The following is a 72089-nucleotide window of genomic DNA, read 5'->3' on the forward strand; positions in this document are numbered from 1 at the left end:
TACATCCTTGTCTCCTTGTATTAAGCTCAACTCCAAATGGATCAAGGACCTCCACATAAAGCCAGACACTCTGAAGCTAATAGAAAAGAAACTGGGCAAGACCCTTGAGGATATCGGTACAGGGAGAAAGTTTCTGAACTGAACACCAATAGCATATGCTCTAAGATCAAGAATTGACAAATGGGACCTCATAAAATTACAAAGTTTCTGTAAGGCAAAGGACACCATCAAAAGGACAAATTGGCAACCCAAAAATTGGGAAAAGATCTTCACCAACCCTACATCAGATAGAGGGCTAATATCCAATATATACAAAGAACTCAAGAAGTTAGACTCCAGAGAACCAAATTACCCTATAAAAATGGGGTACAGAGCTAAACAGAGAATTCTTATCTGAAGAACTTCAGATGGCTGAGAGGCACCTTAAAAAATGCTCAACATCATTAGTCATTAGGGAAATGCAAATCAAAACAACCCAGAGATTTCACCTTACACCAGTCAGAATGGCTAAGGTTAAAAACTCAGGAGACAGTAGGTGTTGGAGAGGATGTGGAGAAGGAGGAACACTCCTCCACTACTGGTGGGGTTGCAAGATGGTACAACCACTATGGAAATCAGTCTGGGGGTTCCTCAGAAGATTTGGCATGTTACTTCCAGTGAATCCTGCTTTACTACTCCTGGGCATATACCCAGAGGATTCCCTGGCCTGCAATAAAGACACATACTGCTCTATGTTCATAGCAGCCTTATTTATTTTTTTAATACTTTTATTTTCTATATTCTTTGTTTACTGATTTTTTAATATTTTTATTTTCTATATTCTATGTTTACTGGTTTCCAATGTGGTTGTACCATCTTGCAATCCCACTAGTAGTGGAGGAATATTCCTTTTCTCCTCGCCAACACCTGCTGTCTCCCTAGTTTTTAAACTTAGCCATTCTGACTGGTGTGAGTTTTGATTATTATGTGATTATTATATTCCTCTGAGGAGGAATTTCTCCTCAGGTCCAATACGTTTGGAGTTATGTAGGCTTCCTGTATGTTCACGGGCATCTCTTTAGGTTAGGGAAGTTTTCTTCTGTAATTTTTCTTTCTATAATTTTGTTGAAGATATTTTTAGGTATTGGCTGAATCTTCCTCCTTACAACTTCTCTCCCACCTATTTAGTGTAGGGTCTTCTGAGTTGTAGATTAATGTAAGTTCACAATGTATCAGCGCCCAAAATTTTCACATAAGTAAGCATGGATGAATCTACTCTGGTGTCCCTGTTTTCTGCTTGCTACCTTGAGCATGAAGTTAGGGGAAGAGTTGTAATAAGTCACAACTCATGAGATCATGTTTCCCCAGCCAAGAGTCCATTGGGAAGCAGATTCCTTTCACTTTCTTTCATCTCTATATTGAACTACTATTCTGGCTTCAAAGAACAGGCTTAGACATCTCTGTTTGTATAGCTAGGAACTGTGATTGATGAAATTCTCTTTGTTCAGTTTCTGATTCAAAGATGCTGCTTTATACAGAGCAGGTCAATCTTGTCTTTGGGAACTTGAGTCCTACTGATGGGCGTCCAGGATGGCCTTGCTTGCCATCTGTGTGGGACCAAGGCCTGCTGTTTTCTCAGCACTGCCCCTGTACCAGGACTTCTGTAGCACCATCAGACATGCAAACTTCCCAAACCAAGGAATAACCAGATGACCTAAGGCACCCAGTCTCTGCCCACACATCGGCCTGTGCCTCCATAGTCAGGTCCATTGTAACCCATACCTAAACCCTGCTTAAATTGGAAAACATGCCAGTATACTTCCTTGAAATTTTTCTCTTAATAAACTCAATGTATATACTTTTCTTTTACCTTAAAACTTTACAATACAAGGTGAAATGAAAGACTGAAGAAAACCACCAGCACGGGGGGAAAAATGAAGAATAAGAAGGAAACCTGAAATTCTTAATTAAAGCTGAAGGCGATTTTTTAAAATTTATTCTTCATATTGAATATCAATTCCATTTACATTGCCAATGGTAAAACCTTTCCAGATATTTCCCCCTCCCCTAACACCCCAACCCTTCCTCCATACCCCTGCTTCCATATATATGCTTCTCCACCCAACACCATCTCTCCTCACACCCCCCCCACCTGTTTCCCTTTGTTGGGGCCTCTGTTGTGCCTTTACCAGACCAAGGACCATTCCTCCCACTGATACCCAATAAGGCCTTCCTCTGCCACATTTTTGGATAGAACCATGTGTGCCCTTTGGTTGATGGTTCAGTCCATGGGAGTCTTGGGGTGTCTTTGTGGCTGAAATTATTGTTCTTCCCATGGGACTGTAAACCCCTTCAGCTCCTCTGGCCATCTTCAGCTCCTCCATTGTGGACCCCATGCTCAGTCCAATAGTTGGTCATTACCCCTCCAACCTTGGTGCCCTAATACAGAGACCCTCCCTGCATGCTTCATCCATGCAGATCTGGGTTAAAGCTTCACACTTTTCAGGGTGAACTAGGAATTAGAAAATTCTTTGTATGCTCTCATATGTAATGAGGGTCAGATGATATCACAGGACAGGGTAGAGACCTGGAATGTGGTAATGATCCACCAGTGCTCCTTCTCAGAGGACTCTGTCTTTAGGCATCATTTCAAAGTTTCCCAGAAATGCAGGCTCATGGGACAATTTTAGTCTGAATGGATGGTGGGGAGTGGGTTCTTGGAAGGGAATCCAGATTCCAGAGGCTCAAACAATTCGGCTAGATATTTATCCTTCTGAGGTCCTGAGGCAAACTGAAGTCCACTCATTGGAATGAAACTGGGCCCTGTTTTCCATACAGGAGGACAAGGGAGACTGAGGTCTGTTTAGTGAATTTCTTGAGTTTAAGAAATGCCTCATTGCTAACCTGGGCATACAAGTTCCTGCCCATTTATTTATGCTTACTGACATGGAGGCCTTGGGCATGTTTTTACAGGTTCCTGAGATTAAAGGGGCCTCTGTGCTATTTTGTGATATACTGCACCTCTCCAACAATTCTTATCAGGCAAGATAGTGGACTGTGTTTAGTGTGAATTCTGGAAGGGAGGTTGACTCAGCCTCCCAGTTGAGGTGACAATTTTAGGCTCACTCTGAAGCATTTTATGATAATTGAGGAATCAAGAGCATAGATTTGTTCTTAGTCCTTCCTAGCTGTTAGTCAAATAATCCTGTGAGAATACATTGCTTACTTCAGAGTTCTGCAAACTAATATTGCTAAGGTTTTTGAAACATTCTGTGACGAAAGAGATGGCTTTGTCAAAAGATGATCTAGGAGTGGACTGTGGAAACATTGTGTAGGTCTGAGAGACCAAAATACTGAAGTTTTAACAATATAAACTGCAGCAAACAGGCACACCCTCTTCAGAATCAGCTCCTACTCCTCTTTATCCAGGACCCTTTGCTTTGGCACCATTTCAGAGGTTGGCAAGAATACTGGATCATTTTTATTCAGACTGAAAGTTGAAGAGTGTGTGTTTTAAGCTGTATCCAGGATCCACAAGCTCAGACAAGTAAGAGGGTTTTGTATGGTTTCAGGATCCTAAGTCAGGCAGGAGCCCCATTCCAGGAAAGTGCTTGGGTTCCAGTGCCCATACTGATGGACTTCGGGACCCGAGGACTGTTTTTTTGAGGTTTGCCAAGGTTAAGGGATAACTCATTGACCTCTTGGACTCATGGGTCCCTCCCCTGTCATTTTCATTGGTGATATGGAGGCATCAGGAACCTTTTCTGAGTTTCATGCCTTTAAAGGAACCTCTGGGTAACTTGTGACACAGAGCACCTCACCAGCCTTTAGTATTGAGCAGGTTTTGGACTCAGTGACATTTTCTGAGAGTTCTGGAAGGGAGATCGCCGTGCCGTTCCAGGTAAGGTAAACATTTTGTGCTCCCCCGGAAAGCTGTTAGGACTGGTGTTTCCCAAAGAATACAGCCTCACCCTTCAGACTGCTTAGCTCCGCTTTGGCTAAGCTTGTGGGAGGGAGCTCCTTATCCCTGGATGGTCAAGAACAGCTGAAGTTGCCTTTTTCAAGCATTCTGTGAGGGAAATCTATGGAATTCTTGACCACTTCAAAGGAGTAGCTAAGAGTGGATTGTGGAGGCATTGGTTGGGTCAGAGTGACCCAGGTAATATGGTATTAATGATACCAAATAGCGACACCCTCGTGGGAGTGAGCCCCCTTCCCCTCTTTATGCAGAACTCTGTGCTTGGCACCCAGTCTGAGGTGACCAGGCATGCAGAGCTTTGTGACATTTTTATTGAGACTGAAAGTTGAGGAGTGCATTGTTTTCGCTGTATCGGGGACCCACAGGCTAGAGGGTTGATCTGGATCTGTACCCCTCTGGGGTCTGGAAGCAAACGGGATCCAGGGCCTGCAAAGAGCCTGGTCCCCGGTCTCCATATCTGAGGATTTGGGAGGCTGAAGGCCAATCGGGGAGGTCCTCTGAGTTTCCATGATGCCTCAGCGCTGACTTGGGGGATGAGACCATCCGCTGCCATGTGTATATTTGGTAACAGGGGAGTCCGGAACGTTTTGTGCGGTTCCTGAGTTTGAAGGAACTTGTGCTGACGTGTGAGACAGAGCACCTCGGCAGTCCGTCATATCCGGTGGCTGTTGGACTCAGCGCCATTTTGAGAGAGTTCTGGAAGGGAGGTCGCCCCGCTGTGCCAGCTGAGGTAAGAATTTCAGGCTCCCCGGAATCCTGTTAGAACTGCTGGTCCCCCAAATCATGCATGTGCATCCCTTTGGCCTCGCTAGCTCCCAGTCGGCTAACCTGGTGGGAATGATCTCCTGCCTTCTCAACTGTGGAACGTATCTGCTGTGGCTGTTTTCAAAGAGTCCCTGAGGAAAGGCGAGGGAAAAGCTGTCTGAGTTAGAGACACAGCTAGGTAGCAGTGGACTGTGGAAGTCCTGGTTGGTCAGAATGACACCCGTGATATGGTGTTGATGATGTGCCCTGCTCCAAACAGGGTGCTCTCAGGGGAATGAGCCCCTACCCCTGTGAATGCAGAGACTTTGTCCTAAGGCTCCAGTTCCCAGGTGACCAGAAAGGCACGGTCACGTGACCTTGTTATTCTGATTGAAAGTTGAGCAGTGCATTGTTGAAGCCGCATGCAGGATCCGCAGGTCCAGAGAATTAAGCTAGATCTGAACCCTTGACGGGCCCTGAAGCAAACGGGAGCCCACTTACTCCAAAGAGCCTGGTCCCCGTTTCCATATCCGAGGACTCGGGAGCCTGAGCACTGTTTGTTGAGGTTCTTTGAATTGAACAGATACCTTAGCACTGCCTTGCTGGAATGAGACCATCCACAGTGATCTATATCTGGAGATGTGGGGCTTTCGGGAATGATTTGTGAGGTGCCCCCACTTTAAAGGAAGCTCTCTGCTGACTTGTGTTACAGAGAGCCTCTGCAGGCTTCCTGTTTTGGAGACTTTGTGGACTTGGTGCCATTTTGAGAGAGGAGGGGAGGTCGCCACCAGGTGTGCCAGTAGAAGAAAGAACTTCGGACTCTGAAACCTTTCCCTTCAGATGGTCCCCAAATAATAATTCAGTTCCATCCCTTGTCTCAGCCTAGCTCCCAGCTAACACTGTGGGAATGATCTCTTTCTTGTCTATTCTGGAGAGTTTCTAGGGTCTCCCTTTTCCAACATTCTGTGAACTGTAGAGACAGGGGCACCCTTGTGGGAATGAGCCTATACCCCACTTTATCTGGAAAGCTGTCCTTGGGTTCCATTTCTGAGCTTCACAGTCATGCATTACAATGTGACATTTTTACTGTGAAGTGAACTTGGTTCTTGAAACTGGATCCAGGATCCATAGTCCCAGAGAATTTAGCCGGATTTGCATTCTTTGGGGATCCTGAGACAAACAGGTACCTAATTAGTGGAAAGAGCCTGTGCCTTGGTGTCTTTATTGGAGGACTTGGGAGCATGAAGACCATTTTGTGAGGTTTATTGTGTTTAAAGCATCCCTCACTGCATACTTTAGGTAATGAGCCTGTCAACAGCCATATGTATCTGGTCACATGGGGAACATGATAATATTTACTGAATTGCCTTGAGTTTAACCAAATCTCTGCACTATTTATGATATAGAGAACCTTGCCTGCCTTTTCTATTGGGTGACTGTGAACTCACTGCCATTGTGTGAGACTCCTGGAAGGGAGGATTCCTTGCCTCGCCAGTTGAGGTTAGAATTTCGGTCTGAGTCCAAAACTTTTCACACACATGGGTCCCCTTAGGATATCATTTTTGTAAAAGAGACATCCACTTTGGTTAGCATAGGTCCAAGGAGATCTCACCTGTAGTGTTGAGTCCTTTACTACATGATACTTGAGAACTAAGGATAGCCACAATTTTAAGTAGTATTGTGGCAGAAAAAAGTTGAATACCCTAGCATCTACTGGGGTGCGTATGCCCTGCTCCTAGCTGAGCAGCTATACATAATTATATCCACTGGGAGAGATGTGTTTTCCTTAAGTGTTCAGCCTCCAGTCAGTTCATCATACTTTACTGGATGGCCTCCTGGCCACATGTACACAGTGCTTACCAATTCGACTCTATGGATTCAAACATATGAGAGTGGAAGTATTGTAAATACAGTGGTGGGTGGGATTTGGAGGATTAGGGAGAGTGTCGGACATAAAACCATTCCTAGAAGTTTGGTAAGGTAGAACAGGTCAAGGCACTGAGGCTCGGTGGGTACAGTCACCTGAGGATTAGCTGACTCCCAACTTCATGGCAGATTCCTGACATGGAACAGGTGCCACGCTTCTCACACACAAAAGATGTGACCTATGGTCACATATTGCTTAAAACAGAGTTCTCCATGCTAATGAGGTACCTAGATGCCTAGAAGGCTTTGCCAATTAGCTTCTCATCACAGACATTCCTCACTGCAATGGTACTCAATCTCAGGCATACCCTGAGATGTGGGGCATGGGTTTATGTATCCATTTTCCACCTGGACACTAAACACGTTGGAACCACTGACTATTTCTTTTCAACAAGTTCTGCTGTGGAAACCATCAAGGACTTGACCTTCAGAGCTTCAGCCTAATGTCCCTTAGAATCCCCTCTCTGTACTTCTGCTCATAATTACCAGTAAGCCAACTTCTTTCAAGCTAAGGTCTCTATCATCCCTGCTGGGAGGAACCAGAGCACCCCTTTGCCCCCATCCCAGGGCTAGACGCAGTCCCTAGACTGTGAGACCGTGACTCCTTCAGCTAAGGCTTTGCCTATCTTGTTGGTGTTTTTCAAAGAACCAGCTCCTGGTTAGGTTCATTCTTTATCTATTTCGCTTTGATTCTACTTGATGGGTTTTTAGCCCAGAGTTTGACTATTTCCTGTATTCTAAACCTCTTGGGTATATTTGTTTCTTTTATTATCCGGGAGCTTTAGGGTGTGTTGTAAGAATTAAGAATTTGGGGCTCTGAAACCTTTAAGATTAGATGATTCCCCAATTAATATTGCTTTGTCTCTTGTGACATCCTAGCTCCCAGTCGTCAACCTTTGGGAATAAGCCATTCTTTCTGAATTCTAGAGTGTTTCCAAAGTTGCCATATTCAAGCATTCTAGGAGGGCAAGCAATGGAATAGCTGCCTGGGTGAAACTGGAATACAAGTGTCTACAGTTGAAGTGCAGCTTGTATGAGATGGCTTCACATAGTATAGATTTTATAATTCGACCTGCACCAAACCAGTGCAGGGATTGTGGGAATGAGCCCCAATTCTTCCCTCTCTGAGGACTCTGTTGTTCCACACCATTTCAGAAGATCCCCGAAATGTGCAAGGTGTAAGATTTTTGGTCTGTATGTAACCTGGGAATTTGGTTGTTAGTGGTGGATTCAGGGTACAAGTGTCCAGACAGGTGAGCTAGATTTGTTTTTTGGGGTAGATACCTGAGTCATAAGGAAGCTACTTAAAAGAAACATGCTGGGCCCCAGTGTCCATATCTGAGGACTTGGTAGCAACATGCTGGTCCCCAGTGTCCATATCTGAGGACTTGGTAGCCTGTGCACCACTTTTGAGGTTCCTTGATTTTTTAACGGATGCCTTGTTGTTGGCTTGTGGAATGAGACCCTCTCTATTCATCTATATCTGTTGGTGTGTTGTGTTGTCAGAAACATTTTGTCAGGTAAGTTATGTTTAATGAAACCTCTGTGCTTCCTCCAGATATATCTGGGCACATTCATATCCAGGGAATTGTGGACTCAGCTCCATTTTGTGGACACCTAGAAGGGAGATCACCTCACCTTGCCAGTTGAGGTAAGAATTTCACATCTACTTGAAACCTTTCAGCATAGATGTTTCCTCAAATAATACAGCCTCATGACTATGGCCTGCCTAGCTCCTAGTGGGGTAAGCTCATGGGGTCTCCTCAATTCTGGAGAGTATCTAATGTTGTCAATTTGAAACATTCCATGTGGAATAGCTATGGAATAACTGGTTGTTTCTAAGAGTTTTTAAGTGCATACTGTGGAATCTCTGGTTGTGTCAAAGAGTACCACACCCTACAGTTTTAATGAACTAACCTGCATCAAACAGGGGCAGTGCTGTGAGATAAGTTCCATCCTGACTCTCTCAGAGGACTCTGTCCTTAGGCTCCATTTGAGAGGTTCACAGAAAGGTAGGAAAATGTGATATTTTTACTCTGGATGTAAGTGGACAAAAGGATTGTTGAAGCTGGTTCCAGGATCCACAAGAGCAGACGATTATGCTAGGTTAATTTCCTTTTGGGGTCTTGAAGCATACTTTAGCAAGCCTAGTTAGTGGAAAGAGCCTGGGCCTCAGTTTCCCTGTAGGAGAACTTGTGAGCCTGGGGGCTATTTTGTGAGGTTTCCTGAGTTCAAGACCTGCTTCCATTCTGACTTGCTGGTTGAGACTCTGTAGCCATCATTATTTGCTGACATTTTGGCCTCAGAAATGATTGGTGAGGCTCGTTTACTATAATGAATACTCTGTGCTGTGTTGAGTTATATATCTCCACACCATCATTTCCTACTTGGGGACATTGTGGACTCAGTGGCATTTTGTGAGTTTTCTGAAATGGAGGTGGTCTTTGTGGCCAGCTGAGGTAGGAATGCTGGCAAATTCAGAATATGCTCCAGATACTTTGCAGTACCCGTGACCCCAATACACCTTTCTTCCTTTGGTGTTCTTGTCTGGAAAGAGACACTCCCCAACTATGTGGACCATGAACAGGAGCGTATTTTAAAAAGTTCCCAGAAACCGGTTTACATCTTCTCAAGGGAGGAAGCCCTAGAAAATGGACTAGGTAAGACCCAGTCAGAGAATGGGTCCAGAGACAGAGTCCCAAAGTATTATGACTGTTCCTCACAGCAGGATTCAGTCTGTGCTCACTGTCAACAACACAGAGGAACAATTTTTACAATTTCCAGTAGTCCTGGTGGTCTCTTCACATTCAAGCTGTGTAACATGTGGGAGGACTGCAAAGGCCCCTGTCTAGCCACAGCATTCTTTCTCAAGCAGTGGGTTACAACCATCTGGGGTTATATAGCGGATACCCTGCTTATCAATATTTACATTATGATTCATAAGTTACTGCATAAAATTTATGGAGGAGAAACCAAAATGATTTTAGGGTTGGAGGTGACCATAACAGGAGGAACTGCATTAAAGTGTGTCAATATGTGGTCTGTGATTATACCTTGGGTATTCCAAGCTCTGGGCTAACATCCACTTATCAGGGAATACATACCATGTGTGTTTCTTTTTCATTGGGTTACCTCAGTCAGGATGATATTTTCTAGTTCTATCCATGTACCTAAGAATTTCATGAATTCATTGATTTTTTTCTTTTCTTCTTTTTTTTTATTAGATATTTTCTTTATTTACATTTCAAATGTTATCTCCTTTCCTGGTTCCCCCTTAAAACACCCTAGCCCATCCCTTCTTTCCCCTGCTCACCTACCCATCCACTCCTAATTCCATGTCCTGGTATCCCCCTATACTAGGGCATCAACCCTACTCACGGCCAAAGTCCCTCCTCCCTTTGATATGTAACATGGCCGGGCTTTTCTACATAGGCAGCTGGAGCCATGGGTCCCTCCATGTATACACTTTGGTTGGTGGTTTAGACCCTAGGAGCTCTGTGCAGTACTGCTTGGTTCATATTGTTGTTCCTCCTTTGGGGCTGCAAAACTCTTCAGCTCCTTAGGTCCTTTCTCTAGATCCTACATTGGAATCCCTGTGCTCAGTCCAATGGTTGCCTGAGAGCACCCACCTCTGTATTTGTAAGATACTGGCAAAGCCTCTCAGGAGACAGCTATATCAGGCCCCTATCAGCAAGTGATTGTAGGCACCCACAATAGTGTCTGGGTTTGGGGAGTTTATGTGGGATGCATCCTTATGTGGGCCATTCTCTGGATGGTGTTTCCTTCAGTATCGGCTCCACACTTTGTCTGTATATCTGTTCCCATGGGTATTTTGTTCCCCCTTTAAGTAGGACCAATGTATACGTATTTTGGTCTTCCTTCTTCTTGAGCCTCATTTGGTCTGTAAATTTTATTTTGGGTAGTTCAAGCTTTTGTGCTAATATTCTCTTCTCAGTGAGTGCATACCATGTGTGTTATTTTGTGATTGGGTTACCTCTCTCAAGGTGACATTTTCTAGTTCCTTTCATTTGCCTAAGGTATTCATGCAGTCTTTGGTTTTAATAGCTGAGTAGTATTCCTTCTTAGATAGGGTACAAATGCTCCTGGGGTAAATACAGAGACAAAGTGTGGAGCAGAGTCCAAAGGAAAAACCATCCAGAAACTGCCCCACCTGGAGATCCATTCCATATAGAGTTAGCAAACCCAGACACTATTGTGGATGTTAACAAGTGTTTGCTGACAAGAGCCTGATAGAGCTGTTTCCAGAGAGGCCCTGCCAGTTGCTCACAAATACTGAGGTATGTCCTCAGTAAACCATTGAAATGAGCACAGGTTCTTCCAACTGAGGATACAGAGAAAGGACCCAAGGAGCTGAAGGGTGTGATAACCCCTATAGGAGGATCAGAAATAAAAACAAAGCAGTACCTGAGATCTCCCATGGACTAAACTGATAATCAAAAAGTACACATGGGGGGACCCATGGCTCCAGCCACATGGGTAGCAGAGGGTATCCTGGTCAGACATCAATGAGAGGAGAGGCCCTTGGACTATGAAGGTTCGATACCTCAGGGTAGGGAGAAGTCAGGACAGGGAATCAGGAGTGGGTTGTTTAGTGAGCAGGGGAAGGGGGGTTGGAATAGGGGGTTTTCAGAGGGGCAATTACTAAAGGGGATCACATATTATAGGTAACTAAAATATCTAATAATGTAAAATGTAAAAAAATATGTCTCAACATTGGGAAGGTAAAGAGTCCATATCTAAGTGTAGCCAAATGGTATTTAAGTAGGTCCACTTTGATGAATTTGTCTCTTCCCCTCTCTGCTCTGAGAATCAGTGCTTCAGAGCCCTTTAAGAAGGTTCTCAAAGAGAAGGCAATCTGTCAGAAAACAGGGTAGCTGTGATTTTGTGGCATTCCTAGACATTAGGATGCGCCTTGTTTTTTTTGTTTTTGTTTTTGTTTTTTTTTTTTTTTTTGATGGAACAAGTCTTTCCCCATACTGCCACATCTACAGCAGATACTCAGGGGGGAGTCAGAACCAATTTTTCAGGGATCATAGGGGTGACACACGCTTTCAGAGTCTAGCTGAGGATAAAGTGCAATGCTACTATTACAATCGAGTGTCCCCAGATAAAGCAGATTCAGACATGATATAAACTGGATACCAAACAGTGGGCTCTTGTAGGAGTCAGCTCCTTGCCTAGTCACACTCCTAGCATTAGGATACTGTTGCCATTGGATGCCACTTTCAGAGAGTTTCCATGGAGGGGATTCTTGATACCTTTGTGACTGAAACACAAGCTGCTGGTGGACTTCAGATGCCCTATACCCTATAGACAGCCTGCATTTAATCAACTTTGACCCACTGACTAACCTGAAACAAACAGGGACCCTTATTTGTGGTCCTGTACTCCTGCCCGACCATACCATCTACATCCAATGACTTGCAGGACATAGAACAATTTTGTTCTGGAAATCGAAGGCTGCCTTAATTTCAGAGTTAGGAGAGTTGAGGAAGGACTACAGAGTATCCTTTCTGGATAGGAGTTCCACAGATAATACAGGTTCACTGCTGTGGTGTGCCCTGTCACTACATAGGCAATTCTCTTGAACAACTATAGGAAAGTGGCAGTTCATATTTATTGATACGTCCGGAGAAGATATAGCTCTCTAGAATCTAGCTCTCCAGCATCTAGTCTTTGTGAGAAGCAAATGTGAATTGTAGATGAATTCAGCTTCATGTTTATAGATATATGGTCAGAATATTTTTCTGAGGTCCATACATAATGAGTTCCTGGTGTACAACAGCAGTCAAGGTAAATATAGAGTCCAATGAGGACAGCAGACCACATGTAGTCTATGTGAAATTCACCATTCACATTGTTTTCACACCTGCTCTCACAAGTTTGTGAGCCCCAACCCACTGTTATAATGGTAGGCTTCCTTATCACTTCTCTCCTCTGGAAGGAAGGTGAGCCTCTCTACTGAAGGATATTATCAGAGCAGCAGAAGAAGCCATATAAAGGTTACCAGAGAAGGTGTTCAGCATTCATAAGCAATCTAGGTGAGTTTGAGTTATGATGTTGACAACTAAAGGTGAGGAAATGTACAAACCCCTCCACAAGAAGGGATGCCACAATACCTGCTCACCTACATTAATATTTTCTGAAGACCCTCAGTATGAGGGTAATGTAACTGCCTCTCCTTTATGTTTCATGATTGGTGAGATCCTGTGTCCTCTGTACATAAGGGAAAGTCTCGGGATGAAGTCAAATGACTGAACCTCAGGTATGCTTGGGAAGTCCCAATATCAGCTGAGATGTGAGCGGATCATGTGAACTATCCAGAAAATCATACCCAGACTGAAAGTGATGTGGTATATTCTCAGATGTCTGAAGGCATACAACTTAACAAGAGTAGGTACCCATAGCTATAAACAAGCATCACAGGATCACCAAATCCACATAGTATCGTAGAATGTATGAGAGAAGGAAAATCCCATTATGGCCTCACAAACACTTGTAAGACTCCTGACCCACAAAGTGCTGGGTGAGAGTGTCTTGCTAACTACTTTATCTTGTTTTCAGGTCAGTGGCCTCAGGGAGCTGAAAGCCTGGTAAAGAGGAGTTTGACTAGAGTCATCAGAGGGAAGATCACAGGAGTGTCAGGGCTGAAGGTGAGGTCTGAAGATGGTCTGCATCTAAACAACATGAAAATTAACCCCTGCCTGACCTCCTATAGGCTGTGAGGAAACTCAGGCTCCATAAAGATTTCTCTCCCCTCATTTCCTCTTTCCCCTTTTGACAGAAAGAGGCTCTTGGCTTAAAGAATCTAGGCTTAGATCAGCAGTTGAAGCAGTACAGTCCTTGCCATTGATGAAAGAGAGTGTTGGGAAGGTCTGACACCTCAGGCCACATTAAAACCATCAAATTTTAACTGCTCTTGTAATTTAGACTGAACAGCTGTAGCCAGACATGAAGCGCTATTAATAACTTTTATTTATTTCCAGAGAGTTGAACACTTAAGACTTTGCTACAGGCCAGCATAAGGCCAGTGTCCACCCCTGACAGAGAAACCTGAGGGTCCAAAATGATCATCAAAAACCGCATTTATCTTCACTGTTAACCACCTCAGACTCCACAGTTCATCTCACCCTTATTTTCAAGAGGGAGCTAAGTTACCATTTAGCAGTTCACACTTATGGGAATGTGTATGCATGTCTTATAATTACTGCAAAGTAGAAGACATGAAAATCTTCCTCTGAGATCGTGTCATTAGTTACTGTACATAGGCAAAACTATGTATCCTCAGAACATGTGGAGATACCCATATTGCAGTTACATATCAATGGTAGCAACAACCAAGAATATAGACACTTCACATTCCCTGGCCTCTCAAAGTCTAAGAATGTCCCTGTTTCATCTGCTTAGTGACTTGGCTGCACTCCATACAGCTGGGTCTCTGCCTGTTTCAGGCTTTCAGGATTCTAGGATTGCTTGGCGTCTTGTGACCCTAGAGCACTACTCAGGAGATCTCAAATGACATGATATTTTGAAGACTGTGTGATGTGGACTGCAATGAGAATCCACTCACTCTCTTCCTTTCTCCATCAGGCCTGTGAATCCTCCCTGCTTTGACTGGTAGACTCTCCTGCCTATCATTACCAAGGAAAATTACAATGGCTGATTCCTATAACTCCCAGTACTACAACCTCCAAGAGAGTGCTCAGGCCCAGCAGGAGTTTGACAATGCCCAGGCTAACATGGAAACAGCAGAGGAAGAGGAATACACCACCACCTCTAATATGGTGTGTGGTAGTGGAATCCCAGTTCCTCCCCAGAGTCCTCAGGGAGCCTCGTCTCCCTGTGAGGCACTGGCCTACATTCCTGAAGGCTCATCTGAGGAAGCTTCAGTCAAGCAATTAGAGGAGCTGGAAGACCCACTGTATTTGTTGCACAATGCCCAGAATGTAAAGGTGTATGACTTGGTGTACTTTCTGCTTACCAAATATCAAATGAAGGCATTCACTACCAAGGCAGAAATGCTGGAAAATATTGGTAGAGAGTATGATGAGTACTATCCTCTGATCTTTAGTGAGGCCTCTGAGTGTATGAAGCTGGTCTTTGGCCTTGATATAGTAGAAGTGGATCCATCTGTCCATTCCTATATCCTTGTCACTGCCCTGGGCATCACTTATGATGGGATGCTGACTGATGTCCAGGGTTTGCCCAAGACAGGCATCCTCATAGTTGTACTGGGTATCATTTTCATGCGGGGAAACTTTGTCAGTGAGGAGATTATCTGGGAAATGTTGAATAACTTAAGGTTGTATGGTGATACGGATCCTTGCCTTCATAAAGACCTCAGGAAGCTGATCTCTGAGGAATTTGTTCAGGAAGGTTACCTGGAATACAGGCTGGTGCCCAATAGTGATCCTCCTAGCCATGGGTTCCTGTGGGGCCCAAGGGCCTTTGCAGAAACCACCAAAATGAAAGTCTTAGAGTTTTTTGCCAGTATTAATAAGACTCACCCCAGAGCCTACCCTCTAAAGTATGCAGAGGCTTTAAGGGATGAGATAGACAGGGCTGAGGCCTGGATCTTCCAGCAGTTGTTTCAATATCAGTGACCTGCACACATTCTAGTGCACTGGCAATTCTCCTCTAACATCAGATGAGACAGATCACTGCTCCAATTATTGTCCCTCATGTGAGAGTTGGTGGGAAAAGAACATTAAGCATTCAATTTGTATTCTGGTTGAGTGACTTTAGGGTTCCTGGTATTCCAAAATGTTAATACTCTTAGTACAAGATCCATTAGCTGTAAGTTTCCCTCTTTTGTATTGTATGCGTGGCATTTTTTCATGTTTGAAGAATTTCATTATGCAGAAACCAAATAGCAATGACTTTTGTATTAATTTGTAAAATGTCACAAGATACTAGTGACATTGAATTTGGAATTACCCGGGCAATGTGAAAAATCTGGGCATTAACATGAAAAATAAATAAAATAAAGTTTTGATTTTCTTGAACATTTTTGTCTATGGTTAATTTACCAGATTAAAGTTAAAAAGAATAAATGGAATTTTCATCACAAAATTCCTCTCTGGGTACCTGTTCTTTTTAAAGATAACACTTGGAGATTTATAGGATTCAAATATTTCCTCATCTCCTGAAGAGTTGTTTACAGTTGAGTCAAGAGCTATCACTTTTCTCTTGATAGGATTTGGGTAGGATCCACAGATCTGTCCATACATTGCAACTTGTTTATGACCATTAACACTTGAGTAGAAGGTCTGCAGAGGGATGTGCTGAGGCAAGCACCCCAATGTTAATGCAGCAAACCAAGGCATTATGGGAATCCAGCCACATAGCAGCTCACAAGGTTTCTAAATCCTGTCCCACCCTATTTGATCTCATTTTGACCAGTGTCCATCCATTCATATTTAGGAATACTATCTATTCAAGTATAAGCAGGCATTAGCAGTTATATGAATAATATCAAGCAGAAATTTACAGGCCCAGATAGTTTAGGAAAATGACAGGTCTGGAGTGGGTGTGGCAAGGATGCATGAACATACCTGGGAATTGCAGGTCTATTGGGAGTACTTGAAGTCAGGAGTAGGAGTGGGGGGAAATGGAGGGAGAGAGTACAGGGGAGACAGCTGGAATTGGGTAACATTTGCATAAGGGAGGGAGGGTAGCCTAGTGCTCTGAAAATCTTCTGAAGTCTATGAATATCATGTGGTGGTTTCAAAAATCTTGACTCATGGGAAATGACACTAAGTTACTAAGTTTGGCCCTTTTTCAGTAGACATAGCCTTATAGTATCAAGTTTTCCACACTGGCAGTTGGCTTTTTTGACCCCGCTCCTAGTTGCTTGAAGATTACAGCCTTCTGTTTCCCTGAATATTTTGAAACTGAAAACTTGAAGAGTTCTGTTTATCTGTTCAACCTGCATGGACATAAAACTATTTGACAAGAGGATTCTGCATACTGCTCTGGATAGAACAGGAAAATGATAGTAGAGTACAAAGTTCCTTTTTGTCTCTCATGTTTTATAGTGAGAATATCTCTTTATCACACACTCAATGAAAGATTTGCTTCAATTTCCTCACTCAGTAGGGGATATTGATCAATGTAAGGTAAAATAATTCAAGTTGACTTGAAACTCTTGCCTGATTTTGGATGTCTGTAAGCAGGCAGGAATGCAGGCAGGCAGGCAGGACTGCAGGCGGGAGGGCAGGACTGCAGTCAGGAAGGCATGCAGGCGAGCAGGAATGCAGGAGGACAAGCAGGAATGCAGGAAGATAGGCAGGAAAGCAGGCAGGCAAGATGTCAGGCATGAATGCAGGCAAGAATGCAGTCAGGTAGTCATGCAGTAAAGCTGGCAGGCAGGAATGCAAGGAGTAATGCAGGCAAAAAGGCAGGTTGGTATGCAGGCAGGCAGGAAATCTGGAAATCAGGCAGGAATGCAGGAAGGAAGTCAGGCAGTCTTACAGGAATGCAGACAGGCAAGCAGGCAAGCAGGTGGGCAGAAATGCAGGCATAAATGCAGGCAGGCAGGAATGCAGGCAGACAGACAGGAAGGAATGCAGGCAGGAATGCATGCATGCAGGCATGTTAGTATCTGAGAATCCAGTTAATGTCACATACAAGTTTATACATGTTTCTATGTGAGTCATTGCTCTATACAGAAGTCCTCTTGAGGTTTCTATTCCCTAGAAGATGTGGACAGTAGTATAAAACAAGACATTTGAGCCAATGAACTGCAGCGAGGACAGAGGAACTATTACCTTTGATGTAGACATATTTCTGAGAGAGAGTGAATCCTTCCCCACAGGGCAGCACTGAATATTTTGAAACTGAAATTGTTAAGAGTTTTCTTTGTCAGTTCAAGCTGCACGGACACAAAACTATTTGACAAGAGGATTCTGCACACTGCTCTGGAAGGAACAGGAAAATGGTAGTAGAGTACAAAGTTCCTTTTTGTCTCTCATGTTTTATAGTGAGAACATCTCTTTACCACACACTCAAAGAAAGATTTGCCTCAAGTTCCTCACTCAGCAGGGGATATTGATCAATGTAAGGTAAAATAATACAAGTTGACTTGAAACTCTTGCCTGAATTTGGATGTCTGTAAGCAGGCAGGAATGCAGGCAGGCAGGCAGGCAGGCAGGCAGGCAGGACTGCAGGCAGGAATGCTGGACTGCAGGAAGACAGGCAGGAAGGACTGCAGGCAGGAAGTCAGAACTGCAGGGAGGCCAGCAAGCAGGAATTCAGGAAATCAGGAAGACAGGATGACATGCAGCAGGCAGGCAGGAATGCAGGTAGACATGAAGGAATGCAGGCAGCAATGCAGGGAGGAGTGAAGGCAGGAATGCAGGCAGGATTGAATGCATGCAGGCAGTAATGCAGTGAGGCATGAATGCAGGCAAGAATGCAGTCAGGTAGCCAGGCAGGAAAGCAGGGAGGCAGGATGCAAGCAGTAATGCAGGCAAAAATGCAGGTTCTTATGCAGGCATGCAGGAAGTCAGGAATGCAGGCAGGAATGCAAGCAGGAAGTCAGGCACTCATACAGGAATGCAGACAGGCAGCTAGGCAGGTGGACAGAAATGCAGGCTGGACTGCAGGCATGAAGGCTGGACTGCAGGCAGGCAGGCAGGACTACAGGCAGGAAGACAGCACTGTAGGCAGGCAGGTAGGCAGGACTGCAGGCAGGAAGGTAGGACTGTAGTCAGGAAGGCAGGCAGGCAATCAAGAATGCAGGAGTACAGGCAGGAAGGCAAGCAGGAATGCAGGCTGGAATGCAGGCAGACAGCCAGGAATGCAGGCAAGCAAGAAGTCAGACAGGAATAGTGTCAAGAATGCAGTCAGGTAGTCAGGCAGGAAAGCAGGCAGGCAGGAATGCAAGCAGTAACGCAGGCAATAAGGCAGGTCGGTATGCAGGCAGGCAGGAAGTCAGGAAAGCAGGCAGGAATGCAGACATACAGGCAGGCAGTCAAACAGGAGTGCAGACAGGCAAGCAGGCAGGTGGGCAGAAATGCAGGCAGGCAAGCAGGAAGGAAGGAATGCATGCAGGAATGCAGGCTGGTAGGCAGGAATGCAGTCATGCAGGAATGCATGCATGCAGGCAGCCAGGACTGCAGGCAAGAGGGCAGGACTGTAGGCAGGAAGCCAAGACTGCAGACAGGAATGCATGCAGGGAAGCAGGAATGCAGGCAGGAATACCGGCAGACAGGCAGAAATGCAGGCAGGCAAGAAGTCAGGCTGGAATACAGGCAAGAATGCAGTCAGGCAGTCAGGCAGGAAAGCAGGGAGGCAGGAATAGAAGCAGTAAAGCAGGCAAAAATGCAGGTGGGTATGCAGGCAGGCAGGAAGTCAAGAAAGCAGGCAGGAATGCAGACATACGGGCAGGCAGTCAAACAGGAATGCAGACAGGCAAGCAGACAGGTGGGCAGAAATGCAGGCAGGAAGGAATGCATGCAGGAATGTAGGCTGGTAGTCAGGGATGCAGTCAGGCAGGAATGCATGCAGGCAGGCAGCCAGGACTGCAGGCAAGAGGGCAGGACTGTAGGCAAGAAGGCGGGACTGAAGACAGGAATACATGCAGCAAAGCAGGAATGCAGGCAGGAATGGCGGCAGGAATGCAGGCAGACAGGCAGGAATGCAGGCAGGCAAGAAGTCAGGCAGGAATACAGGTAATAATGCAGTCAGGTAGTCAGGCAGGAAAGCCTGCAGGCAGGAATGCAGCAGTAAAGCAGGCAAAAAGGAAGGTCGGTATGCAGGCAGGCAGGAAGTCAGGAACGCAGGCAGGAATGCAGACTTGCAGGCAGGCACTCATACAGGAATGCAGACAGGCAGGCAGGCAGGAGGGCAGAAATGCAGACAGAAATCCAGGCAGGCAGGCAGGACTGCAGGCAGGCAGACAGGAAGGAATGCAGGCCTGAATGCAGGCAGGCAGGCAGGCAGGAATGCACAAAGGCAAGCAGGCAGGCAGGAATGCAGTCAGGCATGAATATGCACAGGCAGGCAGGCAGGAATACAGGGAGGAATGCATGTATGCAGAAATGTTATTTTCTGAGAATCCAGTTAATGTCACATACAATTTTATACATGTTTATATGTGAGTCGTTGCTCTATATAGAAGTCCCGGTGCAGCACATTTCACCTCTAGACAGAAATGTCTGTAAATTTCTCCATAGGAAAAGGTGGTGTTGTCAGGTTAGCTGCATTTCTATCAGTATAACCTAGTACATTTGTAGTAGATCTATCAGACCTTCAACTTCCTGAGGGACAAGCCAGAGCTCCTGGGAAAGATGGAGAGGCACAATTGAGCTCAGGCACTCCAGGTACTGTCTCAACTCATAAGTGCTGAAGAGCTAGGGGCCAGTCCCAGGCAGATGCAGCTTTTACCTGTGAGACATTCCCAGAGTTACCTAAGGACAAGGAAGGTGGCATGGAGTCACAGCAGGAGTTAAACAGCAAACAGACCCCTGCAGGCAGCCTTTCCAAGGGCATTCTAGTGCACACAAAATGTGCAACATCCCTGCAAGTGACCCAGACAAAAGTCCACCTCAGGAGACAAGGGTCCCATCTCATAAAGAGGGCACATCTGATCGTGACACAGATTTTCCATCAGCTACTGTTGAGATGGAAGTTGGTGTGCATATGCCCAGCTTCTCCTAATGGTACCTCAGAAATGGACACCTTATGCTTGTGTACAAGTCTTGCTGTTGCGTCCTGAATGCTGCCCCTTCAGTCACATCTCTATGTGTGTCAGTTGTGGAGGAAAGGGAAGATTGATGCAGAAGAGGAACATTTCTGTGAAACCAAGGGAATAATCAATGTGCTTTTCAGAAACAAAACACCTTCCTGAACTCAGAGGACACTACCCACCTCAAAACAAATCAATATTTATTTCTGGAAATGTAGAAATTGTAGTTTAGTTTGTTTTTCTGGATTTAATTTCTGAGCACAGTATTTTCAGATATTGATTATACATTCAATTTTTACCTCAATATTTTATATCCTCTGCAGCCAATACATCTTGGTCTTGGGAATGTGACTATCATGTTAATGATAGTAATAAATACCAACCGCACTGACACACACATAGAAAATCTTGAATATGTGGAATATGTTTCCACTGACGTATCAGAACAATATTTTACATGTCATCCTGGAAGATCTTTGGTGACTAGTCTCAGGTTGTAGTCATCTGTGAGGAGGATGCTGTGGTTGTTTGGTTTTATACACAGGATCAAATTTGCATTTGTCCTGGAAGAAATCTTTGTCAGTTCTCATGAGTTTGTGTGTGTCTGAGGAACTAGAGTCCTTGCTATGATGGTGACCCTTTCAAACAGTACAGGTTCACTCAGAAATTCATCCAGTCTACACATTCACCCAGGTTTCCTTGGCCTAGCAGATTGACCTTGTATTAGTTTGGGTTCTCTAGAGTCACAGAATGTATGGATAGTCTATATATTGTTAGGGAATTTGTCAATGACTTACAGTCTATAGTCCAACTCCCCAGTAATGAACAGCAGCAGCTGTGCGTGGAAGTCCAAGGATCTAGCAGTTTCTCAGTCCCACGAAGCAAGCAGGCAAGGAAGAGTGAGAGAGAATCTTCCTTCTTCCAATGTCCTTATATATCTCCAGCAGAGGGTGTAGCCCAGATTAAAGGCTGTAGGTCTCCAACAGAGGGTGTGGTCCTGACTAAAGGTGTGTGCATCCATGCATTTAATCCCAAATGATCTTGAACTCGGAGATCTCCTTGTCTTACCCACTATGCTTCAAGGTCTCCATGCCAAGATCCAGGTCAGAAACTTATATCTCTGAGCCTCCAAATTAGGATTATAGGTGAGTCTTCCAATTCTAGACTATAGTTTATTCCAGATATACTCAAGTTGACAACCAGGAATAGCCACTACAATCCACTCCTTGTCAACCTGACACAAATAATATCTCATGTCCACATGAAACAATAACAAGATTGTGAATACGCCTAACATGATATAGCTATTCCTCATACAATCGCAAATGCATTTGTAAATTTACAGTGGGGAAATGTCCCTTGGGAACATTCTTTTAGTGTTTCAATACCAATTGATTTTAAAGGGATTGGAAGAAAGACAAATGCATCTTTAACAAAATAAGATAGAAGCATTCATATTACTTATAATCCTCCTTTCTGCAACTGGTTATGTGGCCTTAGCTGGTATTTATAACTACCTTCCTCTGCTATCAATTCTGTATTTCCTTCATCTTCGGCAAGCACCTCAGCAGGTCTTGGCTCTTTTGCTGGAGGATTGACCCATACCTTCATTCCTGATGGGTCTGTGTGCTTTGTCATCCTGCTTGGATTAGGCTGTTGTAGTTTCCCATTGACTTTAATCACAGGACATGGTAGTACTAAGAGACGCCCTAGGGAATCTCCTGCACTCCAGACATAATCCTGCTTACCTCCATTGTGGAGAGGCAATCCAAATTCCCCATGGTAATCTGGATCAATCATCCCTCCTAACACTGTTATTCTTTTCATAGCCTGTTGGTTTAAGGGCATTAGAAGGCCAAAATGGCCAGGGGAAGTCTGAGCTTCCAGTTCAATGGAATGTTTCTTATGGCTCCTGGTAGGAGCACTGCCCCCTCTGGAACCAAAACTTCTAGGCCAGAAGAACCTAAAGTTGTGGGGACAGGAAGCAAAAATTTTCCTAGAGGGTCACTAGGAGTGATAGTGAGTGGAACTATTCCCTTTTCTACCCCTTGATTCCTGGACCCATGGATCCTGGCTATGGGAGAAACTGTACCATATATTGAACACTGATTCCAAGCATATACTGCCTTCTGAAGAACTCTGTCCCAGCCCTCCATGCTGTTGCCACCTAATTGGCACTGTAACTGTGTCTTCAAAAGGCCATTCCATCTTTCTATCAGACCAGCTGCTTCAGGATGATGGGGAACATGGTAAGACCAGTGAATTCCATAATTATGGGCTCACTGTCGCACTTCTCTGGCTGTGAAAGGAGTTCCTTGGTCAGAAGCAATACTGTGTGGAATACCATGACGATAGATAAGGCATTCTGTGAGTCCACGGATGGTGGTTTTGGCAGAAGCATTACGTGCAGGAAAGGCAAATCCATAACCAGAATAAGTATCTACTCCAGTAAGAACAAAACGCTGTCCTTTCCACGGGGGAAGTGCTCGATATAGTCAACCTGCCACCAGGTTGCTGGCTGGTCACCTTGAGGAATGGTGCCATATCTGGGGCTCAGTGTTGGTTTCTGCTGTTGGCAGATCTGGCATCAGCAGCAGCTGTAGCCAGGTCAGCCTTGGTGAGTGGAAGTCCGTGTTGCTGAGCCCTAGCATAACCTCCGTCTCGGCCACCATGGCCACTTTGTTCATGTGCCCACTGGGCAATAACTGGGATGGCTGGGGAAAGAGGCTGACTGTCCACAAAACGGGTCATCTTATCCACTTGATTATTGAACTCCTCCTCAGCTGAAGTCACCTTTTAATGAGCATTTACATGGGACACAAATATCTTCACATCCTTTGCCCATTTGGAGAGATCCATCCACATACTTCTTCCCCAGATGTCTTTCTCACCAATTTTCCAATTGTGATCTTTCCATATCCCTGACCATCCAGCCAATCCATTGGCTACAGCCCATGAGTCAGTGAACTGTCGTACATCTGGCCATTTCTTCTTCCAAACAAACTGCAATACCATGTGTACTGCCCGAAGTTCTGCCCACTGTGAAGATTTTCCTTCACCTGTATCTTTCAGGTTTGTCCCAGAAAGGGGTTATATAATGCTGCAGCTGTCCACTTCTGGGTGGTGCCTACATAACGTACAGAGCCATCAGTAAACCAGGTCCTAGTCTTCTCTTCTTCAGTGAACTGGTCATAGGGAACACCCCATCAGGCTATAGGCGCATGCTTGGCAGCAGATGGCATTGTAACAGGAGTAGAAACCATAGGCATCTGAGCAACTACTTCATGTTACTTGCTTGTGCCTTCAGGACCTGCTCTGGCCCGATCACGTATATACTACTTCCATTTGATAATAGACTGCTGTTGGGCACGCCCTACTTTATGACTTGGAGGGTTGGATAACACCCAGCTCATGATGGGCAGTTCAGGTCTCATAGTAACTTGGTGTCCTATTGTCAAACGTTCAGTTTCCACTAAAGCCCAATAGCAGGCCAAGAGCTGTTTTTGAAAGGAAGAGTAGTTGTCTGCATATGACGATAGAGCTTTGCTCCAAAATCCCAAAGGTCTCTTCTGTGATTCACCTACAGGGGCCTGCCAGAGGCTCCCAACAGCATCTCTATCTGCCACTGACACCTCAAGTATCATTGGGTCTGCTGGATCATATGGTCCAAATGGTAGTGCAGCCTGCACATCAGCCTGGACCTGTTGAAGAGCCTTCTCCTGTTCTGGGCCCCACACAAAGGTAGCAGCTTTCTGAGTCACTCGGTAAATAGGCCTGAGTAACACACCTAAGTGAGGAATGTGCTGTCTCCAGAATCCAAATAGACCCACTAAATGTTGTGCTTCTTTCTTGGTGGTGGGAGGGGCCAGGTGCAATAACTTATCTTTCACCTTAGAAGGAATATCTCTGCATGCCCCACACCACTGTACTCCTAAGAATTTCACTGAAGTAGATGGTCCTTGAATCTTGGTTGGATTTATTTCCCATCCTCTGATATGCATATGTGTTACCAATGAATCCAAAGTGGTTGCTACTTCCTGCTGACTTGGTCCAATCAGCATAATATCATCAATATAGTGCACCAATGTGATATTTTGTGGAAGAGACAAACGATCAAGGTCCCTTCTAACTAAGTTATGACACATGGCAGGAGAATTAATATATCCTTGAGGCAAAACTGTAAAGGTATACTGCTGGCCTTGCCAACTGAAAGCAAATTGCTTCTGGTGGTCCTTATGTACAGCTACTGAGAAGAAGGCATTTGCCAGGTCAATAGCTGCATACCAGGGTCCAGGAGATGTGTTAATTTGTTCAAGTAACGAAACTACATCTGGTATAGCAGCTGCAATTGGAGTTACTACCTGATTTAATTTTTGATAGTCAACTGTCATCCTCCATGATCCATCTGTCTTCTGCACTGGCCAGATGGGAGAGTTAAAGGGAGATGTGGTGGGAACTACCACCCCTGCATCTTTCAAATCCTTGATTGTGGCAGTAATTTCTGCAGTTCCTCCAGGAATACGATATTGCTTTTGATTCACTATTTTCTTTGGCAGAGGCAACTCTAAAGGCTTCCATTTTGCCTTTCCAACCATAATAGCCCTCACTCCTCAGGTCAGAGAACCTGAGAATTCTGCCAATTTCTGAGTATATCAATCCCAATTATACATTCTGGAACTGGGGAAATGACCACAGGATGTGTTCAGGGAATCACTGGACCTACTGTGAGTCGCACATCAGTCAAAACTCCTTTAATCACCTGTCCTCCATAAGCCAGTATTCTAACTAGAGAGCCACAATGGTTTTTTTGGATCTCCTGGAATCAGTGTCAATTCAGAACAAGTATCCAATAGCCCCTTTGTGTGTTCCCATGAGTGTGTGTGTCTGAGAAACTAGCGTCCTTGTTATGATGGTGACCCCGTCAAACAGTATACATTCACTCAGAATTTCATCCAGTCTATACATTCACTCAGGTGACCTTGGCTTACCAGATTGACCTCATAATAAATAAATTCTCAATGAGAACATCAGCTAAATGCTAGAAAAATGCATGCCTGAGTGTGTGTGTGTGTGTTTAGATTAGGTTGATTCCTATTAGGGTTTCAGGGGAAACATAAAGGTGTAAGAAATGTCACTCTAGATGGAGCTGTATTATTTGGGGGACTATCTGAAGGGAAAGGTTTCAGAGCCTTAACTAATCAACTTCTGGATACCAAATAGCGACACCCTCGTGGGAGTGAGCCCCCTTCCCCTCTTTATGCAGAACTCTGTGCTTGGCACCCAGTCTGAGGTGACCAGGCATGCAGAGCTTTGTGACATTTTTATTGAGACTGAAAGTTGAGGAGTGCATTGTTTTCGCTGTATCGGGGACCCACAGGCTAGAGGGTTGATCTGGATCTCTACCCCTCTGGGGTCTGGAAGCAAACGGGATCCAGGGCCTGCAAAGAGCCTGGTCCCCGGTCTCCATATCTGAGGATTTGGGAGGCTGAAGGCCAATCGGGGAGGTCCTCTGAGTTTCCATGATGCCTCAGCGCTGACTTGGGGGATGAGACCATCCGCTGCCATGTGTATATTTGGTAACAGGGGAGTCCGGAACGTTTTGTGCGGTTCCTGAGTTTGAAGGAACTTGTGCTGACATGTGAGACAGAGCACCTCGGCAGTCCGTCATATCCGGTGGCTGTTGGACTCAGCGCCATTTTGAGAGAGTTCTGGAAGGGAGGTCGCCCCGCTGTGCCAGCTGAGGTAAGAATTTCAGGCTCCCCGGAATCCTGTTAGAACTGCTGGTCCCCCAAATCATGCATGTGCATCCCTTTGGCCTCGCTAGCTCCCAGTCGGCTAACCTGGTGGGAATGATCTCCTGCCTTCTCAACTGTGGAAAGTATCTGCTGTGGCTGTTTTCAAAGAGTCCCTGAGGAAAGGCGAGGGAAAAGCTGTCTGAGTTAGAGACACAGCTAGGTAGCAGTGGACTGTGGAAGTCCTGGTTGGTCAGAATGACACCCGTGATATGGTGTTGATGATGTGCCCTGCTCCAAACAGGGTGCTCTCAGGGGAATGAGCCCCTACCCCTGTGAATGCAGAGACTTTGTCCTACGGCTCCAGTTCCCAGGTGAGCAGAAAGGCACGGTCACGTGACCTTGTTATTCTGATTGAAAGTTGAGCAGTGCATTGTTGAAGCCGCATGCAGGATCCGCAGGTCCAGAGAATTAAGCTAGATCTGAACCCTTGACGGGCCCTGAAGCAAACGGGAGCCCACTTACTCCAAAGAGCCTGGTCCCCGTTTCCATATCCGAGGACTCGGGAGCCTGAGCACTGTTTGTTGAGGTTCTTTGAATTGAACAGATACCTTAGCACTGCCTTGCTGGAATGAGACCATCCACAGTGATCTATATCTGGAGATGTGGGGCTTTCGGGAATGATTTGTGAGGTGCCCCTAATTTAAAGGAAGCTCTCTGCTGACTTGTGTTACAGAGAGCCTCTGCAGGCTTCCTGTTTTGGAGACTTTGTGGACTTGGTGCCATTTTGAGAGAGGAGGGGAGGTCGCCACCAGGTGTGCCAGTAGAAGAAAGAACTTCGGACTCTGAAACCTTTCCCTTCAGATGGTCCCCAAATAATAATTCAGTTCCATCCCTTGTCTCAGCCTAGCTCCCAGCTAACACTGTGGGAATGATCTTTCTTGTCTATTCTGGAGAGTTTCTAGGGTCTCCCTTTTCCAACATTCTGTGAACTGTAGAGACAGGGGCACCCTTGTGGGAATGAGCCTATACCCCACTTTATCTGGAAAGCTGTCCTTGGGCTCCATTTCTGAGCTTCACAGTCATGCATTACAATGTGACATTTTTACTGTGAAGTGAACTTGGTTCTTGAATTTATCTAGGAAATAGTCCCAGAGAATTAAGCTAGATAGCCACAATTTTAAGTAGTTTTGTGATTGAATAAAGTTGTATACCCCAGAATCTACGGGGGTACATATGTCCTGCTACTAGCTGAGTAGCCAGGCATAATTATATCAATGTGAGATGTGTTTTCCTTAAGTGTTCAGCCTGTAGTCAGTTAATCTTACTTCACTGGATGGCCTCACAGCTACATGTACACAGTCCTTACAATTTGACTCTATGGATAAAAACATATGAGAGTGGAAGTATTGGAAAATACAGTGGTGGGTGTGGGACATAAAACCATGCCAAGAAGTTTGGTAAGGTAGAGTCCTGAGACTTGGTGGGCACACACCTGAGGATTAGCTGACTCCCAGCTTCCTGGCAGACTCTTGACATGGAACAGGTGCCATGCTTCTCACACAAAAGAGATGTGACCTGTGGTCACATTGGCTTAAAACAGAATTCTCCATGCTAATGAGGTACCAAGATGCCTAGAAGGCTTTGCCAATTAGCTTCCCATCACAGACATTCCTCCCTGCAATGGTACTCAATCTCAGGCATACCCTGAGATGTGGGGCATGGGTTTATGCATCCATTTTCCATCTCGACAGTAAGCAGGTTGGAACCACAGACTATTTCCTTTTAACAAGTTCTGCTGTGGAAACCATCAGGGCCTTGGCCTTCAGAGCTTCAGCCTAATGTCCCTTAGAATCCCCTCTCTGTGCTTCTGGTCATAATCACCAGCAAGCCAACTTCTTTCCAGACAAGGCCTATTATGCCTTCTGGGAGGACCCAGAGCACACCTTTTCCCCAATCCCAGGGCTAGAAGCAGTCCTCAGACTATGAGACCCTGACTCCCTCATCTAAGGGTTTGCCTATCTTGTTGGTGTTTTTCAAAGTACCAGCTCCTGGTTTGGTTCATTCTTTATTTCTCTTTGTTTCTCGTTGATGGATTTTAGCCCAGAGTTTGACTATTTCCTGTATTCTACTCCTCTTAGGTATATTTGCTTCTTTTATTATCCAGAGATTTAGGATGTGTTATAAGATTTAAGAATTTGGGGCTCTGAAACCTTTCAGATTAGATGATCCCCCAAAAAAATTGCTTCGTCTCTTGTGACAGCCTAGCTCCCAGTCAGCTAACCTTCTGGGAATAAGCCATTCTTCCTGAATTCTAGAGTGTTTCCAGAGTTGCTATTCTCAAGCATTCTAGGAGGACAAGCAATGGAATAGCTGCCTGGGTGAAACTGGAATACAAGTGTATACAGTTGAATTGCAGCTTGTATGAGATGGCTTCACATAGTATAGATTTTATAATTCGACCTGCACCAAGCCAGTGCAGGGATTGTGGAATGATCTTCCAATTCTTCCTTCTCTGAGGACTCTGTTGTTCTATACCATATCAGAAGTTCCCTGAAATGTGCAAGGTGTGAGATTTTTGGTCTGTATGTATTTAGCCTGGGAATTTGGTTGGTTGTGGTGGATTCAGGGTCCAAGTTTACAGACAGCTGAGCTATATTTGTTTTTTGGGGTCAATCCCTGAGTCATAAGGAGGCTATTTAAAAGAAACATGCTGGTCCCCAGTGTCCATATCTGAGGACTTGGTAGCAACATGCTGGTCCCCAGTGTCCATATCTGAGGACTTGGTAGCCTGTGCACCACTTTTGAGGTTCCTTGATTTTTTAATGGATGCCTCATTGTTGGCTTGTGGAATGAGACCCTCTCTATTCATCTATATCTGTTGGTGTGTTGTGTTGTCAGAAACATTTTGTCAGGTAAGTTATGTTTAATGAAACCTCTGTGCTTCCTCCAGATATATCTGGGCACATTCATATCCAGGGAATTTTTGGACTAAGCTCCATTTTGTGGACACCTAGAAGGGAGATCACCTCACCTTGCCAGTTGAGGTAAGAATTTCACATCTACTTGAAACCTTTCAGCATAGATGTTTCCTCAAATAATACAGCCTCATGCCTATGGCCTGCCTAGCTCCTAGTGGGGTAAGCTCATAGGGTCTCCTCAATTCTGGAGAGTATCTTATGTTGTCATTTTGAAACATTCCATGTGGAATGAAATTACTGGTTGTTTCTAAGAGTTTTTAAGGGTGTACTATGGAATCTCTGGTTGTGTCAAAGAATACCACACCCTACAGTTTTAATGAGGTAACCCGCAGCAAACAGGGGCAGTGCTGTGGGATAAGTTCCATCCTGTCTCTCTCAGAGGACTCTGTCCTTAGGCTCCATTTGAGAGGGTTCACAGAAATGTAGGACAATGTGATAGTTTTACTCTGGATGCAAAGGGAGAAAAGGATTGTTGAAGCTGGTTCCAGGACACAACAACAGACAATTATGCCAGGTTAATTTCCTTTTGGGGTCTTGAAGTATACATTAGCAAGGTATAGGATGGTATGTTCTATAAATATCAGTTAGATCCATTTGGACCATATCTTCAGTTAGTTTTACTGTATCTCAGTTTAGTTTCTGATTCCATGATTTGTCCATATTTGAGAGTGGGGTGTTGAAGTCTCTCATTATTATTGTGTGGGATGCAATGTGTATTTTGAGCTTTATTGTAGTTTCTTTTATGAATGTTTGTGCCCTTGCATTGGAGCATATATGTTCAGAAGTGAGAGTTCACCTTGGTAGACTTTTCCTTTGACAAGCATGAAGTTTCCCTCCTTATCTTTTTTGACACTGTTTGGTTGAAAGTCAATTTTATCCATTATAAGAATGGCCACTCTAAGCTTGTTTCTTGCAACTGTTTGCTTGGAAAATTGTTTCCAACCTTTGACTCTGAAATAGTGACTGTCTTTGTCACTGAGGTGGCTTTCTTGTATGCATCAATATATTGGGTCCTATTTACACATCCAGTCTATTAGTCTATGTCTTTTTATAGAGAAATTGAGACCCTTGATATTAAGAAATATTAAGGAAAAGTGATTGTTGCTTACTGTTATCTTTTTAGTTCAAGGTGAAATTCTGGTTGTATCGAAATCTTCTATTGGGATTGTTGAAAGATTACATCATTGTTTTTTCTACATTGTGTTTTCCTGCCTTCTGTTGGTATTTTCCATCCATTATCCTTTGTAGAGCTGGATTTCCAGAAAGATATTGTGTAAATTTGCTTTTATCATGGAATGTCTGGTTTTCTCTGTCTATGGTAATTGACAGTTTTACTGGGTATAGTTGTCTGGTCTGACATATATTTTCTCTTACAGTCTGTATAACATATGCCCCAGATATTCTGTCTTTTGTAATCTCTGGTGAGATGTCTGGTGTAATTCTGATAGATTTGCCTGTATAGGTTACTTGACCTTTTTCTCTTACTGCTTGTAATATTCTTTCTTTGTTTAGTGCATTTGGTCTTTTGAATATTATGTGATTGGAGGAATTTCTGTGCTGGTCCAGTCTGTTTAGAGTTCATCAACTACTATTGTGGGACTGCTGTAAAGGAAGGATATGCTCTTTGGACTATATTGAGTGATGTTTAGTGTTGTGGATTCCAGAAGATGCCTGTTGGGCAGTTGGAGTGTGGGTGAACACTATGCCACCAAGCTGGACCTGGCTGATATGTAAGGTCTGGGAAGAGGACCATCATCTAATTCTTCATCTGTGCCATGGGTATATTCAAGAATAGGTTTGCTGGAATTATGTGGCCTAATCTGGACAGGAGGTCCAGCCTTGCAAGAGATCTACCAACTTCAACAAAAAGAGTCCTCCTCAAATCATTGAAGCAGAGAATTTAGCTAGATTTGCATGCTTTGGAGATACTGAGGCAAACAGGTACCTAATTAGTGGAAAGAGCCTGTGCCTCAGTGTCTTTATTGGAGGACTTGGGATCATGAAGTCCATTTTGTGAGGTTCATTGAGTTTAAAGCATCCCTCAGTGCTGACTTTAGGTAATGATCCAGTCAACAGCCATGTATATATATATATATATATATATATATATATATATATATATATGGTCACAAGGGGAACATGTGAATATATTGTGGGGTGCCTTGAGTTTAACCTTTGTGTTGTTTTATGATATAGAGAACCTTGCCTGCCTATTCTCTTGGTGACTGTGAACTCGCTGCCATTGTGTGAGACTCCTGGAAGGGAGGTGGTCTTGCCTTGCCAGTTGAGGTAAGAATTTCTGTTTCAGTCCAAAGTTTACACAGAGATTGTTCCCCTTAGAAAATATCACTTCCTGCCCAGGATTTCATTTTGATAAAGAGACCTCCCTTTGGGTTAGCATAGGTCCAAGTAGAGCTCACATGTAGGATTGAGCCCTTTACTCCATGATAATGGGGGACTAATGATAGTCACTATTTTAGTTCTGTGGTAGGAGGAGTTTGAACACCTCCCTCAGTGAAAAGCTCACAAGAAAGTACTGTGAAATCTCTGCTTTGATGAGTGATGCCAAAATAGTTAGGATGGAGAATGTAAAATGCATCAAACAGGGACCATCTTCTGAAATAAGCACCTTCCTCCCTTCACTGTCTGGGTACTGTAGCCATCAGCCCCATCTCAGCAATCAGGGATCAGCAATCATCTTAAAATAAGGATTTGGGAAGAGAGTGGGTTATTGGAAACTGGTTTCTACATTGTTAGGCCCAGACAACATAGCTACCTTGTATCATTTTCAGGAACTGGAAACAGGTGTGGGCTGATTTAATGGGACTGTGTCTGTATCCAAGCTGACAGTTATGCATATAGGGAGCTCCTGGACTCAGTCCCATCTTGTGACATTCCATGTAGAAAGACAGCCATACCATGCTTTCTGAGTCCAGGTGAGTACTTAGGGCAGGTCAAAGGTTTCCATCAGGATATATAAGGACCAAGAGTATTTCAGATTTCTCCCATTCGGTTAGCATTGCTTGGAGTATATAACATGCATGTTGGCATGAGCTGCTTGCTGGGTCCAACTTTGTGAACAGGAGCATATATAAGAACTTCCCAGGAATAGGGGTACATCATGTTCAGGGAAGAAGTTAGATCTGAGAGTGGACCGTCAAAGCTCCAGTCCAGATAAATGTCATTTAACTTTATAACTGAGCTCTAAATATAGCCCCACATGCAGGAATCAGCCTGTGCTTGCTGTCAAAGAAACAGAGGAGCAATTGTGAAAATTTACATCAGCCCACGTCTCTCTTTGGCTGGAATGAGTACACCTGGAGGGACCCATGGCTCCAGCCACATGGGTAGCAGAGGATGGCCTGGGCAGATATCAGTAAGAGGAGAGGTCCTTGGAACTATGAAGGCTCATTGTCCCAGTGTAGGGAAATGTCAGGACAGGGAAGCAGTAGTGGGCAGATGAGTGAGCAGGGGGAGGGGTGGTGGAATAGGGGCTCTTCAGAGAGGCAAATAGTAAGGGCATAGCATTTGATATGTAAATAAAAATATTTAAATTACTGCCACTTTATAATAGTTGTTCAACAGAATTGCCTATGTAGTGACAGGGTTCACCACAGCAATGAACCTGTGTTATCTGTGGAATTCCTATCCAGAAAGGATACTCTGTAGTTCTTCCTGAACTCTCCTAAATCCGAAATTAAGCAACCTTCAATCTCCAGAACAAAATTGTTTTGTGTTCTGTGAGTCATTGGATGTAGATGGGATGGTGGGACAGGAGTACAGAACCACAAATGAGAGTCCCTGTTTGTTTCAGGTTATCAGTGGGTCAAAGTTGATTAAATGCAGGCTGTCTATAGGGTATAGGGCATCTGAAGTCCACCAGCAGCTTGTGTTTCAGTCACAAAGGAATCAGGAATCCCCTCCTTGGAAACTCTCTGAAAGTGGCATCCAAAGGCAACAGTATCCTAATGCTAGGAGTGTGACTAGGCAAGGAGCTGAGTCCTACAAGAGCCCACTGTTTGGTATCCAGTTTATATCATGGCTGAAACTGCTTTATCTGGGGTGCCTCGATTATAATAGGGGCTTTGCACTTTATCTGCATCTAGACTCTGAATGCATGTATCACCCCTCTGATCCCTGAAAAACTGGTTGTGACTCCTCCCTGAGCATCTGCCTGTAGATGTGTAAGTATGGGGAGGGACTCATTCCCTCACAAAAATTAAGGCACATCCTGATCTCTAGGAATGCCACAAAATTGTTTAGAATCCTCCAAGGTACCAGTTGCATGGGAAGAAGCTCATTTTCCAAACCAATACAGCTTTGCTCCAACACTCTCAAAGGACTACAATGTTACTTGATTACTTGGCCCATTTATCTTTGGTGGGGCTTCTGCAAATAACTCACACACACCCTTTTTTCTTACTGATTTTATGATTCTCAGAGCAGAGTGAGAAGAGAATAATTTCTCAAAGTGGACCCACTTAAATACAATTTGGCTACACTTAGATCAGTTCTCTTTACACAGCTTATGTTGAGACATTTTTTATATTTTACAGTATTAAATATTTTTTATTGATAGGTCTGGAGAAGATATAGCTCTCTAGCATCTAGTCTTGGTGAGAAACAAGTGTGGATTGTAGTTGAATTCAGCTTCATGTTTATATATGGTCAGAGTCTTTTTCTGAGGTCCATACATAATGACTTCCTGGTGTACAACAACAGTCAAGGTAAATCTAGAGTCCAATGAGGACAGCAGACCACATGTAGTCTATGTTAAATTCACCGTTCACATTGTTTTCACACCTGCTCTCACAAGTTTGTGAGCCCCAACCCACTGTTATAATGGTAGGCTTCCTTATCACTTCTCTCTTCTGGAAGGAAGGTGAGCCTCTCTACTGAAGGATATTATCAGAGCAGCAGAAGAAGCCATATAAAGGTTACCAGAGAAGGTGTTTAGCATTCATAAGCAATCTAGGTGAGTTTGAGTTATGATGTTGAGAACTAAATGTGAGGAAATGTATAAACCCCTCCACAAGAAGGGATGCCACAATACCTATTCACCTACATCAATGTTTTCTGAAGATCGCTCGGTTTGTGGGTAATGTAACTGCCTCTCGTTTACTAGACTAGGTAGCTATAGCTATGAACAAGTATCACAGGATCATCAAATCCAGATAGTATCCTGGAATGTATGAGAAAAGGAACACCCTGTCATGGGGCCCATAATCACTTGTCACATGCCTGACCCACACAGTACTGGGTGAGAATGTCTTGCTAACTACCCTATCTTGTTTCCAGGTCACTGGTCTCAGTGCGCAAAAATCCTGGTTAAGTGGACTTTGACTAGAGTCACCAGCGCGAAGATCTCAGTATTGTCAGGGCAGAAGGTGAGGACTGCCGCTCTCCTGCATCTAAACAACATGAAAAATGACACATGCCTGCCCTCCTATAGGCTATGAGAAACCTAGAGTCCATAGAGTGTTTCCCTCACCCTATTTCCTCTTTCATTTGTATGACAGAAACAGGCTCTTGGCTAAAAGAAACTAGGCCGAGATCATCAGTTGAAGCAGTACAGTCCTTGTCATTGTTGAAGGAATGTGTTGGGAACGTCTGACAATTCAGGACACATGAAAACCATTAAACTGTAACTGCTCTTGTAATTTACATTGAATAGGTGTAGCCACACTTGAAGAACTCTTAATAACTTTTATTAATTTCCAAAATTTGAACACTTAAAACTTTGCTACAAGCTAGCATCAGGTCAGTGTAAAGTCCCTGACAGGGAAACCTGAGGGACTTATATGATCATAGAAGACAACATTTATCTTAAGTAATGTTAACCAACCTAAACCCAAATTTCATCTCTCTCTTATATTTAGGAATAGGAAATAAGTTACCAATTAGCTGTTTGTATCTGTGGAAAGGTGTAAGCATGTCTTACAATTATTGCATCATGGAAGGCATGAAAATCTTCCTCTGAGATAGTGTTCTTAGTTGCGGTACATAGGCAAAACTATGTACCCTCAGAACATATGGAGATGTCCATATTGAAATTATGTAGCAATGTATGCATTATCCAAGAATATAGACACTCCACATTCCCTGGCCTTATGGTGTCCCTGGGGTCATCTGTTTTGTGACCTGGCTGCACTCCAAATAGCTGCGTCTCTACCTGTTTGAGGATTTCAGGATTCTAGGATTGCTTGCAGTCTTGTGACCCTAGAGCCCGACTCAGGAGATCTCAAATAACATGATATTTTGAAGGCTGTGTGAAGTGGTCTGCCATAACAGTCCACTCACTTTCTTCCTTTCTCCAACAGGCCTGTGTATCCACCTTGCTTTGACTGGTAGACTCTCCTGTCTATTGTTACCAAGGAAAAATACAATGGCTGATTCCTATAACTCACAGTACTACAACCTCCAAGAGAGTGCTCAGGCCCAGCAGGAGTTTGACAATGCCCAGGCTAACATGGAAACAGCAGAGGAAGAGGTATACACCACCACCTCAAATATGGTGTGTGGTAGTGGAATCCCAGTTCCTCCCCAGAGTCCTCAGGGAGCCTCGTCTCCCTGTGAGGCACTGGCCTACATTCCTGAAGGCTCATCTGAGGAAGCTTCAGTAAAACAATTAGAGGATCTGGAAGACCCACTGTATTTGTTGCACAATGCCAAGAATGTAAAGGTGTATGACTTGGTGGACTTTCTGCTTACCAAATATCAAATGAATGCATTCACTACCAAGGCAGAAATGTTGGAAAGTATTGGTAGAGAGTATGATGAGTACTATCCTCTGATCTTTAGTGAGGCCTCTGAGTGTATGAAGCTGGTCTTTGGCCTTGACATAGTAGAAGTGGATCCATCTGTCCATTCCTATAACCTTGTCACTGCCCTGGGCATCACTTATGATGGGATGCTGACTGATGTCCAGGGTATGCCCAAGACAGGCATCCTCATAGTTGTACTGGGTATCATTTTCATGCGGGGAAACTTTGTCAGTGAGGAGATTATCTGGGAAATGTTGAATAACATAAGGTTGCATGGTGGTACGGATCCTTATCTACATAAAGACCCCAGGAAGCTGATCTCTGAGGAGTTTGTTCAGGAAGGTTACCTGGAATACAGGCAGGTGCCCAATAGTGATCCTCCTAGCCATGGGTTCGTGTGGGGTCCAAGGGCCTTTGCAGAAACCACCAAAATGAAAGTCTTGGAGTTTTTTGCCAGCATTAATAAGACTCACCCCAGAGCCTACCCTCTAAAATATGCAGAGGCTTTGAGGGATGAGATAGACAGGGCCAAGGCCTGGATCTTCCAGCGGTTGTTTCAATATCAGTGACCTGCACACATTCTAGTGCACTGGCAATTCTCCTCTAACATCAGATGAGACAGATCACTGCTCCAATTATTGTCCCTCATGTGAGAGTTGGTGGGAGGAGTGCACTAAACATTCTTTTTGTATTGTTTTGAGTGACTTTAGGGTTCTTGGTATTACAAAATATTAATATTCTTAATTCAAGATCCATTAGCTTTAAGGTCTTTTGTTGTGCATGCTTTGCTGTTTTTCCTGTTTGGAAGATTTTTCATTTTCAAACTAAATGATTATGATTTTTGTCTTAATTTGTAAAATGACACAGCATAACAGTGATATTGAAATTGTAATTTCCTGGGCGATGGGGAAAAACTTGGGAATAATTTAAAAAACAAGATTAAAATGAATCTTTGTCTTTAACTCTTTTGGTCTCTTGGTTAACAAATTAAAGTAAAACTAAAAACAGCACATAGAATTTCTATCTCACAATTCTTCTCTTGTTCCCCATTCATATTAATGTCCTTTATATGTGCTGTGGAATTGGCTGAAGTTAGATGTTCCCTTACCTTTAGAAATGTGGAATACCATTGAATCCAGAGCCGTCATTTACTCCAGATAGATTTGGGTAGGATCCACAGCTCCATCAATACAGTTAGTAGTTCTTTATGACCATTAGCATGAGAACAGAAGTTTTGCAGAGGGGTCTGCTGAGGCAATGTCACTGGCGTAAACCAAGGCATTTGGGGAGTCTTAGACACATAGCAGCTTGCCAGGGCTGTATGACATATTCCCCTCAAAGTGAGCTTATTTAAGACCACAGTGTCCAGTCACTTATCACTTAGGAAATGTATCCATTTCTCCATAAGCAAGTATTAGCTTTTAAGGGAATGATAATCTGGTAACAAACCACAGTCATAGGAAGTTTAAGTAAAGAGGATGTCTGAGGCAGAGCAAGCATGTGTAAACCTAACTGGGAATTGCACGTATATTGGGTGTAGTTGAGGACAGGAGTGGGAGGGATGGGGAAATGGAGAGAGAGGATACAGGGAGAGATACCTGGAACTGGAGGACATTTACATGTGGGATATGGAAAACTAGTGTACAGGAAACATCCTGAAATCTATGAACAGTATTGTGGTGGTTTGAAAAAGCTTGACTTGTGGTTAATGCCACTGTTACTAAGTGTGTCCTTGTTGGAATAGATGTGACCATATTTTATGAAGTCACTATGGAAGTTGGCTTTGAAATGTTCCTTGTAGCTGCTTGAGGATTACAGTCTTCTCCTGGTTTCTGTAGTGTTGGCATTTAATCTAGGCTCTGCCCCACAGATACCTGGAAATAGCCAGGTGTGCCTGACTCACTGTAAAAGGGGCTGCCTGCCTCCTCTTCTCTTACTTGCTCTCTTGTTCTTGCTCCTGCTCCTCTCCCTCCTCGTTCTTCTTCCTCCTCTCTCTCTCCATGTGCTCATGGCCAGCCTTTACTCCTCTCTGTCTCTCTGTCTCTCTACCTGTCTCTGTCTCCATCTCTCTTCCTCTCTCACTTTCCCCCCTCTCTCTGTCTCTCTGTCTCTTTCTCTTTCTCTCTGTCACCCTCTCTGTTCCTCTCTCTCTGTCTCTCTGTCTCTTTCTCTTTCTCTCTGTCACCCTCTCTATTCCTCTCTCTTCTTCTCTCTCTTTCCCCCTCTCTCTCTGTCTCTCTGTCTCTGTCTCTATCTCTCTGTCTCCCTCTCTATTCCTCTCTCTTGCTCTCTCTCTTTCCCCCCTCTCTCTATGTCTCTCTGTCTCTGTCTCTGTCTCTGTCTCTCTCTCTCTCTCTCTCTCTCTCTCTCTCTCTCTCTCTTTCCCTCTCCTTATGATTTTCTATCAACTCCCTTCCTCATGCCTCTATAAACTCTATTCTATACTATACCATCCTGTGGCTGGTCCCTCAGGGGAAAGGTATGCCTCAGCATGGGTTGGTGGAGGAACTCCCTTCTCCCAGACCTGACTGCACGTCTACCAAACATAATCTTTGTACCCTTAATTTTTTATAAAACACAACACTTAGGAAGAGTATGTAGAATACTATTTCAATCTCCAGTGCCATGCCTGCCTAAATATTACCATTCTTCCACAATGAAGGTCATGGATTGAACCTCTGAAACTGTAAGCCAATCTCAACTATATGTTGTTCTTTGTAAGACTTATGTTGGTCTTGGTGTCTCTTCACACTATTAGAAAACCTAACTAGCCGGGCATTGGTGGTGCACGCCTGTAATCCCAGGACTCTGGGACACAGAGGCAGGCAGATTTCTGAGTCGGAGCTCAGCCTGGTCTACAAAGTGAGTTCCAGGACAGCCAGAGCTATACAGAGAAACCCGGTCTCAAACAAAACAAAACAAAACAAAACAAAACAAAACAAAACAAAACAAAAGAAAAAAAAGAAAAGAAAAAGAAAAATAGAAACCCTAACTAATACAGTGATATAGGTAAGACATCTATCAGTGGGACATATGGAATCTGGTCTGGCAATCGTTGATAGCCAGGCAAGGCTTCTTTGGTAGGAAATTCATACCCTTTGGGGTTTTTTGGTTGAGCAGAACCCATGAGGATCTTCAAACAACCCATGCTAATGCTAGAACAGAGGGTTGATCTCTGAAAACTCATATTCTGCCCTCATTGCCAAGGGAAACCTCACATAGTTCATTGACTGTAAGCAGGTCTATGCAGTGACTGCATGGAGATGCCAACCCAACATTCTAGTCTATTTGTTGTGAGAAGGAACTCTGTAAGCTACAAAAAGAGAAACATACACAAGCATTGCCACAAATACTTCAACCAGCCATCAGTCATGCATGCATTAATTACAGGGGTACTGCAAGGGGAATGGTGGTACAAACTTGTAGGAGTTGCTAACCAATGTTTGGTTTAAGTTGAGGTACATGCCATGAAAGGAGTTGCCATCCTCTATATTTCCTGTACATGGAAACAGGATGGCTCAGAGACCTAATGATGAAGTAAATGTGAGTGGCCTAAAAGTCAATTATATGATTTGTAATTATATTCTGTAAACTTATATATTGGTGCTTTTTCCAGATCAGAGAGCATTCCTGTAGCAACAGATGAAATCAGCTTCAGAAAGACATAGCAAAGCATTATACAAATATAGAGACTAAATTGGGGGTCACATTCTGGTCCCTTCACTTAGAGAACAGGAACCCTGGAGAAAGATACAAGTCTGAAAGGATGGGAGACACCAGTAGAACATGGCCCATCAAACCAATAAAGTAGTGCTAGAATGGACTCACAGAGACTAAAGCAGAAAGCACAGGGCCTGCATGGGTCTGCATCAGGTCTTCTGTATATATGTGAAGTTAAAAATATAATTTATTGCCGATTTGTCCTTTTGATGGTGTCCTTTGCCTTACAGAAACTTTGTAATTTTATGAGGTCCCATTTGTCTATTCTTGATCTTAGAGCATATGCTATTGGTGTTCTGTTCAGGAACTTTCCCCCTGTACTGATGTCCTCAAGGGTCTTCCCCAGTTTCTTTTCCATTATCTTCAGAGTGTCTGGCTTTATGTGGAGGTCCTTGATCCATTTGGAGTTGAGCTTAGTACAAGGAGACAAGGAAGGATCAATTCACATTCTTCTGCATGCTGACCTCCAGTTGAACCAGCACCATTTGTTGAAAAGGCTATCTTTTTTCCATTGGATGTTTTCAGCTCCTTTGTTGAGGATCAAGTGGCCATAGGTGTGTGGGTTCATTTCTGGATCTTCAACCCTATTCCATTTTTCTGCCTGCCTGTCTCTGTACCAATACCATGCAGTTTTTAACACTATTGCTGTGTAGTATTGCTTGAGGTCAGGGATACTGATTCCTCCAGAATTTCTTTTGTTGTTGAGAATAGTTTTAGCTATCCTGGGTTTTTTGTTATTCCAGATGAATTTGAGAATTGCTCTTTCTAAATCTATGAAGAACTGAGTTGGGATTTTGATGGGTTTTGCATTGAATCTGTATATTGCTTTTGGCAAAATAGCCATTTTTATTATATTAATTCTGCCAATCCATGAGCATTGGAGATATTTCAATTTTTTGAGGTCTTCTTCCATTTCCTTCTTCAGAGTCTTGAAATTACTGTCATACAGATCTTTGACTTGTTTGATCAGAGTCACAACAAGATACTTTATACTGTTTGTGGCTATTGTGAGGGGTGTCATTTCCCTAATTTCTTTCTCAGCCTGCTTATCCTTTGAGTATAGGAAGGCTACTGATTTGCTTGAGTTGATTTTATAACCTGCCACTTTGCTGAAGTTGTTTATCAGCTGTAGGAGTTCTCTAGTGGAGTTTTTGGGTCACTTAGGTAGACTATCATTTCGTCTTCAAATAGTGATAATTTGACTTCTTCCTTTTCAATTTCTATCCCTTTGACCTCCTTATGTTGTCTAATTGCCCAAGATAGTACCTAAAGTACAATACTGAAAGATAAGGAGAGAGGGGGCAGCCTTGTCTAGTCCCTGATTTTAGTGGGAATGCTTCAAGTTTCTCTTCATTTAGTTTGATGTTGGCTACTGGTTTGCTATATATTGCTTTTACTATGTTTAGGTATGGGCCTTGAATTCCTGTTCTTTCCAAGACTTTAAGCATGAAAGGATGCTGAATTTTGTCAAATGCTTTTTCAGCATCCAATGAAATGACCATGTGGTTTTTTTCTTTGAGTTTGTTTATGTTTGTTTATGATTGTATAGATGGATTTCCGTATATTGAAACAACCCTGCATCCCTGGGATAAAGCCTACTTGATCATGGTGGATGATTGTTTTTATGTGTTCTTGAATTCGGTTGGCAAGAATTTTGTTGAGTATTTTTGCATCGATGTTCATAAGGGAAACTGGTCTGAAGTTCTCTCTCTTTGTTGAATCTTTGTGTGGTTTTGGCTTCAGTGTAATTGCACCTTCATAGAAGGGATTGGGTAGTGTTCCTTCTGTTTCTATTTTGTGGAATATTTTGAAGAGTATTGGTGTTAGGTCTTCTTTGAAGGTCTGATAGAATTCTGCACTGAAGCCATCTGATCCTGTGCTTTTTTTTTTTTGGTTGGAAGTCTTTCTATGACTCCTTCTATTTCCTATGGTGTTACGGGACTGTTTAGATGATCTATTTCGTCCTGATTTAATCTTGGTATTTGGTATTTGCCTAGGAAATTGTCTATTTCCTCCAGATTCCAACAAATTGAGAAAAGATCTTCACCAACCCTACATCAGATAGAGGGCTAATAGCCAATATATACGAAGAACTCAAGAAGTTAGACCCCAGAAAACCAAATAACCCTATTAAAAAATGGAGTACAGAGTTAAACAAAGAATTCTCACCTGAAGAACTTCAGATGGAAGAGAAACATCTTAAAAAATGCTCAACTTCATTAGTCATCAGGGAAATACAAATCAAAACAACCCTGAGATTTTACCTTACACCAGTCAGAATGGCTAAGATTAAAAACTCAGGAGACAGCAGGTGTTGGAGAGGATGTGGAGAAAGAGGAACACTCCTCCACTGCTGGTGGGGTTGCAAATTGGTACAACCACTCTGGAAATCAATCTGGCGGTTCCTCAGAAAACTGGGCATGTCACTTCTGAAACATCCTGCTATACCACTCCTGGGCATATACCTAAAGGATTCCCCAGCATTTAGTAAGGATATATGCTCCACTATGTCCACAGCAGCCCCATTTATAATAGCCAGAAGCTGGAAAGAACCCAGGTATCCCTCAACAGAAGAATGGATGCAAAAAATGTGATATATATACCCAGTGGAGTACTATTCAGCCATTAGAAACAATGAATTCATGAAATTCTTAGACAAATGGATGGAGCTGGAGAACATCATACTAAGTGAGGTAACCCAGTCTCAAAAGATCAATCATGGTATGCACTCACTAATAAGTGGATATTAGCCTGGAAACCTGGAATACTCAAAACACAATCCACACATCAAATGAGTTACAAGAAAAATGGAGGATTAGCCCCTGGTTCTGAAAAGACTCAGTGTAGTAGTATAAGGCAAAACCAGAACAGGGAAGTGGGAAGGGCTGGGCGGGAGAATAGGGAGATGGAAGGGGGCTTATGTGATTTTGAGTAGTGGGGGACCAAAAAAGGGGAAATCATTTGAAATGTAAATTAAAAATATATCAAATGAAATTAAAAAAATAAAAAAAAATACAATTTATTTGACACATGTTCCTGTCTTCTCCATGACTTACTGCTGAATAAACTTACTGTTTCCTGTTTTTTTCTGAACTGTAACTGTCTAGTTCAAATCATCTATTCTGGTCTAAATAATTCTACAGTATGAATGATTCAAACTTGTTTCTCTTGGATTCTGACCGAAACACTCTGCGTGGCCTCAAACGAACTCTGACAATCTTTTCACATTTTCAGGCTTCTTCCCACTTTCTGGTTTGTTACCTTTCCACCTGCAACCTGTAAAACTGCCTCTCCCAACATCCACACTCTCAAGTAATCTCTCTTGTTTTTTTTTTTTTTTCTGAGTGTTGGCCCTATCTTATCTCTCACTCATTCTTTCAAATATTTCTCTGATTTGCTACTTTGTATTCCTCTCAATTCAATTTTACTGTTGAATATGACTACTTCCTTCTACAAAATACCTTTGCCTTCATTGTTTGAGTTTCAAGGTGTGTACCAAATGTGTGTACTACAGCCAGAGGGATTAAATGTATGTAATTCTATCCTGATCTTACAGGTCTAGAAGCTCTTTGGCTTTGATCCCTTGAGAGAGCAGCCATGAAAACTTATTTGTGTGTGCTTTTTGCACTCATTTGGCTTTTAATTGTCTTATGGAGAACTGGTGTCCAAAAGTGGCTTGCTGCATGGGGCACTGGTGTAAGGCTAAGTTCTGTAACAGGATGGGCCATCGATGATGTTAGTGCTCTGCCTTGGGTCTCTTCTGTTCTTTGTAGGGCGCTGCATTCCTCTATATGTTATGATTATTAGCTTGGGGGTTGTGGGAGACTTGTAACAGTGGGAGGGGATGTGCCTCTGACTCTATGTCTTATAACTGCTACTTTTTCCCTCCTATTGGTTTGCTTTGTCCAGACTCATTATGTAAGGTTTTCTTTCTTTCTTTCTTTCTTTTTTTTTTTTTTTTTTTTTTTTTTTTTTTGCCTTGCCCCTTATCATACACTGTTTTGGAATGTTTAGTTGTAGCTGTCTTTGGAGGCCTGCACTTTTCTGAAGAGGAAACATATGGGAAGTGTGTTAGGGAGAGGGGAGTTATGAGTGGATCTGGGAGGAATGTAGCGAGTAGAAACTGTGGTTGGGATATATTGTAAAAGCGAAGAATTTATTTTCAATTAAAATATTTGTATGCATAAATTGTAAATAGAATTTGAAGATTAAACTTCAAAGTACTTCTTCAATCATCCAGAACTAAACCAGTGTATGATTTAAATAATAAGTGGACAGATAAAATTGAACTAGAGAACTCCTACAGCTGATAAACAGCTTCAGCAAAGTGGCAGGTTATAAAATCAACTCAAGCAAATAAGTAGCCTTCCTATAATCAAAGCATAAACAGGCTCAGAAAAAAATTAGGGAAATGATACCCTTCACAATAGCCACAAACAGTATAAAGTACCTTGGGATGACTCTTACCAAACATGTGAAAGATCTGTATGACAAGAACTTCAAGACTCTGAAGAAGGAAATAGAAGAAGACCTCAAAAAATGGAAAAATCTCCCATGCTCATGGATTGGCAGGATTATTATAGTTAAAATGGCCATTTTGCCAAAAGGAATATACAGACTCAATGCAATACCCATCAAAATCCCAACTCAGTTCTTCATAGAGTTAGAAAGAGCAATTCTCAAATTCATCTGGAATAATAAAAAAACCCAGGATAGCTAAAACTATTCTCAACAACAAAAGAAATTCTGGGGGAATCAGTATCCCTGACATCAAGAAATACTACAGACCAATAGTGCTAAAAACTGCATGGTATTGGTACAGTGACAATCAGGCGGATCAATGGAACAGGATTGAAGATCCAGAAATGAACCCACACACCTATGGCCACTTGATCCTCAACAAAGGATCTGAAAACAACCAATGGAAAAAAAGATAGCCTTTTCAACAAATGGTGCTGGTTCAACTGGAGGTCAGCATGCAGAAGAATGTGAATTGATACATCCTTGTCTCCTTGTATTAAGCTCAACTCCAAATGGATCAAGGACCTCCACATAAAGCCAGACACTCTGAAGCTAATAGAAAAGAAACTGGGCAAGACCCTTGAGGATATCGGTACAGGGAGAAAGTTTCTGAACTGAACACCAATAGCATATGCTCTAAGATCAAGAATTGACAAATGGGACCTCATAAAATTACAAAGTTTCTGTAAGGCAAAGGACACCATCAAAAGGACAAATTGGCAACCCAAAAATTGGGAAAAGATCTTCACCAACCCTACATCAGATAGAGGGCTAATATCCAATATATACAAAGAACTCAAGAAGTTAGACTCCAGAAAACCAAATTACCCTATAAAAATGGGGTACAGAGCTAAACAGAGAATTCTTATCTGAAGAACTTCAGATGGCTGAGAGGCACCTTAAAAAATGCTCAACATCATTAGTCATTAGGGAAATGCAAATCAAAACAACCCAGAGATTTCACCTTACACCAGTCAGAATGGCTAAGGTTAAAAACTCAGGAGACAGTAGGTGTTGGAGAGGATGTGGAGAAGGAGGAACACTCCTCCACTACTGGTGGGGTTGCAAGATGGTACAACCACTATGGAAATCAGTCTGGGGGTTCCTCAGAAGATTGGGCACGTTACTTCCAGTGAATCCTGCTTTACTACTCCTGGGCATATACCCAGAGGATTCCCTGGCCTGCAATAAAGACACATACTGCTCTATGTTCATAGCAGCCTTATTTATTTTTTTAATACTTTTATTTTCTATATTCTTTGTTTACTGATTTTTTAATATTTTTATTTTCTATATTCTATGTTTACTGGTTTCCAATGTGGTTGTACCATCTTGCAATCCCACTAGTAGTGGAGGAGTATTCCTTTTCTCCTCGCCAACACCTGCTGTCTCCCTAGTTTTTAAACTTAGCCATTCTGACTGGTGTGAGTTTTGATTATTATGTGATTATTATATTCCTCTGAGGAGGAATTTCTCCTCAGGTCCAATACGTTTGGAGTTATGTAGGCTTCCTGTATGTTCACGGGCATCTCTTTAGGTTAGGGAAGTTTTCTTCTGTAATTTTTCTTTCTATAATTTTGTTGAAGATATTTTTAGGTATTGGCTGAATCTTCCTCCTTACAACTTCTCTCCCACCTATTTAGTGTAGGGTCTTCTGAGTTGTAGATTAATGTAAGTTCACAATGTATCAGCGCCCAAAATTTTCACATAAGTAAGCATGGATGAATCTACTCTGGTGTCCCTGTTTTCTGCTTGCTACCTTGAGCATGAAGTTAGGGGAAGAGTTGTAATAAGTCACAACTCATGAGATCATGTTTCCCCAGCCAAGAGTCCATTGGGAAGCAGATTCCTTTCACTTTCTTTCATCTCTATATTGAACTACTATTCTGGCTTCAAAGAACAGGCTTAGACATCTCTGTTTGTATAGCTAGGAACTGTGATTGATGAAATTCTCTTTGTTCAGTTTCTGATTCAAAGATGCTGCTTTATACAGAGCAGGTCAATCTTGTCTTTGGGAACTTGAGTCCTACTGATGGGCGTCCAGGATGGCCTTGCTTGCCATCTGTGTGGGACCAAGGCCTGCTGTTTTCTCAGCACTGCCCCTGTACCAGGACTTCTGTAGCACCATCAGACATGCAAACTTCCCAAACCAAGGAATAACCAGATGACCTAAGGCACCCAGTCTCTGCCCACACATCGGCCTGTGCCTCCATAGTCAGGTCCATTGTAACCCATACCTAAACCCTGCTTAAATTGGAAAACATGCCAGTATACTTCCTTGAAATTTTTCTCTTAATAAACTCAATGTATATACTTTTCTTTTACCTTAAAACTTTACAATACAAGGTGAAATGAAAGACTGAAGAAAACCACCAGCACGGGGGGAAAAATGAAGAATAAGAAGGAAACCTGAAATTCTTAATTAAAGCTGAAGGCGATTTTTTAAAATTTATTCTTCATATTGAATATCAATTCCATTTACATTGCCAATGGTAAAACCTTTCCAGATATTTCCCCCTCCCCTAACACCCCAACCCTTCCTCCATACCCCTGCTTCCATATATATGCTTCTCCACCCAACACCATCTCTCCTCACACCCCCCCCACCTGTTTCCCTTTGTTGGGGCCTCTGTTGTGCCTTTACCAGACCAAGGACCATTCCTCCCACTGATACCCAATAAGGCCTTCCTCTGCCACATTTTTGGATAGAACCATGTGTGCCCTTTGGTTGATGGTTCAGTCCATGGGAGTCTTGGGGTGTCTTTGTGGCTGAAATTATTGTTCTTCCCATGGGACTGTAAACCCCTTCAGCTCCTCTGGCCATCTTCAGCTCCTCCATTGTGGACCCCATGCTCAGTCCAATAGTTGGTCATTACCCCTCCAACCTTGGTGCCCTAATACAGAGACCCTCCCTGCATGCTTCATCCATGCAGATCTGGGTTAAAGCTTCACACTTTTCAGGGTGAACTAGGAATTAGAAAATTCTTTGTATGCTCTCATATGTAATGAGGGTCAGATGATATCACAGGACAGGGTAGAGACCTGGAATGTGGTAATGATCCACCAGTGCTCCTTCTCAGAGGACTCTGTCTTTAGGCATCATTTCAAAGTTTCCCAGAAATGCAGGCTCATGGGACAATTTTAGTCTGAATGGATGGTGGGGAGTGGGTTCTTGGAAGGGAATCCAGATTCCAGAGGCTCAAACAATTCGGCTAGATATTTATCCTTCTGAGGTCCTGAGGCAAACTGAAGTCCACTCATTGGAATGAAACTGGGCCCTGTTTTCCATACAGGAGGACAAGGGAGACTGAGGTCTGTTTAGTGAATTTCTTGAGTTTAAGAAATGCCTCATTGCTAACCTGGGCATACAAGTTCCTGCCCATTTATTTATGCTTACTGACATGGAGGCCTTGGGCATGTTTTTACAGGTTCCTGAGATTAAAGGGGCCTCTGTGCTATTTTGTGATATACTGCACCTCTCCAACAATTCTTATCAGGCAAGATAGTGGACTGTGTTTAGTGTGAATTCTGGAAGGGAGGTTGACTCAGCCTCCCAGTTGAGGTGACAATTTTAGGCTCACTCTGAAGCATTTTATGATAATTGAGGAATCAAGAGCATAGATTTGTTCTTAGTCCTTCCTAGCTGTTAGTCAAATAATCCTGTGAGAATACATTGCTTACTTCAGAGTTCTGCAAACTAATATTGCTAAGGTTTTTGAAACATTCTGTGACGAAAGAGATGGCTTTGTCAAAAGATGATCTAGGAGTGGACTGTGGAAACATTGTGTAGGTCTGAGAGACCAAAATACTGAAGTTTTAACAATATAAACTGCAGCAAACAGGCACACCCTCTTCAGAATCAGCTCCTACTCCTCTTTATCCAGGACCCTTTGCTTTGGCACCATTTCAGAGGTTGGCAAGAATACTGGATCATTTTTATTCAGACTGAAAGTTGAAGAGTGTGTGTTTTAAGCTGTATCCAGGATCCACAAGCTCAGACAAGTAAGAGGGTTTTGTATGGTTTCAGGATCCTAAGTCAGGCAGGAGCCCCATTCCAGGAAAGTGCTTGGGTTCCAGTGCCCATACTGATGGACTTCGGGACCCGAGGACTGTTTTTTTGAGGTTTGCCAAGGTTAAGGGATAACTCATTGACCTCTTGGACTCATGGGTCCCTCCCCTGTCATTTTCATTGGTGATATGGAGGCATCAGGAACCTTTTCTGAGTTTCATGCCTTTAAAGGAACCTCTGGGTAACTTGTGAGACAGAGCACCTCACCAGCCTTTAGTATTGAGCAGGTTTTGGACTCAGTGACATTTTCTGAGAGTTCTGGAAGGGAGATCGCCGTGCCGTTCCAGGTAAGGTAAACATTTTGTGCTCCCCCGGAAAGCTGTTAGGACTGGTGTTTCCCAAAGAATACAGCCTCACCCTTCAGACTGCTTAGCTCCGCTTTGGCTAAGCTTGTGGGAGGGAGCTCCTTATCCCTGGATGGTCAAGAACAGCTGAAGTTGCCTTTTTCAAGCATTCTGTGAGGGAAATCTATGGAATTCTTGACCACTTCAAAGGAGTAGCTAAGAGTGGATTGTGGAGGCATTGGTTGGGTCAGAGTGACCCAGGTAATATGGTATTAATGATACCAAATAGCGACACCCTCGTGGGAGTGAGCCCCCTTCCCCTCTTTATGCAGAACTCTGTGCTTGGCACCCAGTCTGAGGTGACCAGGCATGCAGAGCTTTGTGACATTTTTATTGAGACTGAAAGTTGAGGAGTGCATTGTTTTCGCTGTATCGGGGACCCACAGGCTAGAGGGTTGATCTGGATCTGTACCCCTCTGGGGTCTGGAAGCAAACGGGATCCAGGGCCTGCAAAGAGCCTGGTCCCCGGTCTCCATATCTGAGGATTTGGGAGGCTGAAGGCCAATCGGGGAGGTCCTCTGAGTTTCCATGATGCCTCAGCGCTGACTTGGGGGATGAGACCATCCGCTGCCATGTGTATATTTGGTAACAGGGGAGTCCGGAACGTTTTGTGCGGTTCCTGAGTTTGAAGGAACTTGTGCTGACGTGTGAGACAGAGCACCTCGGCAGTCCGTCATATCCGGTGGCTGTTGGACTCAGCGCCATTTTGAGAGAGTTCTGGAAGGGAGGTCGCCCCGCTGTGCCAGCTGAGGTAAGAATTTCAGGCTCCCCGGAATCCTGTTAGAACTGCTGGTCCCCCAAATCATGCATGTGCATCCCTTTGGCCTCGCTAGCTCCCAGTCGGCTAACCTGGTGGGAATGATCTCCTGCCTTCTCAACTGTGGAACGTATCTGCTGTGGCTGTTTTCAAAGAGTCCCTGAGGAAAGGCGAGGGAAAAGCTGTCTGAGTTAGAGACACAGCTAGGTAGCAGTGGACTGTGGAAGTCCTGGTTGGTCAGAATGACACCCGTGATATGGTGTTGATGATGTGCCCTGCTCCAAACAGGGTGCTCTCAGGGGAATGAGCCCCTACCCCTGTGAATGCAGAGACTTTGTCCTAAGGCTCCAGTTCCCAGGTGACCAGAAAGGCACGGTCACGTGACCTTGTTATTCTGATTGAAAGTTGAGCAGTGCATTGTTGAAGCCGCATGCAGGATCCGCAGGTCCAGAGAATTAAGCTAGATCTGAACCCTTGACGGGCCCTGAAGCAAACGGGAGCCCACTTACTCCAAAGAGCCTGGTCCCCGTTTCCATATCCGAGGACTCGGGAGCCTGAGCACTGTTTGTTGAGGTTCTTTGAATTGAACAGATACCTTAGCACTGCCTTGCTGGAATGAGACCATCCACAGTGATCTATATCTGGAGATGTGGGGCTTTCGGGAATGATTTGTGAGGTGCCCCCACTTTAAAGGAAGCTCTCTGCTGACTTGTGTTACAGAGAGCCTCTGCAGGCTTCCTGTTTTGGAGACTTTGTGGACTTGGTGCCATTTTGAGAGAGGAGGGGAGGTCGCCACCAGGTGTGCCAGTAGAAGAAAGAACTTCGGACTCTGAAACCTTTCCCTTCAGATGGTCCCCAAATAATAATTCAGTTCCATCCCTTGTCTCAGCCTAGCTCCCAGCTAACACTGTGGGAATGATCTCTTTCTTGTCTATTCTGGAGAGTTTCTAGGGTCTCCCTTTTCCAACATTCTGTGAACTGTAGAGACAGGGGCACCCTTGTGGGAATGAGCCTATACCCCACTTTATCTGGAAAGCTGTCCTTGGGTTCCATTTCTGAGCTTCACAGTCATGCATTACAATGTGACATTTTTACTGTGAAGTGAACTTGGTTCTTGAAACTGGATCCAGGATCCATAGTCCCAGAGAATTTAGCCGGATTTGCATTCTTTGGGGATCCTGAGACAAACAGGTACCTAATTAGTGGAAAGAGCCTGTGCCTTGGTGTCTTTATTGGAGGACTTGGGAGCATGAAGACCATTTTGTGAGGTTTATTGTGTTTAAAGCATCCCTCACTGCATACTTTAGGTAATGAGCCTGTCAACAGCCATATGTATCTGGTCACATGGGGAACATGATAATATTTACTGAATTGCCTTGAGTTTAACCAAATCTCTGCACTATTTATGATATAGAGAACCTTGCCTGCCTTTTCTATTGGGTGACTGTGAACTCACTGCCATTGTGTGAGACTCCTGGAAGGGAGGATTCCTTGCCTCGCCAGTTGAGGTTAGAATTTCGGTCTGAGTCCAAAACTTTTCACACACATGGGTCCCCTTAGGATATCATTTTTGTAAAAGAGACATCCACTTTGGTTAGCATAGGTCCAAGGAGATCTCACCTGTAGTGTTGAGTCCTTTACTACATGATACTTGAGAACTAAGGATAGCCACAATTTTAAGTAGTATTGTGGCAGAAAAAAGTTGAATACCCTAGCATCTACTGGGGTGCGTATGCCCTGCTCCTAGCTGAGCAGCTATACATAATTATATCCACTGGGAGAGATGTGTTTTCCTTAAGTGTTCAGCCTCCAGTCAGTTCATCATACTTTACTGGATGGCCTCCTGGCCACATGTACACAGTGCTTACCAATTCGACTCTATGGATTCAAACATATGAGAGTGGAAGTATTGTAAATACAGTGGTGGGTGGGATTTGGAGGATTAGGGAGAGTGTCGGACATAAAACCATTCCTAGAAGTTTGGTAAGGTAGAACAGGTCAAGGCACTGAGGCTCGGTGGGTACAGTCACCTGAGGATTAGCTGACTCCCAACTTCATGGCAGATTCCTGACATGGAACAGGTGCCACGCTTCTCACACACAAAAGATGTGACCTATGGTCACATATTGCTTAAAACAGAGTTCTCCATGCTAATGAGGTACCTAGATGCCTAGAAGGCTTTGCCAATTAGCTTCTCATCACAGACATTCCTCACTGCAATGGTACTCAATCTCAGGCATACCCTGAGATGTGGGGCATGGGTTTATGTATCCATTTTCCACCTGGACACTAAACACGTTGGAACCACTGACTATTTCTTTTCAACAAGTTCTGCTGTGGAAACCATCAAGGACTTGACCTTCAGAGCTTCAGCCTAATGTCCCTTAGAATCCCCTCTCTGTACTTCTGCTCATAATTACCAGTAAGCCAACTTCTTTCAAGCTAAGGTCTCTATCATCCCTGCTGGGAGGAACCAGAGCACCCCTTTGCCCCCATCCCAGGGCTAGACGCAGTCCCTAGACTGTGAGACCGTGACTCCTTCAGCTAAGGCTTTGCCTATCTTGTTGGTGTTTTTCAAAGAACCAGCTCCTGGTTAGGTTCATTCTTTATCTATTTCGCTTTGATTCTACTTGATGGGTTTTTAGCCCAGAGTTTGACTATTTCCTGTATTCTAAACCTCTTGGGTATATTTGTTTCTTTTATTATCCGGGAGCTTTAGGGTGTGTTGTAAGAATTAAGAATTTGGGGCTCTGAAACCTTTAAGATTAGATGATTCCCCAATTAATATTGCTTTGTCTCTTGTGACATCCTAGCTCCCAGTCGTCAACCTTTGGGAATAAGCCATTCTTTCTGAATTCTAGAGTGTTTCCAAAGTTGCCATATTCAAGCATTCTAGGAGGGCAAGCAATGGAATAGCTGCCTGGGTGAAACTGGAATACAAGTGTCTACAGTTGAAGTGCAGCTTGTATGAGATGGCTTCACATAGTATAGATTTTATAATTCGACCTGCACCAAACCAGTGCAGGGATTGTGGGAATGAGCCCCAATTCTTCCCTCTCTGAGGACTCTGTTGTTCCACACCATTTCAGAAGATCCCCGAAATGTGCAAGGTGTAAGATTTTTGGTCTGTATGTAACCTGGGAATTTGGTTGTTAGTGGTGGATTCAGGGTCCCAGTTTACAGACAGGTGAGCTATATTTGTTTTTTGGGGTAGATACCTGAGTCATAAGGAAGCTACTTAAAAGAAACATGCTGGGCCCCAGTGTCCATATCTGAGGACTTGGTAGCAACATGCTGGTCCCCAGTGTCCATATCTGAGGACTTGGTAGCAACATGCTGGTCCCCAGTGTCCATATCTGAGGACTTGGTAGCCTGTGCACCACTTTTGAGGTTCCTTGATTTTTTAACGGATGCCTTGTTGTTGGCTTGTGGAATGAGACCCTCTCTATTCATCTATATCTGTTGGTGTGTTGTGTTGTCAGAAACATTTTGTCAGGTAAGTTATGTTTAATGAAACCTCTGTGCTTCCTCCAGATATATCTGGGCACATTCATATCCAGGGAATTGTGGACTCAGCTCCATTTTGTGGACACCTAGAAGGGAGATCACCTCACCTTGCCAGTTGAGGTAAGAATTTCACATCTACTTGAAACCTTTCAGCATAGATGTTTCCTCAAATAATACAGCCTCATGACTATGGCCTGCCTAGCTCCTAGTGGGGTAAGCTCATGGGGTCTCCTCAATTCTGGAGAGTATCTAATGTTGTCAATTTGAAACATTCCATGTGGAATAGCTATGGAATAACTGGTTGTTTCTAAGAGTTTTTAAGTGCATACTGTGGAATCTCTGGTTGTGTCAAAGAGTACCACACCCTACAGTTTTAATGAACTAACCTGCATCAAACAGGGGCAGTGCTGTGAGATAAGTTCCATCCTGACTCTCTCAGAGGACTCTGTCCTTAGGCTCCATTTGAGAGGTTCACAGAAAGGTAGGAAAATGTGATATTTTTACTCTGGATGTAAGTGGACAAAAGGATTGTTGAAGCTGGTTCCAGGATCCACAAGAGCAGACGATTATGCTAGGTTAATTTCCTTTTGGGGTCTTGAAGCATACTTTAGCAAGCCTAGTTAGTGGAAAGAGCCTGGGCCTCAGTTTCCCTGTAGGAGAACTTGTGAGCCTGGGGGCTATTTTGTGAGGTTTCCTGAGTTCAAGACCTGCTTCCATTCTGACTTGCTGGTTGAGACTCTGTAGCCATCATTATTTGCTGACATTTTGGCCTCAGAAATGATTGGTGAGGCTCGTTTACTATAATGAATACTCTGTGCTGTGTTGAGTTATATATCTCCACACCATCATTTCCTACTTGGGGACATTGTGGACTCAGTGGCATTTTGTGAGTTTTCTGAAATGGAGGTGGTCTTTGTGGCCAGCTGAGGTAGGAATGCTGGCAAATTCAGAATATGCTCCAGATACTTTGCAGTACCCGTGACCCCAATACACCTTTCTTCCTTTGGTGTTCTTGTCTGGAAAGAGACACTCCCCAACTATGTGGACCATGAACAGGAGCGTATTTTAAAAAGTTCCCAGAAACCGGTTTACATCTTCTCAAGGGAGGAAGCCCTAGAAAATGGACTAGGTAAGACCCAGTCAGAGAATGGGTCCAGAGACAGAGTCCCAAAGTATTATGACTGTTCCTCACAGCAGGATTCAGTCTGTGCTCACTGTCAACAACACAGAGGAACAATTTTTACAATTTCCAGTAGTCCTGGTGGTCTCTTCACATTCAAGCTGTGTAACATGTGGGAGGACTGCAAAGGCCCCTGTCTAGCCACAGCATTCTTTCTCAAGCAGTGGGTTACAACCATCTGGGGTTATATAGCGGATACCCTGCTTATCAATATTTACATTATGATTCATAAGTTACTGCATAAAATTTATGGAGGAGAAACCAAAATGATTTTAGGGTTGGAGGTGACCATAACAGGAGGAACTGCATTAAAGTGTGTCAATATGTGGTCTGTGATTATACCTTGGGTATTCCAAGCTCTGGGCTAACATCCACTTATCAGGGAATACATACCATGTGTGTTTCTTTTTCATTGGGTTACCTCAGTCAGGATGATATTTTCTAGTTCTATCCATGTACCTAAGAATTTCATGAATTCATTGATTTTTTTCTTTTCTTCTTTTTTTTTATTAGATATTTTCTTTATTTACATTTCAAATGTTATCTCCTTTCCTGGTTCCCCCTTAAAACACCCTAGCCCATCCCTTCTTTCCCCTGCTCACCTACCCATCCACTCCTAATTCCATGTCCTGGTATCCCCCTATACTAGGGCATCAACCCTACTCACGGCCAAAGTCCCTCCTCCCTTTGATATGTAACATGGCCGGGCTTTTCTACATAGGCAGCTGGAGCCATGGGTCCCTCCATGTATACACTTTGGTTGGTGGTTTAGACCCTAGGAGCTCTGTGCAGTACTGCTTGGTTCATATTGTTGTTCCTCCTTTGGGGCTGCAAAACTCTTCAGCTCCTTAGGTCCTTTCTCTAGATCCTACATTGGAATCCCTGTGCTCAGTCCAATGGTTGCCTGAGAGCACCCACCTCTGTATTTGTAAGATACTGGCAAAGCCTCTCAGGAGACAGCTATATCAGGCCCCTATCAGCAAGTGATTGTAGGCACCCACAATAGTGTCTGGGTTTGGGGAGTTTATGTGGGATGCATCCTTATGTGGGCCATTCTCTGGATGGTGTTTCCTTCAGTATCGGCTCCACACTTTGTCTGTATATCTGTTCCCATGGGTATTTTGTTCCCCCTTTAAGTAGGACCAATGTATACGTATTTTGGTCTTCCTTCTTCTTGAGCCTCATTTGGTCTGTAAATTTTATTTTGGGTAGTTCAAGCTTTTGTGCTAATATTCTCTTCTCAGTGAGTGCATACCATGTGTGTTATTTTGTGATTGGGTTACCTCTCTCAAGGTGACATTTTCTAGTTCCTTTCATTTGCCTAAGGTATTCATGCAGTCTTTGGTTTTAATAGCTGAGTAGTATTCCTTCTTAGATAGGGTACAAATGCTCCTGGGGTAAATACAGAGACAAAGTGTGGAGCAGAGTCCAAAGGAAAAACCATCCAGAAACTGCCCCACCTGGAGATCCATTCCATATAGAGTTAGCAAACCCAGACACTATTGTGGATGTTAACAAGTGTTTGCTGACAAGAGCCTGATAGAGCTGTTTCCAGAGAGGCCCTGCCAGTTGCTCACAAATACTGAGGTATGTCCTCAGTAAACCATTGAAATGAGCACAGGTTCTTCCAACTGAGGATACAGAGAAAGGACCCAAGGAGCTGAAGGGTGTGATAACCCCTATAGGAGGATCAGAAATAAAAACAAAGCAGTACCTGAGATCTCCCATGGACTAAACTGATAATCAAAAAGTACACATGGGGGGACCCATGGCTCCAGCCACATGGGTAGCAGAGGGTATCCTGGTCAGACATCAATGAGAGGAGAGGCCCTTGGACTATGAAGGTTCGATACCTCAGGGTAGGGAGAAGTCAGGACAGGGAATCAGGAGTGGGTTGTTTAGTGAGCAGGGGAAGGGGGGTTGGAATAGGGGGTTTTCAGAGGGGCAATTACTAAAGGGGATCACATATTATAGGTAACTAAAATATCTAATAATGTAAAATGTAAAAAAATATGTCTCAACATTGGGAAGGTAAAGAGTCCATATCTAAGTGTAGCCAAATGGTATTTAAGTAGGTCCACTTTGATGAATTTGTCTCTTCCCCTCTCTGCTCTGAGAATCAGTGCTTCAGAGCCCTTTAAGAAGGTTCTCAAAGAGAAGGCAATCTGTCAGAAAACAGGGTAGCTGTGATTTTGTGGCATTCCTAGACATTAGGATGCGCCTTGTTTTTTTTGTTTTTGTTTTTGTTTTTTTTTTTTTTTTTGATGGAACAAGTCTTTCCCCATACTGCCACATCTACAGCAGATACTCAGGGGGGAGTCAGAACCAATTTTTCAGGGATCATAGGGGTGACACACGCTTTCAGAGTCTAGCTGAGGATAAAGTGCAATGCTACTATTACAATCGAGTGTCCCCAGATAAAGCAGATTCAGACATGATATAAACTGGATACCAAACAGTGGGCTCTTGTAGGAGTCAGCTCCTTGCCTAGTCACACTCCTAGCATTAGGATACTGTTGCCATTGGATGCCACTTTCAGAGAGTTTCCATGGAGGGGATTCTTGATACCTTTGTGACTGAAACACAAGCTGCTGGTGGACTTCAGATGCCCTATACCCTATAGACAGCCTGCATTTAATCAACTTTGACCCACTGACTAACCTGAAACAAACAGGGACCCTTATTTGTGGTCCTGTACTCCTGCCCGACCATACCATCTACATCCAATGACTTGCAGGACATAGAACAATTTTGTTCTGGAAATCGAAGGCTGCCTTAATTTCAGAGTTAGGAGAGTTGAGGAAGGACTACAGAGTATCCTTTCTGGATAGGAGTTCCACAGATAATACAGGTTCACTGCTGTGGTGTGCCCTGTCACTACATAGGCAATTCTCTTGAACAACTATAGGAAAGTGGCAGTTCATATTTATTGATACGTCCGGAGAAGATATAGCTCTCTAGAATCTAGCTCTCCAGCATCTAGTCTTTGTGAGAAGCAAATGTGAATTGTAGATGAATTCAGCTTCATGTTTATAGATATATGGTCAGAATATTTTTCTGAGGTCCATACATAATGAGTTCCTGGTGTACAACAGCAGTCAAGGTAAATATAGAGTCCAATGAGGACAGCAGACCACATGTAGTCTATGTGAAATTCACCATTCACATTGTTTTCACACCTGCTCTCACAAGTTTGTGAGCCCCAACCCACTGTTATAATGGTAGGCTTCCTTATCACTTCTCTCCTCTGGAAGGAAGGTGAGCCTCTCTACTGAAGGATATTATCAGAGCAGCAGAAGAAGCCATATAAAGGTTACCAGAGAAGGTGTTCAGCATTCATAAGCAATCTAGGTGAGTTTGAGTTATGATGTTGACAACTAAAGGTGAGGAAATGTACAAACCCCTCCACAAGAAGGGATGCCACAATACCTGCTCACCTACATTAATATTTTCTGAAGACCCTCAGTATGAGGGTAATGTAACTGCCTCTCCTTTATGTTTCATGATTGGTGAGATCCTGTGTCCTCTGTACATAAGGGAAAGTCTCGGGATGAAGTCAAATGACTGAACCTCAGGTATGCTTGGGAAGTCCCAATATCAGCTGAGATGTGAGCGGATCATGTGAACTATCCAGAAAATCATACCCAGACTGAAAGTGATGTGGTATATTCTCAGATGTCTGAAGGCATACAACTTAACAAGAGTAGGTACCCATAGCTATAAACAAGCATCACAGGATCACCAAATCCACATAGTATCGTAGAATGTATGAGAGAAGGAAAATCCCATTATGGCCTCACAAACACTTGTAAGACTCCTGACCCACAAAGTGCTGGGTGAGAGTGTCTTGCTAACTACTTTATCTTGTTTTCAGGTCAGTGGCCTCAGGGAGCTGAAAGCCTGGTAAAGAGGAGTTTGACTAGAGTCATCAGAGGGAAGATCACAGGAGTGTCAGGGCTGAAGGTGAGGTCTGAAGATGGTCTGCATCTAAACAACATGAAAATTAACCCCTGCCTGACCTCCTATAGGCTGTGAGGAAACTCAGGCTCCATAAAGATTTCTCTCCCCTCATTTCCTCTTTCCCCTTTTGACAGAAAGAGGCTCTTGGCTTAAAGAATCTAGGCTTAGATCAGCAGTTGAAGCAGTACAGTCCTTGCCATTGATGAAGGAGAGTGTTGGGAAGGTCTGACACCTCAGGCCACATTAAAACCATCAAATTTTAACTGCTCTTGTAATTTAGACTGAACAGCTGTAGCCAGACATGAAGCGCTATTAATAACTTTTATTTATTTCCAGAGAGTTGAACACTTAAGACTTTGCTACAGGCCAGCATAAGGCCAGTGTCCACCCCTGACAGAGAAACCTGAGGGTCCAAAATGATCATCAAAAACCGCATTTATCTTCACTGTTAACCACCTCAGACTCCACAGTTCATCTCACCCTTATTTTCAAGAGGGAGCTAAGTTACCATTTAGCAGTTCACACTTATGGGAATGTGTATGCATGTCTTATAATTACTGCAAAGTAGAAGACATGAAAATCTTCCTCTGAGATCGTGTCATTAGTTACTGTACATAGGCAAAACTATGTATCCTCAGAACATGTGGAGATACCCATATTGCAGTTACATATCAATGGTAGCAACAACCAAGAATATAGACACTTCACATTCCCTGGCCTCTCAAAGTCTAAGAATGTCCCTGTTTCATCTGCTTAGTGACTTGGCTGCACTCCATACAGCTGGGTCTCTGCCTGTTTCAGGCTTTCAGGATTCTAGGATTGCTTGGCGTCTTGTGACCCTAGAGCACTACTCAGGAGATCTCAAATGACATGATATTTTGAAGACTGTGTGATGTGGACTGCAATGAGAATCCACTCACTCTCTTCCTTTCTCCATCAGGCCTGTGAATCCTCCCTGCTTTGACTGGTAGACTCTCCTGCCTATCATTACCAAGGAAAATTACAATGGCTGATTCCTATAACTCCCAGTACTACAACCTCCAAGAGAGTGCTCAGGCCCAGCAGGAGTTTGACAATGCCCAGGCTAACATGGAAACAGCAGAGGAAGAGGAATACACCACCACCTCTAATATGGTGTGTGGTAGTGGAATCCCAGTTCCTCCCCAGAGTCCTCAGGGAGCCTCGTCTCCCTGTGAGGCACTGGCCTACATTCCTGAAGGCTCATCTGAGGAAGCTTCAGTCAAGCAATTAGAGGAGCTGGAAGACCCACTGTATTTGTTGCACAATGCCCAGAATGTAAAGGTGTATGACTTGGTGTACTTTCTGCTTACCAAATATCAAATGAAGGCATTCACTACCAAGGCAGAAATGCTGGAAAGTATTGGTAGAGAGTATGATGAGTACTATCCTCTGATCTTTAGTGAGGCCTCTGAGTGTATGAAGCTGGTCTTTGGCCTTGATATAGTAGAAGTGGATCCATCTGTCCATTCCTATATCCTTGTCACTGCCCTGGGCATCACTTATGATGGGATGCTGACTGATGTCCAGGGTTTGCCCAAGACAGGCATCCTCATAGTTGTACTGGGTATCATTTTCATGCGGGGAAACTTTGTCAGTGAGGAGATTATCTGGGAAATGTTGAATAACTTAAGGTTGTATGGTGATACGGATCCTTGCCTTCATAAAGACCTCAGGAAGCTGATCTCTGAGGAGTTTGTTCAGGAAGGTTACCTGGAATACAGGCTGGTGCCCAATAGTGATCCTCCTAGCCATGGGTTCCTGTGGGGCCCAAGGGCCTTTGCAGAAACCACCAAAATGAAAGTCTTAGAGTTTTTTGCCAGTATTAATAAGACTCACCCCAGAGCCTACCCTCTAAAGTATGCAGAGGCTTTAAGGGATGAGATAGACAGGGCTGAGGCCTGGATCTTCCAGCAGTTGTTTCAATATCAGTGACCTGCACACATTCTAGTGCACTGGCAATTCTCCTCTAACATCAGATGAGACAGATCACTGCTCCAATTATTGTCCCTCATGTGAGAGTTGGTGGGAAAAGAACATTAAGCATTCAATTTGTATTCTGGTTGAGTGACTTTAGGGTTCCTGGTATTCCAAAATGTTAATACTCTTAGTACAAGATCCATTAGCTGTAAGTTTCCCTCTTTTGTATTGTATGCGTGGCATTTTTTCATGTTTGAAGAATTTCATTATGCAGAAACCAAATAACAATGACTTTTGTATTAATTTGTAAAATGTCACAAGATACTAGTGACATTGAATTTGGAATTACCCGGGCAATGTGAAAAATCTGGGCATTAACATGAAAAATAAATAAAATAAAGTTTTGATTTTCTTGAACATTTTTGTCTATGGTTAATTTACCAGATTAAAGTTAAAAAGAATAAATGGAATTTTCATCACAAAATTCCTCTCTGGGTACCTGTTCTTTTTAAAGATAACACTTGGAGATTTATAGGATTCAAATATTTCCTCATCTCCTGAAGAGTTGTTTACAGTTGAGTCAAGAGCTATCACTTTTCTCTTGATAGGATTTGGGTAGGATCCACAGATCTGTCCATACATTGCAACTTGTTTATGACCATTAACACTTGAGTAGAAGGTCTGCAAAGGGATGTGCTGAGGCAAGCACCCCAATGTTAATGCAGCAAACCAAGGCATTATGGGAATCCAGCCACATAGCAGCTCACAAGGTTTCTAAATCCTGTCCCACCCTATTTGATCTCATTTTGACCAGTGTCCATCCATTCATATTTAGGAATACTATCTATTCAAGTATAAGCAGGCATTAGCAGTTATATGAATAATATAAAGCAGAAATTTACAGGCCCAGATAGTTTAGGAAAATGACAGGTCTGGAGTGGGTGTGGCAAGGATGCATGAACATACCTGGGAATTGCAGGTCTATTGGGAGTACTTGAAGTCAGGAGTAGGAGTGGGGGGAAATGGAGGGAGAGAGTACAGGGGAGACAGCTGGAATTGGGTAACATTTGCATAAGGGAGGGAGGGTAGCCTAGTGCTCTGAAAATCTTCTGAAGTCTATGAATATCATGTGGTGGTTTCAAAAATCTTGACTCATGGGAAATGACACTAAGTTACTAAGTTTGGCCCTTTTTCAGTAGACATAGCCTTATAGTATCAAGTTTTCCACACTGGCAGTTGGCTTTTTGACCCTGCTCCTAGTTGCTTGAGGATTACAGCCTTCTGTTTCCCTGAATATTTTGAAACTGAAAACTTGAAGAGTTCTGTTTATCTGTTCAACCTGCATGGACATAAAACTATTTGACAAGAGGATTCTGCATACTGCTCTGGATAGAACAGGAAAATGATAGTAGAGTACAAAGTTCCTTTTTGTCTCTCATGTTTTATAGTGAGAATATCTCTTTATCACACACTCAATGAAAGATTTGCTTCAATTTCCTCACTCAGTAGGGGATATTGATCAATGTAAGGTAAAATAATTCAAGTTGACTTGAAACTCTTGCCTGATTTTGGATGTCTGTAAGCAGGCAGGAATGCAGGCAGGCAGGCAGGACTGCAGGCGGGAGGGCAGGACTGCAGTCAGGAAGGCATGCAGGCGAGCAGGAATGCAGGAGGACAAGCAGGAATGCAGGAAGATAGGCAGGAAAGCAGGCAGGCAAGATGTCAGGCATGAATGCAGGCAAGAATGCAGTCAGGTAGTCATGCAGTAAAGCTGGCAGGCAGGAATGCAAGGAGTAATGCAGGCAAAAAGGCAGGTTGGTATGCAGGCAGGCAGGAAATCTGGAAATCAGGCAGGAATGCAGGAAGGAAGTCAGGCAGTCTTACAGGAATGCAGACAGGCAAGCAGGCAAGCAGGTGGGCAGAAATGCAGGCATAAATGCAGGCAGGCAGGAATGCAGGCAGACAGACAGGAAGGAATGCAGGCAGGAATGCATGCATGCAGGCATGTTAGTATCTGAGAATCCAGTTAATGTCACATACAAGTTTATACATGTTTCTATGTGAGTCATTGCTCTATACAGAAGTCCTCTTGAGGTTTCTATTCCCTAGAAGATGTGGACAGTAGTATAAAACAAGACATTTGAGCCAATGAACTGCAGCGAGGACAGAGGAACTATTACCTTTGATGTAGACATATTTCTGAGAGAGAGTGAATCCTTCCCCACAGGGCAGCACTGAATATTTTGAAACTGAAATTGTTAAGAGTTTTCTTTGTCAGTTCAAGCTGCACGGACACAAAACTATTTGACAAGAGGATTCTGCACACTGCTCTGGAAGGAACAGGAAAATGGTAGTAGAGTACAAAGTTCCTTTTTGTCTCTCATGTTTTATAGTGAGAACATCTCTTTACCACACACTCAAAGAAAGATTTGCCTCAAGTTCCTCACTCAGCAGGGGATATTGATCAATGTAAGGTAAAATAATACAAGTTGACTTGAAACTCTTGCCTGAATTTGGATGTCTGTAAGCAGGCAGGAATGCAGGCAGGCAGGCAGGCAGGCAGGCAGGCAGGACTGCAGGCAGGAATGCTGGACTGCAGGAAGACAGGCAGGAAGGACTGCAGGCAGGAAGTCAGAACTGCAGGGAGGCCAGCAAGCAGGAATTCAGGAAATCAGGAAGACAGGATGACATGCAGCAGGCAGGCAGGAATGCAGGTAGACATGAAGGAATGCAGGCAGCAATGCAGGGAGGAGTGAAGGCAGGAATGCAGGCAGGATTGAATGCATGCAGGCAGTAATGCAGTGAGGCATGAATGCAGGCAAGAATGCAGTCAGGTAGCCAGGCAGGAAAGCAGGGAGGCAGGATGCAAGCAGTAATGCAGGCAAAAATGCAGGTTCTTATGCAGGCATGCAGGAAGTCAGGAATGCAGGCAGGAATGCAAGCAGGAAGTCAGGCACTCATACAGGAATGCAGACAGGCAGCTAGGCAGGTGGACAGAAATGCAGGCTGGACTGCAGGCATGAAGGCTGGACTGCAAGCAGGCAGGCAGGACTACAGGCAGGAAGACAGCACTGTAGGCAGGCAGGTAGGCAGGACTGCAGGCAGGAAGGTAGGACTGTAGTCAGGAAGGCAGGCAGGCAATCAAGAATGCAGGAGTACAGGCAGGAAGGCAAGCAGGAATGCAGGCTGGAATGCAGGCAGACAGCCAGGAATGCAGGCAAGCAAGAAGTCAGACAGGAATAGTGTCAAGAATGCAGTCAGGTAGTCAGGCAGGAAAGCAGGCAGGCAGGAATGCAAGCAGTAACACAGGCAATAAGGCAGGTCGGTATGCAGGCAGGCAGGAAGTCAGGAAAGCAGGCAGGAATGCAGACATACAGGCAGGCAGTCAAACAGGAGTGCAGACAGGCAAGCAGGCAGGTGGGCAGAAATGCAGGCAGGCAAGCAGGAAGGAAGGAATGCATGCAGGAATGCAGGCTGGTAGGCAGGAATGCAGTCATGCAGGAATGCATGCATGCAGGCAGCCAGGACTGCAGGCAAGAGGGCAGGACTGTAGGCAGGAAGCCAAGACTGCAGACAGGAATGCATGCAGGGAAGCAGGAATGCAGGCAGGAATACCGGCAGACAGGCAGAAATGCAGGCAGGCAAGAAGTCAGGCTGGAATACAGGCAAGAATGCAGTCAGGCAGTCAGGCAGGAAAGCAGGGAGGCAGGAATAGAAGCAGTAAAGCAGGCAAAAATGCAGGTGGGTATGCAGGCAGGCAGGAAGTCAAGAAAGCAGGCAGGAATGCAGACATACGGGCAGGCAGTCAAACAGGAATGCAGACAGGCAAGCAGACAGGTGGGCAGAAATGCAGGCAGGAAGGAATGCATGCAGGAATGTAGGCTGGTAGTCAGGGATGCAGTCAGGCAGGAATGCATGCAGGCAGGCAGCCAGGACTGCAGGCAAGAGGGCAGGACTGTAGGCGGGAAGGCAGGACTGAAGACAGGAATTCATGCAGCAAAGCAGGAATGCAGGCAGGAATGGCGGCAGGAATGCAGGCAGACAGGCAGGAATGCAGGCAGGCAAGAAGTCAGGCAGGAATACAGGTAATAATGCAGTCAGGTAGTCAGGCAGGAAAGCCTGCAGGCAGGAATGCAGCAGTAAAGCAGGCAAAAAGGAAGGTCGGTATGCAGGCAGGCAGGAAGTCAGGAACGCAGGCAGGAATGCAGACTTACAGGCAGGCACTCATACAGGAATGCAGACAGGCAGGCAGGCAGGAGGGCAGAAATGCAGACAGAAATACTGGCAGGCAGGCAGGACTGCAGGCAGGCAGACAGGAAGGAATGCAGGCCTGAATGCAGGCAGGCAGGCAGGCAGGAATGCACAAAGGCAAGCAGGCAGGCAGGAATGCAGTCAGGCATGAATATGCACAGGCAGGCAAGAAGGAATACAGGCAGGAATGCATGCATGCAGAAATGTTATTTTCTGAGAATCCAGTAAATGTCACATACAATTTTATACATGTTTATATGTGAGTCGTTGCTCTATATAGAAGTCCCGGTGCAGCACATTTCACCTCTAGACAGACATGTCTGTAAATTTCTCCATAGGAAAAGGTGGTGGTGTCAGGTTAGCTGCATTTCTATCAGTATAACCTAGTACATTTGTAGTAGATCTATCAGCCCTTCAACTTCCTGAGGGACAAGCCAGAGCTCCTGGGAAAGATGGAGAGGCACAATTGAGCTCAGGCACTCCAGGTACTGTCTCAACTCATAAGTGCTGAAGAGCTAGAGGCCAGTCCCAGGCAGATGCAGCTTTTACCTGTGAGACATTCGCAGAGTTACCTAAGGACAAGGAAGGTGGCATGGAGTCACAGCAGGAGTTAAACAGCAAACAGACCCCTGCAGGCAGCCTTTCCAAGGGCATTCTAGTGCACACAAAATGTGCAACATCCCTGCAAGTGACCCAGACAACAGTCCACTTCAGGAGACAAGGGTCCCATCTCATAAAGAGGGCACATCTGATCGTGACACAGATTTTCCATCAGCTACTGTTGAGATGGAAGTTGGTGTGCATATGCCCAGCTTCTCCTAATGGTACCTCAGAATTGGACACCTCATGCTTGTGTACAAGTCTTGCTGTTTCGTCCTGAATGCTGCCCCTTCAGTCACATCTCTATGTGTGTCAGTTGTGGAGGAAAGGGAAGATTGATGCAGAAGAGGAACATTTCTGTGAAACCAAGGGAATAATCAATGTGCTTTTCAGAAACAAAACACCTTCCTGAACTCAGAGGACACTACCCACCTCAAAACAAATCAATATTTATTTCTGGAAATGTAGAAATTGTAGTTTAGTTTGTTTTTCTGGATTTAATTTCTGAGCACAGTATTTTCACATATTGATTATACATTCAATTTTTACCTCAATATTTTAAATCCTCTGCAGCCAATACATCTTGGTCTTGGGAATGTGACTATCATGTTAATGATAGTAATAAATACCAACCGCAGTGACACACACATAGAAAATCTTGAATATGTGGAATATGTTTCCACTGACGTATCAGAACAATATTTTACATGTCATCCTGGAAGATCTTTGGTGACTAGTCTCAGGTTGTAGTCATCTGTGAGGAGGATGCTGTGGTTGTTTGGTTTTATACACAGGATCAAATTTGCATTTGTCCTGGAAGAAATCTTTGTCAGTTCTCATGAGTTTGTGTGTGTCTGAGGAACTAGAGTCCTTGCTATGATGGTGACCCTTTCAAACAGCACAGGTTCACTCAGAAATTCCTCCAGTCTACACATTCACCCAGGTTTCCTTGGCCTAGCAGATTGACCTTGTATTAGTTTGGGTTCTCTAGAGTCACAGAATGTATGGATAGTCTATATATTGTTAGGGAATTTGTCAATGACTTACAGTCTATAGTCCAACTCCCCAGTAATGATCAGCAGCAGCTGTGCGTGGAAGTCCAAGGATCTAGCAGTTTCTCAGTCCCACGAAGCAAGCAGGCAAGGAAGAGTGAGAGAGAATCTTCCTTCTTCCAATGTCCTTATATATCTCCAGCAGAGGGTGTAGCCCAGATTAAAGGCTGTAGGTCTCCAACAGAGGGTGTGGTCCAGACTAAAGGTGTGTGCATCCATGCATTTAATCCCAAATGATCTTGAACTCGGAGATCTCCTTGTCTTACCCACTATGCTTCAAGGTCTCCATGCCGAGATCCAGGTCAGAAACTTATATCTCTGAGCCTCCAAATTAGGATCATAGGTGAGTCTTCCAATTCTAGACTATAGTTCATTCCAGATATACTCAAGTTGACAACCAGGACTAGCCACTACAATCCACTCCTTGTCAACTTGACACAAATAATATCTCATGTCCACATGAAACAATAACAAGATTGTGAATACGCCTAACATGATATAGCTATTCCTCATACAATCGCAAATGCATTTGTAAATTTACAGTGGGGAAATGTCCCTTGGGAACATTCTTTTAGTGTTTCAATACCAATTGATGTTAAAGGGATTGGAAAAAAGACAAATGAATCTTTAACAAAATAAGATATAAGCATTCATATTACTTATAATCCTCCTTTCTGCAACTGGTTATGTGGCCTTAGCTGGTATTTATAACTACCTTCCTCTGCTATCAATTCTGTATTTCCTTCATCTTCGGCAAGCACCTCAGCAGGTCTTGGCTCTTTTCCTGGAGGATTGACCCATACCTTCATTCCTGATGGGTCTGTGTGCTTTGTCATCCTGCTTGGATTAGGCTGTTGTAGTTTCCCATTGACTTTAATCACAGGACATGGTAGTACTAAGAGACGCCCTAGGGAATCTCCTGCACTCCAGACATAATCCTGCTTACCTCCATTGTGGAGAGGCAATCCAAATTCCCCATGGTAATCTGGATCAATCATCCCTCCTAACACTGTTATTCTTTTCATAGCCTGTTGGTTTAAGGGCATTAGAAGGCCAAAATGGCCAGGGGGAAGTCTGAGCTTCCAGTTCAATGGAATGTTTCTTGTGGCTCCTGGTAGGAGCACTCCCCCCTCTGGAACCAAAACTTCTAGGCCAGCAGAACCTAAAGTTGTGGGGACAGGAAGCAAAAATTTTCCTAGAGGGTCACTAGGAGTGATAGTGAATGGAACTATTCCCTTTTCTACCCCTTGATTCCTGGACCCATGGATCCTGGCTATGGGAGAAACTGTACCATATATTGAACACTGATTCAAAGCATATACTGCCTTCTGAAGAACTCTGTCCCAGCCCTCCATGCTATTGCCACCTAATTGGCACTGTAACTGTGTCTTCAAAAGGACATTCCATCTTTCTATCAGACCAGCTGCTTCAGGATGATGGGGAACATGGTAAGACCAGTGAATTCCATAATTATGGGCTCACTGTCGCACTTCTCTGGCTGTGAAAGGAGTTCCTTGGTCAGAAGCAATACTGTTTGGAATACCATGACGATAGATAAGGCATTCTGTGAGTCCACGGATGGTGGTTTTGGCAGAAGCATTACGTGCAGGAAAGGCAAATCCATAACCAGAATAAGTATCTACTCCAGTAAGAACAAAACGCTGTCCTTTCCACGGGGGAAGTGCTCGATATAGTCAACCTGCCACCAGGTTGCTGGCTGGTCACCTTGAGGAATGGTGCCATATCTGGGGCTCAGTGTTGGTTTCTGCTGTTGGCAGATCTGGCATCAGCAGCAGCTGTAGCCAGGTCAGCCTTGGTGAGTGGAAGTCCGTGTTGCTGAGCCCTAGCATAACCTCCGTCTCGGCCACCATGGCCACTTTGTTCATGTGCCCACTGGGCAATAACTGGGATGGCTGGGGAAAGAGGCTGACTGTCCACAAAACCGGTCATCTTATCCACTTGATTATTGAACTCCTCCTCAGCTGAAGTCACCTTTTAATGAGCATTTACATGGGACACAAATATCTTCACATCCTTTGCCCATTTGGAGAGATCCATCCACATACTTCTTCCCCAGATGTCTTTCTCACCAATTTTCCAATTGTGATCTTTCCATATCCCTGACCATCCAGCCAATCCATTGGCTACAGCCCATGAGTCAGTGAACTGTCGTACATCTGGCCATTTCTTCTTCCAAACAAACTGCAATACCATGTGTACTGCCCGAAGTTCTGCCCACTGTGAAGATTTTCCTTCACCTGTATCTTTCAGGTTTGTCCCAGAAAGGGGTTATATAATGCTGCAGCTGTCCACTTCTGGGTGGTGCCTACATAACGTACAGAGCCATCAGTAAACCAGGTCCTAGTCTTCTCTTCTTCAGTGAACTGGTCATAGGGAACACCCCATCAGGCTATAGGCGCATGCTTGGCAGCAGATGGCATTGTAACAGGAGTAGAAACCATAGGCATCTGAGCAACTACTTCATGTTACTTGCTTGTGCCTTCAGGACCTGCTCTGGCCCGATCACGTATATACTACTTCCATTTGATAATAGACTGCTGTTGGGCACGCCCCACTTTATGACTTGGAGGGTTGGATAACACCCAGCTCATGGTGGGCAGTTCAGGTCTCATAGTAACTTGGTGTCCTATTGTCAAACGTTCAGTTTCCACTAAAGCCCAATAGCAGGCCAAGAGCTGTTTTTGAAAGGAAGAGTAGTTGTCTGCATATGACGATAGAGCTTTGCTCCAAAATCCCAAAGGTCTCTTCTGTGATTCACCTACAGGGGCCTGCCAGAGGCTCCCAACAGCATCTCTATCTGCCACTGACACCTCAAGTATCATTGGGTCTGCTGGATCATATGGTCCAAATGGTAGTGCAGCCTGCACATCAGCCTGGACCTGTTGAAGAGCCTTCTCCTGTTCTGGGCCCCACACAAAGGTAGCAGCTTTCTGAGTCACTCGGTAAATAGGCCTGAGTAACACACCTAAGTGAGGAATGTGCTGTCTCCAGAATCCAAATAGACCCACTAAATGTTGTGCTTCTTTCTTGGTGGTGGGAGGGGCCAGGTGCAATAACTTATCTTTCACCTTAGAAGGAATATCTCTGCATGCCCCACACCACTGTACTCCTAAGAATTTCACTGAAGTAGATGGTCCTTGAATCTTGGTTGGATTTATTTCCCATCCTCTGATATGCATATGTGTTACCAATGAATCCAAAGTGGTTGCTACTTCCTGCTCACTTGGTCCAATCAGCATAATATCATCAATATAGTGCACCAATGTGATATTTTGTGGAAGAGACAAACGATCAAGGTCCCTTCTAACTAAGTTATGACACATGGCAGGAGAATTAATATATCCTTGAGGCAAAACTGTAAAGGTATACTGCTGGCCTTGCCAACTGAAAGCAAATTGCTTCTGGTGGTCCTTATGTACAGCTACTGAGAAGAAGGCATTTGCCAGGTCAATAGCTGCATACCAGGGTCCAGGAGATGTGTTAATTTGTTCAAGTAACGAAACTACATCTGGTATAGCAGCTGCAATTGGAGTTACTACCTGATTTAATTTTTGATAGTCAACTGTCATCCTCCATGATCCATCTGTCTTCTGCACTGGCCAGATGGGAGAGTTAAAGGGAGATGTGGTGGGAACTACCACCCCTGCATCTTTCAAATCCTTGATTGTGGCAGTAATTTCTGCAGTTCCTCCAGGAATACGATATTGCTTTTGATTCACTATTTTCTTTGGCAGAGGCAACTCTAAAGGCTTCCATTTTGCCTTTGCAACCATAATAGCCCTCACTCCTCAGGTCAGAGAACCTGAGAATTCTGCCAATTTCTGAGTATATCACTCCCAATTATACATTCTGGAACTGGGGAAATGACCACAGGATGTGTTCAGGGAATCACTGGACCTACTGTGAGTCGCACATCAGTCAAAACTTTAATCACCTGTCCTCCATAAGCCAGTATTCTAACTAGAGGGCCACAATGGTTTTTTTGGATCTCCTGGAATCAGTGTCAATTCAGAACAAGTATCCAATAGCCCCTTTGTGTGTTCCCATGAGTGTGTGTGTCTGAGAAACTAGCATCCTTGTTATGATGGTGACCCCGTCAAACAGTATACATTCACTCAGAATTTCACCCAGTCTATACATTCACTCAGGTGACCTTGGCTTACCAGATTGACCTCATAATAAATAAATTCTCAATGAGAACATCAGCTAAATGCTAGAAAAATGCATGCCTGAGTGTGTGTGTGTGTGTGTGTGTGTGTGTGTGTTTAGATTAGGTTGATTCCTATTAAGGTTTCAGGGGAAACTTAAAGGTGTAAGAAATGTCCGTCTAGATGGAGCTGTATTATTTGGGGGACTATCTGAAGGGAAAGGTTTCAGAGCCTTAACTAATCAACTTCTGGATACCAAATAGGGACACCCTCGTGGGAGTGAGCCCCCTTCCCCTCTTTATGCAGAACTCTGTGCTTGGCACCCAGTCTGAGGTGACCAGGCATGCAGAGCTTTGTGACATTTTTATTGAGACTGAAAGGTGAGGAGTGCATTGTTTTCGCTGTATCGGGGACCCACAGGCTAGAGGGTTGATCTGGATCTGTACCCCTCTGGGGTCTGGAAGCAAACGGGATCCAGGGCCTGCAAAGAGCCTGGTCCCCGGTTTCCATATCTGAGGATTTGGGAGGCTGAAGGCCAATCGGGGAGGTCCTCTGAGTTTCCATGATGCCTCAGCACTGACTTGGGGGATGAGACCATCCGCTGCCATGTGTATATTTGGTAACAGGGGAGTCCGGAACGTTTTGTGCGGTTCCTGAGTTTGAAGGAACTTGTGCTGACGTGTGAGACAGAGCACCTCGGCAGTCCGTCATATCCGGTGGCTGTTGGACTCAGCGCCATTTTGAGAGAGTTCTGGAAGGGAGGTCGCCCCGCTGTGCCAGCTGAGGTAAGAATTTCAGGCTCCCCGGAATCCTGTTAGAACTGCTGGTCCCCCAAATCATGCATGTGCATCCCTTTGGCCTCGCTAGCTCCCAGTCGGCTAACCTGGTGGGAATGATCTCCTGCCTTCTCAACTGTGGAACGTATCTGCTGTGGCTGTTTTCAAAGAGTCCCTGAGGAAAGGCGAGGGAAAAGCTGTCTGAGTTAGAGACACAGCTAGGTAGCAGTGGACTGTGGAAGTCCTGGTTGGTCAGAATGACACCCGTGATATGGTGTTGATGATGTGCCCTGCTCCAAACAGGGTGCTCTCAGGGGAATGAGCCCCTACCCCTGTGAATGCAGAGACTTTGTCCTAAGGCTCCAGTTCCCAGGTGACCAGAAAGGCACGGTCACGTGACCTTGTTATTCTGATTGAAAGTTGAGCAGTGCATTGTTGAAGCCGCATGCAGGATCCGCAGGTCCAGAGAATTAAGCTAGATCTGAACCCTTGACGGGCTCTGAAGCAAACGGGAGCCCACTTACTCCAAAGAGCCTGGTCCCCGTTTCCATATCCGAGGACTCGGGAGCCTGAGCACTGTTTGTTGAGGTTCTTTGAATTGAACAGATACCTTAGCACTGCCTTGCTGGAATGAGACCATCCACAGTGATCTATATCTGGAGATGTGGGGCTTTCGGGAATGATTTGTGAGGTGCCCCTAATTTAAAGGAAGCTCTCTGCTGACTTGTGTTACAGAGAGAATCTGCAGGCTTCCTGTTTTGGAGACTTTGTGGACTTGGTGCCATTTTGAGAGAGGAGGGGAGGTCGCCACCAGGTGTGCCAGTAGAAGAAAGAACTTCGGACTCTGAAACCTTTCCCTTCAGATGGTCCCCAAATAATAATTCAGTTCCATCCCTTGTCTCAGCCTAGCTCCCAGCTAACACTGTGGGAATGATCTTTCTTGTCTATTCTGGAGAGTTTCTAGGGTCTCCCTTTTACAACATTCTGTGAACTGTAGAGACAGGGGCACCCTTGTGGGAATGAGCCTATACCCCACTTTATCTGGAAAGCTGTCCTTGGGCTCCATTTCTGAGCTTAATCTTACTTCACTGGATGGCCTCACAGCTACATGTACACAGTCCTTACAATTTGACTCTATGGATAAAAACATATGAGAGTGGAAGTATTGGAAAATACAGTGGTGGGTGTGGGACATAAAACCATGCCAAGAAGTTTGGTAAGGTAGAGTCCTGAGACTTGGTGGGCACACACCTGAGGATTAGCTGACTCCCAGCTTCCTGGCAGACTCTTGACATGGAACAGGTGCCATGCTTCTCACACAAAAGAGATGTGACCTGTGGTCACATTGGCTTAAAACAGAATTCTCCATGCTAATGAGGTACCAAGATGCCTAGAAGGCTTTGCCAATTAGCTTCCCATCACAGACATT

General features: G+C 44.1%; 3 protein-coding genes across 3 annotated transcripts; all 3 read left to right on the plus strand.

Moving 5' to 3' along the window:
* The first annotated feature begins 14304 nt into the window (after positions 1-14304).
* Positions 14305-15252, plus strand: LOC127674362 (melanoma-associated antigen 10-like). The gene has a single exon (XM_052170149.1). The coding sequence runs from the start codon at positions 14305-14307 to the stop codon at positions 15250-15252; it is 948 nt and encodes a 315-aa protein (XP_052026109.1).
* Positions 15253-35437: 20185 nt separating this feature from the next.
* LOC127674358 (melanoma-associated antigen 10-like) lies at positions 35438-36385 on the plus strand. Its single transcript, XM_052170144.1, has one exon. The coding sequence runs from the start codon at positions 35438-35440 to the stop codon at positions 36383-36385; it is 948 nt and encodes a 315-aa protein (XP_052026104.1).
* Positions 36386-58879: 22494 nt separating this feature from the next.
* On the plus strand, positions 58880-59827 carry LOC127674361 (melanoma-associated antigen 10-like). Its single transcript, XM_052170148.1, has one exon. It carries the CDS (start codon positions 58880-58882, stop codon positions 59825-59827), a length of 948 nt encoding a protein of 315 aa, XP_052026108.1.
* Positions 59828-72089: the final 12262 nt, after the last annotated feature.

This window comes from Apodemus sylvaticus, chromosome X, assembly GCF_947179515.1.
Source record: "Apodemus sylvaticus chromosome X, mApoSyl1.1, whole genome shotgun sequence".
Lineage (NCBI taxonomy): Eukaryota > Metazoa > Chordata > Mammalia > Rodentia > Muridae > Apodemus > Apodemus sylvaticus.

Bases quoted from the DNA above. Each gene is read 5' to 3' on its own strand.
- LOC127674362 (XM_052170149.1), top strand. From the start codon at position 14,305: ATGGCTGATTCCTATAACTCCCAGTACTACAACCTCCAAGAGAGTGCT.
- LOC127674358 (XM_052170144.1), top strand. From the start codon at position 35,438: ATGGCTGATTCCTATAACTCACAGTACTACAACCTCCAAGAGAGTGCT.
- LOC127674361 (XM_052170148.1), top strand. From the start codon at position 58,880: ATGGCTGATTCCTATAACTCCCAGTACTACAACCTCCAAGAGAGTGCT.